The sequence below is a fragment of the Xenopus tropicalis genome, chromosome 5 (genome assembly GCF_000004195.4).
Source record: "Xenopus tropicalis strain Nigerian chromosome 5, UCB_Xtro_10.0, whole genome shotgun sequence".
NCBI lineage: Eukaryota > Metazoa > Chordata > Amphibia > Anura > Pipidae > Xenopus > Xenopus tropicalis.
This window is the reverse complement of record NC_030681.2, coordinates 9,791,201-9,863,289: the sequence shown is the minus strand read 5'-3', so window position 1 is coordinate 9,863,289 and position 72,089 is coordinate 9,791,201. Positions and strand designations below refer to the sequence as shown.

At 43.2% G+C, this 72,089-nt stretch overlaps 1 long non-coding RNA gene across 1 annotated transcript; it reads right to left on the bottom strand.

The window, feature by feature from the left end:
• Positions 1-30,462: 30,462 nt before the first annotated feature.
• On the bottom strand, positions 30,463-60,646 carry LOC116410932. The gene is made up of 4 exons (XR_004222763.1): positions 60,548-60,646; positions 51,604-51,707; positions 40,765-40,879; positions 30,463-30,744 (listed from the first exon to the last, which is right to left on the bottom strand). It is a non-coding gene; the product is annotated as an uncharacterized LOC116410932 (long non-coding RNA).
• Between the last annotated feature and the right edge of the window lie 11,443 nt (positions 60,647-72,089).

The following is a 72,089-nucleotide window of genomic DNA, read 5'->3' as shown; positions in this document are numbered from 1 at the left end:
AGAGAGCTCTGCCCAAAAGAGCTTACAATCAGTTTAATAACATGCCTCTATCTATATATCTGTTCAGTTTGTGCCAGAACCAGGGATCCAATAAGAACCCACCTCCCCTCACCAGCGCTGTCAGATGTACATTGGGGTGTGGGGAGACTGTGGGTTGTTTGGGATGGAGGGGACCCTCAACTGTGTATTGCTGGTTGACTTGAACAGGTCAGGTTAGTCCCTTACTCTATGAATGAACTGTAAGAAGGCCCTGCCTCCCAAGTGGGTGTGAAAGAGTGACCAAAGTAATATGTCTAAGGGTGAGTTTTGCCTTTAATTTCTCTATAATGGGAGATATAGGCGCCAGTGATGGTGTTATTAGAGAATGATTTCTCTGTTGAGGCTGGGAGTGTTGTCTCTCCGTTTGCTCGGAGCAGAGGCTCTAGATTCGCTATGCAACAAAACCTGAATCCTACAGTTCACCAGCTAAAACTTGCAGAGATTGCATAGAAGCCAATGGCAGAGGTCCCTTCCCTTCCCTGAAAGATCCTTCTTTTGCTTCAAAACTTTAGAGGTTTCAGATTTTTTACGCTGGTTTTTGTGAGACAATTTGAAAAAGTTGCGGTTTTTATAGACAAAGTCAAAAAATTCGGGATCTTTGCAACTTTTCTTGCGCAGATTTTTTCCGTTCAGACTTTTTGGCAAATAAAAAACATTCAAGGACTCGAGTTTACTTATTTATCAACACTAGGCAAGTTTGCCCGTTACCAATCAAATTGTTGCCTTCATTGTTTTTACCTGCAACTGATTGGTTTCTATGGGTTGCTACCCACCGGCAAATTTGCCCAGTATGAATAAATGAGCCCCACTGAGGCTTTGGCGCAAATGATGTCCATCAAGTCTTGAAATTGGCTTCTATCAGTGTGGGTTTCAGGGGAAATCATGGACAGGGCTGGTGCGGGCCGAGACTTATTTTTAATGCACCATTTAGGCTCAGGGTTTCCTTGCCCTTTATTACTCATGTGAAATGATGAACATTTCTGGTTTCTGATGGTTTCACTGTTGGCAAATTAATATCACACAGATATATCCGTATATATAAAATAATATATATATTATTCCTGTATTGTTAAAAAATACATATGATAGTTGTCTCTTGTTTCTATGGAAAGCTATATATTTTTCTCAAGCTATTTTCTCTGTATTTGGAATATAAAACACAAAAGGGGAAAACTTTTATTTTTATCTGTTGCCAGATATGGAACGTTCCCCCCCCAAGGTTGCGACTTCTCTATAATAAATCACAATAATGTCCTGTGCCGTGGCCTTCCTGTCCTTGTGAGAAGAGTAAGGAGGGAGAACGTCACCGCCAAGATTTACTGCTATTGTAGCGGCCGTTTGGGGAGGAGCAACGCGTTTCTCAGTCAGAGCCCAAACAGGTACGGCAGCTGATCCCCAATCTAATGGAATGATTATTGCCTATGAGTTATAATGGGAAACTGACCCATGCAGTGGGGTTAAAGGAAAACTAAACCCCAGAACAATGTAGGTCTCATATATAAAACTCTGCTTCATCTAAATAAACCATTTTCATATAAATATACTTATTTAGCAGTAGGTGCCATTGGGTAATCCTAAATAGGAAACTGCCATTTTATGTACTAAGGGCCGCCCCCTGGGATCATAGGAGTCACAGTGCACACAAACAAGCCAAGGCACACATACATGCTAGGCCCCATCAGCCAATGAATGGGCAGAGTTCTGCCTTTTGCTCCCACACTACTTCCTGTTACAGCTAGAGCTGCATCACTTCCTGTCAGCTGATCTCTGAGGGAGCACACAGCCCATCACTAAATGGCAGCTCAAGGGAAAGGATATAAAAGGGCAATATTTACTGATATATATATTCCAGTTTGGGGAGATTCTTTAATAGGCCACTTAATGTGATATAAACTAAGGGGTACATTTACTAAAACTCTATGATTTCGAATTTTTTTTAAAATTTCAAACTCGACTAAACTCATTTCATCAAATGCCTAATATTTACTAAAAAAAATCTGATAGGAAAAGTTGCTGTGAGTAAAGTTGCACAAAAACTTGAATTTTTGGAGTTGTCGCTGCGAGAACTCATATTTTTTAAGTTTTCACAGAAAAATCACTGTCAAAAATCCAAAACCTCTAAAGTTTCGAAAACAAAAGAATAAAAAGTAAAGGGACCTCTTCCTGTAACTTCTACATGAACTCGGCAAGTTTAACCTGGCAAAATTGTTGGATTCAGATTTTTAGCCATTTAGAATCCTGAAAAAAGTTGTAGCATTTTTTCCCTGCAACTTTTAGAGCCAATTCGAGAAAAAAAAACTTGATCGTTACTAAATGGGCCCCTATTGAATAAACCCAATAGGGCTGTTCTGCCCCAATAAGGGGTAATTATATCTTAGTTGGGATCAAGTACAGGTACTGTTTTATTATTACAGAGAAAAGGGAATCATTTAACCATGAAATAAACCCAATAGGGCTGTTCTGCCCCAATAAGGGGTAATTATATCTTAGTTGGGATCAAGTACAGGTACTGTTTTATTATTACAGAGAAAAGGGAATCATTTAACCATGAAATAAACCCAATAGGGCTGTTCTGCCCCAATAAGGGGTAATTATATCTTAGTTGGGATCAAGTACAGGTACTGTTTTATTATTACAGAGAAAAGGGAATCATTTAACCATTAAATAAACCCAATAGGGCTGTTCTGCCCCAATAAGGGGTAATTATATCTTAGTTGGGATCAAGTACAGGTACTGTTTTATTATTACAGAGAAAAGGGAATCATTTAACCATTAAATAAACCCAATAGGGCTGTTCTGCCCCAATAAGGGGTAATTATATCTTAGTTGGGATCAAGTACAGGTACTGTTTTATTATTACAGAGAAAAGGGAATCATTTAACCATTAAATAAACCCAATAGGGCTGTTCTGCCCCAATAAGGGGTAATTATATCTTAGTTGGGATCAAGTACAGGTACTGTTTTATTATTACAGAGAAAAGGGAATCATTTAACCATTAAATAAACCCAATAGGGCTGTTCTGCCCCAATAAGGGGTAATTATATCTTAGTTGGGATCAAGTACAGGTACTGTTTTATTATTACAGAGAAAAGGGAATCATTTAACCATTAAATAAACCCAATAGGGCTGTTCTGCCCCAATAAGGGGTAATTATATCTTAGTTGGGATCAAGTACAGGTACTGTTTTATTATTACAGAGAAAAGGGAATCATTTAACCATTAAATAAACCCAATAGGGCTGTTCTGCCCCAATAAGGGGTAATTATATCTTAGTTGGGATCAAGTACAGGTACTGTTTTATTATTACAGAGAAAAGGGAATCATTTAACCATGAAATAAACCCAATAGGGCTGTTTTGCCCCCAATAAGGGGTAATTATATCTTAGTTGGGATCAAGTACAGATACTGTTTTATTATTACAGAGAAAAAGGAAATCATATTTAAAAACTAGAATTATTTGCTTATAATGGAGCCTATGGGAGATGGCCTTTCTGTAATAACGGCTTTCCGAATAAGGGATCCCATACCTGTATAATGCCTTTTTAAAAATTGACAGTACAATATACCCAGATGTATGTTACCTTCACTAAACACAATTAGTCATCTCCACTGGAGAAACAGTGACAGCAGAGGTAATAAAAATATAAAGTTGCTTTTATTTCATTGGCACCACTCTGTACCTGAGCGGAACTCGGCTATTCATGGGCTTTATCTCTCCGGCTGTTGGAGCTCAGTGATTTATGGTTCTTTCCAACAATAGATCATTGTTTAATTCTGCTGTTTTTCATTGGTGGAGATGACTCAGTGACCAGAAGGAATGTGCAAACTCATACCCGTATGGGAACCGGCGTGTCAACAAAAAAAAATAAAGTCGGAATTTTTCTTACTTGTAGATAATTTCGAGATTTACAAGTGGGTTTGCACCAGAGCTCATCATAAGCTCACTCCCATAATTTGGTGATTTATTAATGTTTAATAAAATTCCATAGGTTTGATCTGTTGAGTACTATTCAGCCCTATGGAGGCTTAGAATCATAGAGGAATAGAATAGTCAGTGCAGCCTGTCCTTGGCACATTTTAAAGGGGAACTTAATCCCCTCATTGTTTTAGTTTCACCCAGTTTCAAGGGGAACTTAATCCCCTCATTGTTTTCAGTTTCACCCAGTTTCAAGGGGAACTTAATCCCCTCATTGTTTTCAGTTTCACCCAGTTTCAAGGGGAACTTAATCCTCTCATTGTTTTCAGTTTCACCCAGCTTCAAGGGGAACTTAATCCCCTCATTGTTTTCAGTTTCACCCAGCTTCAAGGGGAACTTAATCCCCTCATTGTTTTCAGTTTCACCCAGTTTCAAGGGGAACTTAATCCCCTCATTGTTTTCAGTTTCACCCAGTTTCAAGGGGAACTTAATCCTCTCATTGTTTTCAGTTTCACCCAGCTTCAAGGGGAACTTAATCCTCTCATTGTTTTCAGTTTCACCCAGCTTCAAGGGGAACTTAATCCCCTCATTGTTTTCAGTTTCACCCAGCTTCAAGGGAAACTTAATCCCCTCATTGTTTTCAGTTTCACCCAGCTTCAAGGGGAACTTAATCCCCTCATTGTTTTCAGTTTCACCCAGCTTCAAGGGGAACTTAATCCCCTCATTGTTTTCAGTTTCACCCAGCTTCAAGGGGAACTTAATCCCCTCATTGTTTTCAGTTTCACCCAGCTTCAAGGGAACTTAATCCCTCATTGTTTTCAGTTTCACCCAGCTTCAAGGGGAACTTAATCCCCTCATTGTTTTCAGTTTCACCCAGCTTCAAGGGGAACTTAATCCCCTCATTGTTTTCAGTTTCACCCAGCTTCAAGGGGAACTTAATCCCCTCATTGTTTTCAGTTTCACCCAGCTTCAAGGGGAACTTAATCCCCTCATTGTTTTCAGTTTCACCCAGCTTCAAGGGGAACTTAATCCCCTCATTGTTTTCAGTTTCACCCAGCTTCAAGGGGAACTTAATCCCCTCATTGTTTTCAGTTTCACCCAGCTTCAAGGGGAACTTAATCCCCTCATTGTTTTCAGTTTCACCCAGCTTCAAGGGGAACTTAATCCCCTCATTGTTTTCAGTTTCACCCAGCTTCAAGGGGAACTTAATCCTCTCATTGTTTTCAGTTTCACCCAGCTTCAAGGGGAACTTAATCCTCTCATTGTTTTCAGTTTCACCCAGTTTCAAGGGGAACTTAATCCTCTCATTGTTTTCAGTTTCACCCAGTTTCAAGGGGAACTTAATCCCCTCATTGTTTTCAGTTTCACCCAGCTTCAAGGGGAACTTAATCCCCTCATTGTTTTCAGTTTCACCCAGTTTCAAGGGGAACTTAATCCCCTCATTGTTTTCAGTTTCACCCAGTTTCAAGGGGAACTTAATCCTCTCATTGTTTTCAGTTTCACCCAGCTTCAAGGGGAACTTAATCCTCTCATTGTTTTCAGTTTCACCCAGCTTCAAGGGGAACTTAATCCCCTCATTGTTTTCAGTTTCACCCAGCTTCAAGGGGAACTTAATCCCCTCATTGTTTTCAGTTTCACCCAGCTTCAAGGGGAACTTAATCCCATCACTGTTTTCAGTTTCACCCAGTTTCAAGGGGAACTTAATCCCATCACTGTTTTCAGTTTCACCCAGTTTCAAGGGGAACTTAATCCTCTCATTGTTTTCAGTTTCACCCAGTTTCAAGGGGAACTTAATCCCATCATTGTTTTCAGTTTCACCCAGTTTCAAGGGGAACTTAATCCCCTCATTGTTTTCAGTTTCACCCAGCTTCAAGGGGAACTTAATCCTCTCATTGTTTTCAGTTTCACCCAGCTTCAAGGGGAACTTAATCCCCTCATTGTTTTCAGTTTCACCCAGTTTCAAGGGGAACTTAATCCCATCATTGTTTTCAGTTTCACCCAGTTTCAAGGGGAACTTAATCCCCTCATTGTTTTCAGTTTCACCCAGCTTCAAGGGGAACTTAATCCCCTCATTGTTTTCAGTTTCACCCAGCTTCAAGGGGAACTTAATCCCCTCATTGTTTTCAGTTTCACCCAGCTTCAAGGGGAACTTAATCCCATCACTGTTTTCAGTTTCACCCAGTTTCAAGGGGAACTTAATCCCATCACTGTTTTCAGTTTCACCCAGTTTCAAGGGGAACTTAATCCTCTCATTGTTTTCAGTTTCACCCAGTTTCAAGGGGAACTTAATCCCATCATTGTTTTCAGTTTCACCCAGTTTCAAGGGGAACTTAATCCCCTCATTGTTTTCAGTTTCACCCAGCTTCAAGGGGAATTTAATCCCCTCATTGTTTTCTATTTCACCCAGTTTCAAGGGGAACTTAATCCCCTCATTGTTTTCAGTTTCACCCAGTTTCAAGGGGAACTTAATCCCCTCATTGTTTTCAGTTTCACCCAGTTTCAAGGGGAACTTAATCCCCTCATTGTTTTCAGTTTCACCCAGCTTCAAGGGGAACTTAATCCCCTCACTGTTTTCAGTTTCACCCAGTTTCAAGGGGAACTTAATCCCATCATTGTTTTCAGTTTCACCCAGTTTCAAGGGGAACTTAATCCCCTCATTGTTTTCAGTTTCACCCATCTTCAAGGGGAACTTAATCCCCTCATTGTTTTCAGTTTCAGCCAGCTTCAAGGGGAATTTAATCCCCTCATTGTTTTCAGTTTCACCCAGCTTCAAGGGGAAGTTAATCCCCTCATTGTTTTCAGTTTCACCCAGCTTCAAGGGGAACTTAATCCCCTCACTGTTTTCAGTTTCACCCAGTTTCAAGGGGAACTTAATCCCATCATTGTTTTCAGTTTCACCCAGTTTCAAGGGGAACTTAATCCTCTCATTGTTTTCAGTATCACCCAGTTTCAAGGGGAACTTAATCCCATCATTGTTTTCAGTTTCACCCAGCTTCAAGGGGAACTTAATCCCATCATTGTTTTCAGTTTCACCCAGTTTCAAGGGGAACTTAATCCCCTCATTGTTTTCAGTTTCACCCAGTTTCAAGGGGAATTTAATCCCCTCATTGTTTTCAGTTTCACCCAGTTTCAAGGGGAACTTAATCCCCTCATTGTTTTCAGTTTCACCCAGTTTCAAGGGGAACTTAATCCCCTCATTGTTTTCAGTTTCACCCAGCTTCAAGGGGAACTTAATCCCCTCACTGTTTTCAGTTTCACCCAGCTTCAAGGGGAACTTAATCCCATCATTGTTTTCAGTTTCACCCAGTTTCAAGGGGAACTTAATCCCCTCATTGTTTTCAGTTTCACCCAGTTTCAAGGGGAATTTAATCCCCTCATTGTTTTCAGTTTCACCCAGTTTCAAGGGGAACTTAATCCCCTCATTGTTTTCAGTTTCACCCAGCTTCAAGGGGAACTTAATCCCCTCACTGTTTTCAGTTTCACCCAGTTTCAAGGGGAACTTAATCCCATCATTGTTTTCAGTTTCACCCAGTTTCAAGGGGAACTTAATCCCCTCATTGTTTTCAGTTTCACCCAACTTCAAGGGGAACTTAATCCCCTCATTGTTTTCAGTTTCACCCATCTTCAAGGGGAACTTAATCCCCTCATTGTTTTCAGTTTCACCCAGTTTCAAGGGGAACTTAATCCCCTCATTGTTTTCAGTTTCACCCAGCTTCAAGGGGAAGTTAATCCCCTCATTGTTTTCAGTTTCACCCAGCTTCAAGGGGAACTTAATCCCCTCACTGTTTTCAGTTTCACCCAGTTTCAAGGGGAACTTAATCCCATCATTGTTTTCAGTTTCACCCAGCTTCAAGGGGAACTTAATCCCATCATTGTTTTCAGTTTCACCCAGTTTCAAGGGGAACTTAATCCCCTCATTGTTTTCAGTTTCACCCAGTTTCAAGGGGAATTTAATCCCCTCATTGTTTTCAGTTTCACCCAGTTTCAAGGGGAACTTAATCCCCTCATTGTTTTCAGTTTCACCCAGTTTCAAGGGGAACTTAATCCCCTCATTGTTTTCAGTTTCACCCAGCTTCAAGGGGAACTTAATCCCCTCACTGTTTTCAGTTTCACCCAGTTTCAAGGGGAACTTAATCCCCTCATTGTTTTCAGTTTCACCCAGTTTCAAGGGGAATTTAATCCCCTCATTGTTTTCAGTTTCACCCAGTTTCAAGGGGAACTTAATCCCCTCATTGTTTTCAGTTTCACCCAGTTTCAAGGGGAACTTAATCCCCTCACTGTTTTCAGTTTCACCCAGTTTCAAGGGGAACTTAATCCCCTCATTGTTTTCAGTTTCACCCAGCTTCAAGGGGAACTTAATCCCCTCATTGTTTTCAGTTTCACCCAGTTTCAAGGGGAACTTAATCCCCTCATTGTTTTCAGTTTCACCCAGCTTCAAGGGGAACTTAATCCCCTCACTGTTTTCAGTTTCACCCAGTTTCAAGGGGAACTTAATCCCCTCATTGTTTTCAGTTTCACCCAGCTTCAAGGGGAACTTAATCCCCTCATTGTTTTCAGTTTCACCCAGTTTCAAGGGGAATTTAATCCCCTCATTGTTTTCAGTTTCACCCAGCTTCAAGGGGAACTTAATCCCCTCACTGTTTTCAGTTTCACCCAGTTTCAAGGGGAACTTAATCCCCTCATTGTTTTCAGTTTCACCCAGCTTCAAGGGGAACTTAATCCCCTCATTGTTTTCAGTTTCACCCAGTTTCAAGGGGAATTTAATCCCCTCATTGTTTTCAGTTTCACCCAGTTTCAAGGGGAACTTAATCCCCTCATTGTTTTCAGTTTCACCCAGTTTCAAGGGGAACTTAATCCCCTCATTGTTTTCAGTTTCACCCAGTTTCAAGGGGAACTTAATCCCCTCATTGTTTTCAGTTTCACCCAGCTTCAAGGGGAACTTAATCCCCTCACTGTTTTCAGTTTCACCCAGTTTCAAGGGGAACTTAATCCCCTCATTGTTTTCAGTTTCACCCAGCTTCAAGGGGAACTTAATCCCCTCATTGTTTTCAGTTTCACCCAGTTTCAAGGGGAATTTAATCCCCTCATTGTTTTCAGTTTCACCCAGCTTCAAGGGGAACTTAATCCCCTCACTGTTTTCAGTTTCACCCAGTTTCAAGGGGAACTTAATCCCCTCATTGTTTTCAGTTTCACCCAGCTTCAAGGGGAACTTAATCCCCTCATTGTTTTCAGTTTCACCCAGTTTCAAGGGGAATTTAATCCCCTCATTGTTTTCAGTTTCACCCAGTTTCAAGGGGAACTTAATCCCCTCATTGTTTTCAGTTTCACCCAGTTTCAAGGGGAACTTAATCCCCTCATTGTTTTCAGTTTCACCCAGTTTCAAGGGGAACTTAATCCCATCATTGTTTTCAGTTTCACCCAGTTTCAAGGGGAACTTAATCCCCTCATTGTTTTCAGTTTCACCCAGCTTCAAGGGGAACTTAATCCCCTCATTGTTTTCAGTTTCACCCAGCTTCAAGGGGAACTTAATCCCCTCATTGTTTTCAGTTTCACCCAGCTTCAAGGGGAACTTAATCCCATCACTGTTTTCAGTTTCACCCAGTTTCAAGGGGAACTTAATCCCATCACTGTTTTCAGTTTCACCCAGTTTCAAGGGGAACTTAATCCTCTCATTGTTTTCAGTTTCACCCAGTTTCAAGGGGAACTTAATCCCATCATTGTTTTCAGTTTCACCCAGTTTCAAGGGGAACTTAATCCCCTCATTGTTTTCAGTTTCACCCAGCTTCAAGGGGAATTTAATCCCCTCATTGTTTTCTATTTCACCCAGTTTCAAGGGGAACTTAATCCCCTCATTGTTTTCAGTTTCACCCAGTTTCAAGGGGAACTTAATCCCCTCATTGTTTTCAGTTTCACCCAGCTTCAAGGGGAACTTAATCCCCTCACTGTTTTCAGTTTCACCCAGTTTCAAGGGGAACTTAATCCCATCATTGTTTTCAGTTTCACCCAGTTTCAAGGGGAACTTAATCCCCTCATTGTTTTCAGTTTCACCCATCTTCAAGGGGAACTTAATCCCCTCATTGTTTTCAGTTTCAGCCAGCTTCAAGGGGAATTTAATCCCCTCATTGTTTTCAGTTTCACCCAGCTTCAAGGGGAAGTTAATCCCCTCATTGTTTTCAGTTTCACCCAGCTTCAAGGGGAACTTAATCCCCTCACTGTTTTCAGTTTCACCCAGTTTCAAGGGGAACTTAATCCCATCATTGTTTTCAGTTTCACCCAGTTTCAAGGGGAACTTAATCCTCTCATTGTTTTCAGTATCACCCAGTTTCAAGGGGAACTTAATCCCATCATTGTTTTCAGTTTCACCCAGCTTCAAGGGGAACTTAATCCCATCATTGTTTTCAGTTTCACCCAGTTTCAAGGGGAACTTAATCCCCTCATTGTTTTCAGTTTCACCCAGTTTCAAGGGGAATTTAATCCCCTCATTGTTTTCAGTTTCACCCAGTTTCAAGGGGAACTTAATCCCCTCATTGTTTTCAGTTTCACCCAGTTTCAAGGGGAACTTAATCCCCTCATTGTTTTCAGTTTCACCCAGCTTCAAGGGGAACTTAATCCCCTCACTGTTTTCAGTTTCACCCAGCTTCAAGGGGAACTTAATCCCATCATTGTTTTCAGTTTCACCCAGTTTCAAGGGGAACTTAATCCCCTCATTGTTTTCAGTTTCACCCAGTTTCAAGGGGAATTTAATCCCCTCATTGTTTTCAGTTTCACCCAGTTTCAAGGGGAACTTAATCCCCTCATTGTTTTCAGTTTCACCCAGCTTCAAGGGGAACTTAATCCCCTCACTGTTTTCAGTTTCACCCAGTTTCAAGGGGAACTTAATCCCATCATTGTTTTCAGTTTCACCCAGTTTCAAGGGGAACTTAATCCCCTCATTGTTTTCAGTTTCACCCAACTTCAAGGGGAACTTAATCCCCTCATTGTTTTCAGTTTCACCCATCTTCAAGGGGAACTTAATCCCCTCATTGTTTTCAGTTTCACCCAGTTTCAAGGGGAACTTAATCCCCTCATTGTTTTCAGTTTCACCCAGCTTCAAGGGGAAGTTAATCCCCTCATTGTTTTCAGTTTCACCCAGCTTCAAGGGGAACTTAATCCCCTCACTGTTTTCAGTTTCACCCAGTTTCAAGGGGAACTTAATCCCATCATTGTTTTCAGTTTCACCCAGCTTCAAGGGGAACTTAATCCCATCATTGTTTTCAGTTTCACCCAGTTTCAAGGGGAACTTAATCCCCTCATTGTTTTCAGTTTCACCCAGTTTCAAGGGGAATTTAATCCCCTCATTGTTTTCAGTTTCACCCAGTTTCAAGGGGAACTTAATCCCCTCATTGTTTTCAGTTTCACCCAGTTTCAAGGGGAACTTAATCCCCTCATTGTTTTCAGTTTCACCCAGCTTCAAGGGGAACTTAATCCCCTCACTGTTTTCAGTTTCACCCAGTTTCAAGGGGAACTTAATCCCCTCATTGTTTTCAGTTTCACCCAGTTTCAAGGGGAATTTAATCCCCTCATTGTTTTCAGTTTCACCCAGTTTCAAGGGGAACTTAATCCCCTCATTGTTTTCAGTTTCACCCAGTTTCAAGGGGAACTTAATCCCCTCACTGTTTTCAGTTTCACCCAGTTTCAAGGGGAACTTAATCCCCTCATTGTTTTCAGTTTCACCCAGCTTCAAGGGGAACTTAATCCCCTCATTGTTTTCAGTTTCACCCAGTTTCAAGGGGAACTTAATCCCCTCATTGTTTTCAGTTTCACCCAGCTTCAAGGGGAACTTAATCCCCTCACTGTTTTCAGTTTCACCCAGTTTCAAGGGGAACTTAATCCCCTCATTGTTTTCAGTTTCACCCAGCTTCAAGGGGAACTTAATCCCCTCATTGTTTTCAGTTTCACCCAGTTTCAAGGGGAATTTAATCCCCTCATTGTTTTCAGTTTCACCCAGCTTCAAGGGGAACTTAATCCCCTCACTGTTTTCAGTTTCACCCAGTTTCAAGGGGAACTTAATCCCCTCATTGTTTTCAGTTTCACCCAGCTTCAAGGGGAACTTAATCCCCTCATTGTTTTCAGTTTCACCCAGTTTCAAGGGGAATTTAATCCCCTCATTGTTTTCAGTTTCACCCAGTTTCAAGGGGAACTTAATCCCCTCATTGTTTTCAGTTTCACCCAGTTTCAAGGGGAACTTAATCCCCTCATTGTTTTCAGTTTCACCCAGTTTCAAGGGGAACTTAATCCCCTCATTGTTTTCAGTTTCACCCAGCTTCAAGGGGAACTCAATCCCCTCACTGTTTTCAGTTTCACCCAGTTTCAAGGGGAACTTAATCCCCTCATTGTTTTCAGTTTCACCCAGCTTCAAGGGGAACTTAATCCCCTCATTGTTTTCAGTTTCACCCAGTTTCAAGGGGAATTTAATCCCCTCATTGTTTTCAGTTTCACCCAGCTTCAAGGGGAACTTAATCCCCTCACTGTTTTCAGTTTCACCCAGTTTCAAGGGGAACTTAATCCCCTCATTGTTTTCAGTTTCACCCAGCTTCAAGGGGAACTTAATCCCCTCATTGTTTTCAGTTTCACCCAGTTTCAAGGGGAATTTAATCCCCTCATTGTTTTCAGTTTCACCCAGTTTCAAGGGGAACTTAATCCCCTCATTGTTTTCAGTTTCACCCAGTTTCAAGGGGAACTTAATCCCCTCATTGTTTTCAGTTTCACCCAGTTTCAAGGGGAACTTAATCCCCTCATTGTTTTCAGTTTCACCCAGTTTCAAGGGGAATTTAATCCCCTCATTGTTTTCAGTTTCACCCAGTTTCAAGGGGAACTTAATCCCCTCATTGTTTTCAGTTTCACCCAGTTTCAAGGGGAACTTAATCCCCTCACTGTTTTCAGTTTCACCCAGCTTCAAGGGGAACTTAATCCCCTCACTGTTTTCAGTTTCACCCAGCTTCAAGGGGAACTTAATCCCCTCACTGTTTTCAGTTTCACCCAGCTTCAAGGGGAACTTAATCCCCTCATTGTTTTCAGTTTCACCCAGTTTCAAGGGGAACTTAATCCCCTCATTGTTTTCAGTTTCACCCAGTTTCAAGGGGAACTTAATCCCCTCATTGTTTTCAGTTTCACTTCAACCGAAAGTTAAACACATTATTGTTTTCCAAGAATACCAATGCTCCTAAAATGGCTGCTGAAGCAACTTCTGTTTGGGAAAAATAAAAAGGATTCATGGAAATGAATGTCCGTGTAAACTCGAATTTTTGAGTTTTAACAATGCTTTCAACTGGAAAAATTCAGGACTTTCGGATGTAAACTCGAAATTTTCGGACGAACGATTCAAGCATTATCATGACATTTTATAAATACAGCAATGATCGAGTTTAATTCGAATTTATACCATGTCGAGTTTATACGACTTTCGATGCCAGGAAAATTTTTTTTTTAGTAAATTTGCCCCCAAGTGACACTCAGGGACAGATTAATCAAAATGTGAGTTTAGAGCTTAATACATTAAAACTTCCCCACGTTCTATTCATTCCTATGGGATTTTAAGAAGCGTATTTATCCAACGGTGAGTTCTTTTTGATAAACCTGCCCCTTGAACCCCCTCATGCAACTAAAGGGGACATTAACTAAAACTGTAACATTTCTAATTTTTTTCTTTTTAATCATTCGATTAAACTAATTTCCAAGAATGTCTGACATTTGCTAAAAAGTCTTAACTGAAAAAAGTCTGTGCAGGAAAAAGTCACAGAAAAGTTGCGGTAACTTTTTTGAATTCTCTGCTTTTTTGAACCTCTACTTTTCTTCATTGAAACCAGCACTAAAAATGCAAAAGAAGCAAAAGAAGGATCCTCCAGGAACAGGAAGGGACATCTGCCATTGGCTTCTACAGGATCTCGGGAGGTTTTAGCTGGGGAATTGTCGTATTTTGAATTTTGTCGCATAGTAAATCTTGAAAAAGTCATTTATTAAGTAAAGCTAAAAACTCAGTAAGCTTTATCAGAAAGGTCTATGTAACTACAGCCATAAGCACTCACAGAAACGCTGCACTGACTTCTCTGTCAAAAGATTTGTTGTGTCTGTAATTCATGTGCCAGAGACACACAGCTCTCTGCTCTCTCCTTCTCCCCCCTCCCTCAAGAATGCTAAGAACTCACTCCCCCGTCTTAGGAATGTGGATCTGAGCCAATCAGCAGGAAGCTGACTCAGATTTGTCAAAACACGAGTTCGAATCCCAAATGGGAAAAAATCAGATTGGAAATGAAAATTTCTGATGATCGCAAATATCCTGAAATGTTTCCGAACATATCGTATTAGTCACGATAATATCATATTGGCGATCCGAAAGTGACAAAATTTTCGTACCAAACGATTGTAAACAGCGGCAAAACCGATCCGATTTTTTCGCACTAAAAGTAGTGCAGAGCAGGATTCGACCGAATCTGAATCCTAATTCTCCATTTGGTATTTTAGCAGCAATCTGGTTGCTAAGGGTCTTATTCACCCTAGCAACCAGGCAGTGGTTTAAACAAGAGTTGGGACCGCAGATCGAATCCTTAAAAAAAATCCGGTATTCAGCCGAATCCCGAACCGAATTCGCACCCCTAATCATAATAAAAGTTAATTTAAAGTCAGACTTCCCCTTTAAGGTGAGCGAGTTCAAGCAGGTATATTGTAAATAAAACCATACCCTTTTCTCTCAGTTCCTATTATATCCCTAGATAATGCAACGTATGGGTTCAGACCAGAGTGTAAACGCTTGACATTTCTATACGAGACGAGGGTATTTATAGATATGGAGCTTCTGTTAGTTTTATTTTGACAGTTTCCTGCGCTTCTGTTGTCTCGGGTCTGCGTTGTAGACAGAAACCCCCCCTAAACTATACGTGTAACCTTTATACAATGAGAGACAGGCAGCCACAAACTGTCAGTCTCCTGTGTCTGCCTCCCACTCTCACAGGGGAGAGAACCTGGGACCCAGGGTCGGGGCCCCTGTCTGTAGGAAACCGCACCGGCTCCGGATACCTGCGCACAGCGACCCCCCCATCTGTGATTATATCTTTAGGCTGGAAGATAGTTACATAGGGTTAAAAAAAGACCAGAGTCCATCAAGTTCAACCCTTCCAAGTAAACCCAGCACCCACACCCTATACTTACCAATCTATACACTCACATAAACTATATATACACCCACTAATACTGACTGTAGATATTAGTATCACAATAGCCTTGGGTACTCTGCTTGTTCAAGGAAGATGAAGAAGATGAAGAAGGACAAACACCTTAGAAAACCATATGCATTAAACAGAGCTGGGTATGGTTTCTGCATGGAGAAAGGCCTATAAACTAGAGGGTTGTGTAGAAAACACTGACAACCACCATAATCCACAAGATGTCTCCCAATGTCTCCTAAAGATGCTTCAGGGGAGGGAAAATTATTTCATATACGGTGGTCATGGCCAAAAATTAGCCCCCTATTTGCTCCACAAATAATCCTCAATCACAACTTCACCTTAGGAAAATCATCTTTCATTTACCGAGGGGAATTTCTCCCAACTAAAATGGAAACCACCAGCAGGGGCGCTGTTGTGCCCTTGGAACTTTTTTTAAAATCGGAATTCCCGCTCTTCTAGTGCACAGAGCACTATTGCACTCTGGTCTCCTGGTTTTGCCTCCCACTCTCAGAGGGGAGATAACCTGGGACCTAGGATTGGGGGCCCCTGTCTGTAGGAAACCGCACCGGCTCCGGATACCTGCGCTCGAGTGACCCCCCCCATCTGAGGGAAAATTATTTCATATATGGTGGTCATGGCCAAAACTAAGCCCCCTATTTGCTCCACAAATCACCGAGATCTACACATGTTTAACAGCCTTAATCCTCAATCACAACTTTCCCTTAGGAAAATCATCTTTCATTTACTGAGGGGAATTTCTCCCAACTAAAATGGAAACCGCCAGCAGGGGCGCTGTTGAGCCCTTGGAACTTTTTTTTAAATCGGAATTCCCACTCTTCTAGTGCACAGAGCACTATTGCACTCATAGTTACATAGGGTTGAAAAAAGACCAGAGTCCATCAAGTTCAACCCTTCCAAGTAAACCCAGCACCCACAACCCACACCTACCAATCTATACACTCACATACATAAACTATATATACAACCACAACTCAGGGTTGGACTAGGCCAGTGGGACACTTGGAAAAAACCCAGAGGGCCTCAGCCCTTGTGGGCCCCGCCGGCTCAGAAGCGATCCCTGCTGGTCGCTCTGGGGTGCCTAAGTATGCGCCCCACACCCAGGACTCTGCCGACCCTTTCCCATCCCTTCTTTATCTAATTCTCTGATTCTATTCCTCTTTTTATATGTATTCCTTCTTCATCTTCCATCTTATTTCTTTCTTTCCAGGTTGCCCATGGATATGTCAATGTAAATATCCATATTTATTCTCATATACTTATGTACATATGTTTTCCTGGTTATGAGGATTAATTAATAAAAGAGATGGTTCAATAACATTTACTGACAAAGGCTATCGACACATACACAGTAATGACAAACATGTAAAATAACAAATACGAAACCTACATAGAATATATAACAGATATTTACAAATATAATAAGTAATGTGGATATGTTACATCTACCCCTTTGGCTCGGAGGGTCTATCACAGGGGTGGGCAAACTACAGCCCATGGGCCACATCCGACCCGCTGGCCAGGCCCCCTTAAAAGAAGTTGCGGGCCCTGGTTACGCCCCGTGCGTGCGCGTGACATCAGCATGCACAGGGCGCAACCATATAAAGGATGCAGCCGGGAGCCAGGGGACGGAAGCAGCTGGAGGATGGAAGGAGCTGCGGGGATCCGGGGGGGAGATGAAAGATGCTGGGAAGAATGCTGGAAGGACACTGGGGGGGAGCTGGTGAATGGAGCTGGAGGATGCTGGGGATGGAGCTGGAGGATGCTGGGGAGTGGAGCTGGAGGATGTTGGGGAGGATGCTGGAGAATGGAGCTGGAGGATGCTGGGGGGGAGCTGCAGGAAGCTGGGGGGGAGCTGGAGGATGTTGGGTAGGATGCTGGGGAATGGAGCTGGAGGATGCTGGGGGGGAGCTGTAGGAAGCTGGGGGGGAGCTGGAGGATGTTGGGGAGGATGCTGGGGTGGGGAGCTGCAGCATGCTGGGGAGTGGAGCTGGAGGATGCTGGGGGGGAGCTGAGAGGCCAAGTCAGTGTGGCCCCTGAGCCAAAAAGTTTGTCCACCCCTGGTCTAGCGTCTCTGTCCTCACTGCAGGAACACCCTAACGCAACCTTAACCCTTTCCATTAAACCTAGTGGGCAGTGATCCCCAACCAGTGGCTCGGGGGTAACATGTTGCTCCCCAACCCCTTGGCTGATGTTCCCAGTGGCCTCAAAGCAGGGGCTTATTTTTGAAATCCTGGCTTGGGGCAAGTTTTCTAGGCATACAACCAAACAGTGCCTCCTGTAGGCTGCTAGTCAACATGGCGGCAACCAAATAGCCAATTACAGCCCTTATTTGCCCCCCCCCCGGGGACTTTTTGCATGCCAATGTTGGTATGTGGTTGCTAGGGCCTTCTTTACCTTACCAACCAGGCAGTGGTTTCAATAAAAGACTGGAATGTGAATAGGAGAGGGTCTGAATAGAAACATAAGTAATAAAGAGTAACAATAATAATAATTTATAATTGTAAGATCATAGAGCAATACATTTTGGCTGCCGGAGTCAGTGACCCCCATTTGAAAGGTGGAAAAATGTAGAGGTTAAAGCCAAGTAATTAAAAAACTATACAAAAAAATAATGAAGACCAATTGCAAAGTTGCTAGGAATAGGGTATTCTATAACATACTAAAAGTTAATGTCAAGGTGAACCACCGCTAAAATAGCAGGATCAGGCAGCCTAATGCATCTCTATCCATCAATAAGTCTTTGGGGGGGTCCTGTTAGGTTTATTTACACCCACAACTTGATTTTTTAAACCTTCTCCCCTGCGTGAAGCGCTTTCCAGCTGCTGAGAGGCCCCTGTGCCGGGCCGGGTACAGTAGAGGGAAATCATCTGAATTCAGCGAGCGTGAAGGCGCAGGGAATACGGCTACTTAACATTCTCGCTAAACCTGTACTTTCACGTAAATAAGAAAATTACTGGCACGAAGCATCTGTTTTCCCCACCGGGACACCTCCGGCTGCTCCGAGCTCACACAGCTCCAGTCTCTGCCTTATGCTCAAATATACTCATTACTATCATTACTTATATACCTGTTTCAGGGGAAACCGCTGGCCCGTATTGACAGGAGGCGACTGCAGCGGCTTTGGTGCTGATGAGAATGGATCTGCTTGATGTTTTCATTGTCGGGAACGATTCCACCATATCAGCAAACAAAGCCGGTGGTACATAATGTTATGGGCTACAGGGCCATGAATACTGGGATATAAGATATAATTACCCCTTATTGGGGGCAGAACAGCCCTATTGGGTTTATTTAATGGTTAAATGATTCCCTTTTCTCTGTAATAATAAAACAGTACCTGTACTTGATCCCAACTAAGATATAATTACCCCTTATTGGGGGCAGAACAGCCCTATTGGGTTTATTTAATGGTTAAATGATTCCCTTTTCTCTGTAATAATAAAACAGTACCTGTACTTGATCCCAACTAAGATATAATTACCCCTTATTGGGGCAGAACAGCCCTATTGGGTTTATTTAATGGTTAAATGATTCCCTTTTCTCTGTAATAATAAAACAGTACCTGTACTTGATCCCAACTAAGATATAATTACCCCTTATTGGGGGCAGAACAGCCCTATTGGGTTTATTTAATGGTTAAATGATTCCCTTTTCTCTGTAATAATAAAACAGTACCTGTACTTGATCCCAACTAAGATATAATTACCCCTTATTGGGGGCAGAACAGCCCTATTGGGTTTATTTAATGGTTAAATGATTCCCTTTTCTCTGTAATAATAAAACAGTACCTGTACTTGATCCCAACTAAGATATAATTACCCCTTATTGGGGGCAGAACAGCCCTATTGGGTTTATTTCATGGTTAAATGATTCCCTTTTCTCTGTAATAATAAAACAGTACCTGTACTTGATCCCAACTAAGATATAATTACCCCTTATTGGGGGCAGAACAGCCCTATTGGGTTTATTTCATGGTTAAATGATTCCCTTTTCTCTGTAATAATAAAACAGTACCTGTACTTGATCCCAACTAAGATATAATTACCCCTTATTGGAGGCAAAACAATCCTATTGGGTTTAATTAATGGTTTATTGATTTTTTAGTAGACTTAAGGTTTGGAGATCCAAATTACGGAAAGACCCCTTATCTGGAATACCTTTGGTCCTGAGCATTCTGGATAATGAGTCCTATACCTGTACTTCCCTTCCATGGCTGTTTATGGCAGCAAAAATGTATTCAATCACAGCCCCATGTTCCATTGCTCCAGTTGCCCCATGTCCAGCCCAAGAAGCTGCCCCCTAGGGGTTGCCCCTAACAGCTTGGGAGTCACGGCTGTCGTGCGAGTCTCCTATGAGGAATTGGCCTTATAAATCATTTCTTAAACAATGAAACCGTAAATATGCAGCTTTGCCTTATCCCCTGATCTCTGTCAGACTCCCTGATGGATATGTTCATAGAGATCGTGCAATTGTCTTTTCGACAGAGGGTTTAAGTGATTTCTCCTTTCAGCGCAGATAAACCTGCCAGGGGAAACGCTAACGTTCTCGTGTTCGCATGACAGTCGCACAAAAGAATTTTCAGAATGACATTTCTTAAATACACAGCGTTTTCTGCCCCATCCAGTTCCACTAGATATTCCAGAACATCAAAGAATTCAGACAGTAAAGCTCCCGGGGCCATAAAATACAAGTTCAAGGGTAACTTACCCCCTGCATGGAATGATCTTCTCTCTTACCAACCCCGAGTCTGTGTCCCTTACCCACAAACCCAGGCCTGCCAGAGCTTAATGACGAACGTCCGAAAAGCGTCCGAATGCGTTTTTTTCGTAATGATCGGTATTTTGCAACTTTTTCGAGCGCTCAATACGAAAAAGTCGCGACAATTCACGAAAGTCATAATGGCTATGAAAAAGTCGCGACAATTCACGAAAGTCATAATGGCTATGAAAAAGTCGCGACAATTCGCGCAAGTCGTAACGGCTACGAAAAAGTCGAAAAAAATACGAAAAAGACGCAAAATGTTCGTTTTCCAATCCGAAATTTTCCCATTCGGATTTGTGGATTAGTAAATCAGCCCCCTTGTGTCTCAACCCTTTCTCCTTGTAGATTGTAAGCTCTTTTGGGCAGGGCTCTCTTCACCTCTTGTATCGGTTATTGATTGCTTTATATGTTACTCTGTATGTCCAATGTATGTAACCCACTTATTGTACAGCGCTGCGGGATATGTTGGCGCTTTATAAATAAATGTTAATAAATAAAATAAATAAATAGGGTTTTTATTGCTCACACCAAATGCATTAAAGTGAATGGGAGTTTCACTCCTACATGGCTCTTGTGTATGTACAGTATTTATATATTACACAAGAGCCATATATATACTGTAAATTATATTCTTATAAACAGTGCTTGGTGATTTCTGTCAGAAAGCCTTGTGCTTTTATATAGTAAATTAACTCCTTGGTGACTAAGAATATCCTTATATTTTACAAGCATTGTTTTATCCTACTTAATATATCAGGGACTTTGGTTTAATGGTCTTTTATTGCATTTTTTCTATTCCTATCTCCTATTGCTATCTACTTGTCTTTCTATTCCTATCTCCTATTGCTATCTACTTGTCTTTCTATTCCTATCTCCTATTGCTATCTACTTGTCTTTCTACTTGACTTATCCCAATAAACCAGTTAAAGTGACATACATTAAGTTTCCCAAGCCATATCTATTCAGGTTTAACATGGTACTCAAACAGTTTAACATGGTACTCAAACAGGGTTGGACTGGGCCGCTTCCCCTGGCCGCCGATGTCCTACCCTGACGCGTTTCACTTAAGCATGCTCAGGGGAGAACGTCGGGCGGGTGGCAGGGGCCCCTATAAGGGGTTAGGGAAGCTGTGGGTCCCTGCGGGGGTGCGGATGACACGACCGACGGGGGGCACCTTTTGGGGTGCGGGGCCCTGCACCTCCCAGTCCGGCCCTGTACTCAAGCAGAGATGAGACTGTGCTGGGGAAGAGAACCTATGTTCTATAGCTTGTTCCGAAGATGGAGACTGATTTGAAATATATATATATATATGCACTTTATCTTACGTTGCACTTTATAGAATATTATGCATTATGCACTTTATTTTACAGATTACCTGGAATTGTGATTGGTTTGATATCTACTGGAACTGAGATCTTTTTTAAGGGTTAACACAGCCACTCCAGAGAGGGGTATGGTTTGGTGGTGGTTAACTGGTGGGTGAGTCTTTATAAACACTGTTTGTTTGCTCATTTTATATCTTGATAAAGGTCCCGGGTGAGGACCGAAACGTCAATATAAATAAAATAAGTATCTTTTTTTGATTAAATTTTCCTGGTGTGCATCAGCATTTTTTACATATTTACATTGTTTATCTGATTTGCACCCAGGTTGTAATCCCTATAAGTGTGTGCCTCAGCCTTTTTATATATATATATATATATAAATACAGTATATACCGAATCAAACACAACCAGCACCAAGGGTCTTGTGGTTCAAATAAATGTTAGTGTATAATAATTGCATGTACAACCGACGTTTCGGTCACTTTTGGGACCTTATTCAAGGCTGGTTGTGTTTGATTCGGTATCTATACGGTATTCTGTGCACAGGGGCAGCAACATGGTAGCAATCGTTGGAGTGTGGTGCTGTCGTGTGGACTCTTTTATATATATATATATATATATATATATATAAAAGGGATATTTTTGGAAATGTAAGAATCAATGCGTACCAGGGCTCAATATCAGTCTGCTGTGGAAAAGCTTAAAGGTCTATGGAAATGGAAATAGTGCGCTGTGTGCAATCCTTCTTGTGATGGTGGAAAAGTAGGGGAAGAGGAGGAAATGAAGTTAATGTATGAGGCAAGGCTGGCTAGACTGGGTTTGTTTCTGTAAGGAAATTAGTGAGGGGGTATGATTACTATACACAAACACTGCCTATGAAGGATCTGCACAAAGCCTCTCCGCTGAGCTTTCTGTGCCAAGGGCATTAGGAGAGACAGGAAAATCCAATGACACGAGAGAAGAAGTTTCACTACCAACAATAAAATGATTATATTGTGATTCTATTACCCTGGAAGGGGAATTCACACGCATTTGATGTGGTTCTGGGTGATCCTGCAGGGAAGAGCTGAACATCTATTTATGGAACAAGGCAGATTAGAAAGTAGAACTTCATTAATTGCATGTTAAATACACAGATCCAAGGGTTGGGGCTTTCTGCCATTTTTGGAGTCAGGAAGGATTTTTCTACAATAACAATAATACTGTTTTATCCTCAAATATAACAACACTGAAGGGAACGGGAATAGCTGCCTTTCTGCCAAGGTAAAATCACTCCCATAAACCTCAATGAAGCCTAAGACTCCAGGGGTATTAGTCCATCAAGCATTTCTCTAGGAGATGGGGTGGGTATGGTTTTGTTAGCAGAAGCAGATTGCATAGAGCACATTCTGGGGGGCACAAAATAGCAAAGGAAAATTAAATTTCCATGAAATGCCAAGGGGCCCGTGTAAGTTTTAGGGCAAAGACACACAGTGCAATTAGTCGTCGCATCTTTTTTAAAAAGTTGTGGCGACTAATGGTTGCAATGATTCAGGGGCAGGCCAAGCCGACCAGCGCCCTAGGCAACAGGCCCGGATTTGTGGAAAGGCCACAAAGGCCCGGGCCTAGGGCAGTAGAAACCTTGGGGCGGCATGCCGCCCCGCCGCACCAAAATTTTAAAAGTTTTGTCCCCATACGGAGCAGTGGGGACTTCTCCCCACTGCTCCGTATGCATGATTTGGCCTACAGCGCATGCGTGCGCCCCTCACCTGCTGTTCCCGTGGGCACGCAAACCCCGCCTCCCTCTGCACGCATGCGCACTCGGGGGGGGCGTGCGACTGGGGGTGGCCTCGGGGCGTCCAATTGGGAAATCCGGCCCTGCTAGGCAACCCGGTCGGCCAACTCCGCCCACCTCCAACTCCGCCCACCTCCCCGCCCCGAATGGCACATGCGCGCCAAAGTACGGGAGGAGGTGCAGGGGGGGGCGGTGCAATTACATCGGTCATTGCCTCCGCCGTAGCACTAGGGGTAGGCAGGAGAGGCTGCCTGGCACCCCTCAATCGTTGCGCCCTAGGCAGCTGCCTCTTCTGCCTACCCCTAGTTCCGCGGGTAGGCCAAAAAAGATGTTGGCAACAAAAAAATTGCGTGACAAATGAGTTTCACAAATTTTTCGCCATTTCCTGAATTTCACTCAGATTTTTAAATACGTTTATAACAGGTATGGATGATTTAATTATAAAAAAAATGTGTGTTTTATGTTTTTTTTACCTGCGGCACATCAGTCTCATTGTTTCCTTGTGCAGATTCACTATATCCCCATTGTGACGTCTATCTGTATATTACACATTGATAGGAATGCCTCTATATCAGCCCATGCTTCATCTGTATGTAACACAGGGAATTTCTGCGCGGCGGAATGACCCCCTGGGTTTATGTTTAGCCGAGGATTCCCCTTGGCACGACCTTAAGCCCAAGTAATTTGTACCGCGAGACGTTCCTTTTGTAGTGAAAACAAACCACATTCTCTAACGTTTCCTCCTACAGACGCTGATCCCCTGTTGTTCTCTTCTGAGAAAACCTGTTTCGGTTTTAGCCGTCAGCCATCGCTTCCCTTTCCTGCTGAACTCCCCAAGCAGAATGATTTGGATCTGTGTTTTTATTTGGTTTTTAAAGCAACAGAAAGGAACCGACCCCCGATATGGGGAGTGTTGGGTGGGCATCGCCTACAGCTATAAGTAGTATATATATATATAGTAATATAGTATCATTTCGCTACCCACCTTGGTGGCAGAAGCAAAACCGTGCACTTATGAATCAGAATAAAAACCATTATCTGGGGGTGGGGGGTGGCATTTGGATGATTATGTCAGATCTGGCTGACAGTTCTTTAGAATGAACAGCGTCGGGCCTATTTCATGCTGCTGCATCTCAGAAGTCATTAAGAAAAGCAGCCCGTGCAGCCGAGAGAGGCAGGGATATAATTACGTTCCCCACGGAGGGTCATAGCATGTGTGCTGCAGAGCTGCTGTATACAGTGTGGGATGTGATATGGCTCCCAATTGGCCGAGTCAATATCAATAAGGTCTAGAATAAGGTCTTATCCAGAATGCTCGGGACCTGGGGTTTTCCGGATAAGGGATCTTTCTGTAATTTGAATCTCCATAACTTAAATCTGCTAAAAATCATATAAATATTGAATAAACTCAAGGGAATCCTATGGGAGTTTTAGATAAATATTCTTCTAAAAATCCCATAGGAATGAATAGTACGTGGCTTTTTATGTATAACGCTAACATTTTGATCAATCTGCCCCTTAATATTATATAAACTCTTTGTTGGTTAAGTATTCATTCTGAGGGTGTAGTTCTCCTTTAAATGATGCATCAATGTTCCAGTGCAATTCCGTCAGTTTTGTCGCATTGGCCACAATTGCATCAGCTGTATCTCCCCTTGGTGACTGCAGTTATACTGGAATCAGTGGAGAAGTATAGTGCAACCCCCAGTACCCCCAGTATGTCAGGTCCTTCTGAAAAATATCACCACAGTGTTCTCCGTTCTGACCATTAGCCCCATCAGTCAGACCTGGGCGATCATTGTAATGTAATTCCAGCGGAACTGACTCAGTTGCATTTCACTGCAGGGGAAATACACAAGTTAATATTAAAATTAAAAAAGGGAACACACATCTCATATCAGTCATTTCATCCCTAACAAAAACCATTTGATTACTGAGTTTCATATCCGTCTCTCCATAGCACAATACAGTGATATACCGTTCTGTAAAGTGATCTCCTAGTGCTCTGCTTCGAAAATGTTTTTCATCATTTTGTGTAATGTTGGCAAAGAAAGATGATTTTTGTATCATGAAATACAACATATTACTTTAAACGAGCTATAAAAAGGATTGAGAGGTAACAAAGTAGATGAGAGAATAAAAAAATGATATGTTTCAGCTTCGTGGTGGGCCCCCCTGCAGAAAAAGCTTTTGATAGGGCCTGGCATGACCAGTCCCTCATCCACCCCCCCCCCTTTCTTTCTGGCTTCGACCACGCCAGTGTCTTTAAGATAGGAGAAGGGCCAGGAGGGGAACTAAGGTACAGCAGATCCTCCTGATGCCCGGGCCCCCCCCCTGTTGGAATTACCAACAGCGTGGATCTAGCCCCCATGTATGTAATTGCTTGTAGTTCATCAGAGCAGCCTGCAGGGGGTGCATTGGAGCACTCCTCAAGTTGCCAGGTTATGTAAATGACATCAGTGTGGCCATTTTAGCACTCTGCACTTAACGTGCTTCCATATATTTGCCCTATACCCCAGGGGTAGTGATGAGCGAATTTATTCGCCAGGCATGGATTCACAGCGAATTTCCGTATTTGCCATTGGCGAATTGTTTCGCGAAACTTCCATTAAAATTTGCTGCAGAAAAATTTGTTGCACAACAAATTGGGCACGATTGCGTCAAAAGGGCGCGGTTGAGTAAAAAAAAAAGGGCACAGTTGCGCCAGAAAGGGTGCAGTCATGTCCAAAAAAGGGCGGGTGACAAAAAAATTGCGCGACAAATGCGTTTTGCAACATTTTCGACATTTCGCAAATTTTATGGCGAAGTGAAACGGGACAGATTCGCTCATCACTAACCAGGGGTTATCCATATAAAGGGTCCTCCCGTAATTTGGATCTCCATACCTTAAGTTAACTTTTAGTATGTTATAGAATGCCCCATTCCTAGCAACTTTGCAGTTATTTTTCCTTATTTACTTTTTATAGTTTCTGAATTATTTGCCTTTCTCTTCTGCCTCTTTGCAGCTTTCAAATAGGGGTCACTGACCCCGGCAGCCAAAAACTATTGCTCTGTGAGGCTGCAATTTTATTGTTATTGTTACTTTGTATTACTTAACTTTCTATGCAGGCCCTTTCCTATTCATATTCCCATCTCTCGTTTAAACCACTGCCTGGTTGCTAGGGGTAAATTCTGTATAAAGGGACATAAAATCCCCCAGTGTCCCCTATAAAACAACCCAAGGCAGGTGAGATAGGACATAAAAGAATCTAGATCTGTTATATATGTAAAATATAAGATATACGTTCAATTTGGCATCTTACAGAACCACGAGGAGCTGACATGGTACTGTTATGCTGAGAACCTAGAGTCTCATTCCATAATAGGTAAATTAAAAATTTACTGATACTTACAATGGGGATCAGATAGGATCTGTGCCACTGTGACAGAATGCTCTGTTATACAGATAGCTAGAATCTCAGCCATAAAGCAGGGCAGGACTGCTGCTTACAATGGGGGGGATCAGATAGGATCTGTGCCACTGTGACAGAATGCTCTGTTATACAGATAGCTAGAATCTCAGCCATAAAGCAGGGCAGGACTGCTGCTTCTAATGAGGGGATCAGATAGGATCTGTGCCACTGTGACAGAATGCTCTGTTATACAGATAGCTAGAATCTCAGCCATAAAGCAGGGCAGGACTGCTGCTTACAATGGGGGGATCAGATAGGATCTGTGCCACTGTGACAGAATGCTCTGTTATACAGATAGCTAGAATCTCAGCCATAAAGCAGGGCAGGACTGCTGCTTACAATGGGGGGATCAGATAGGATCTGTGCCACTGTGACAGAATGCTCTGTTATACAGATAGCTAGAATCTCAGCCATAAAGCAGGGCAGGACTGCTGCTTACAATGGGGGGATCAGATAGGATCTGTGCCACTGTGACAGAATGCTCTGTTATACAGATAGCTAGAATCTCAGCCATAAAGCAGGGCAGGACTGCTGCTTACAATGGGGGGATCAGATAGGATCTGTGCCACTGTGACAGAATGCTCTGTTATACAGATAGCTAGAATCTCAGCCATAAAGCAGGGCAGGACTGCTGTAGCATTTCATTACTGTCATTATAGCTCTTATGATTCTTGATATCCAATGTGCCATAAGTCACAGAAGAATTGATTCTGCCATAACTCTTAACATCTCATTGCCAAAATAGTTTAATCAGCAGGGTAAATATTGAATGAGGAAATGTTTGCTGAAGTTGTGTCCTTAGGAGACAATAAGAATGACCTCATTCCTTTACAAAGAAATCCAAGTGCCCTGTGAGCTGATTTGGCAGAGGATTCAGAGCGCCGTACGGGACGGGAGCTCCAGGTCATGAGTAGGAACACTCCGGCTCTTTCATCATGAAAATGCAAACAAAGCCTCCATTGTTACTGTAAATAAAAAGTGTAAGTTGCTAAACCCGACCAAGAACCCCTTTATGGGCACTTTGATCCGCAACTCAAAACAAATGGGAAAGACCCTGACAAATACCGTTCATAAAATATGAAATAACGCCCTTTGCAATGGAAAATAATTCCTGGATATGAATGATAAATCCAAAATGGCAATACCAGGTGCTTGCTGGGAAATTCCTGTAATAGGAGTAATAAATATAGAGCTAGACCTGGAGGGCTGGAGTGGGGAGATGTCTAACATAATAGCCAGAACACTACTTCCTCCTTTACAACTCTCTAAGCTGTTCAAAGTCGGTAGCCAATCAGTGACTTGAGCGGGGCCATATGGGACATAACTATTCAGTTAGTTTGCGTTTGAATCTGACCTGCGTGCTCACAAACTAACTACCGTATATACTCGAGTATAAGCCTATCCGAATATAAGCCGAGGTACCTAATTTTACCTAAGAAAACTGTAAAAACGTATTGACTCGAGTATAAGCCTAGGGTGGGAAATGCAGCCGCTACTGCTAAGTTTCAATAATCAAAATAAATACCAATAAAATGACATTAATTGAGGTATCAGTGGGGTATATGTTTTTCAATATTTATTTCAAAGAAAAACAGTAAACTAGCTCTGTAAGCAGAGAAGAGGGTCAACAAAAACAATATGAGTACTACCCCACGCTCATTGCACATTGGCAAACTGGCAGCAGACCCAGTCCCGGAGGAGATGTAAGGGGGAATAAGTATTGCTAGTGGGAGCCTAGGCCAGGGCACTGGAGGGTCTGGTTGCGGGTGGCCTAATTTGCACACAAAGGAGAGAGGGTGCTAGTCTAGAGGGACCCATGGCACCCGACTCGAGTATAAGCCGAGGGTGACTTTTTCAGCACATTTTGGGTGCTGAAAAACTAGGCTTATACTCGAGTATATACAGTAAACAGTTATTTTGGCGCCCCCTAAAGTCACTGACTAACTAAGGGGTTAGAGAGCTGAAAGCAGGAAGTAGTGTTCTGGCTATTATGTTAGACATCTGCCCACTCCAGCCTTTATAGATTACATTTTTACCTAACTACAGGGTCGGACTGGGGGGTGAAGCAACCAGTCAGCAGGTTGATAGCTTGCTATGGATTATGCTATGGGTTACTAGACCTGGGCAAGCATTGGGCCTTTTATTACATTACCCCATTAGTTGTGTGGCATTGCCAGGCTGCTATAGTGGTGCCAATCTCCCAGGCTGCCCACACCTATGACTCTTTATTGCCCCCTAATTCCACTGTATATTCTGCACTAAACTCTATATAACGTGCCCTTATTTCACCGCATCCTGCAGTTCATCGGGAGGCCTGCGAGTTTGGGAAACATTGTTGGAAAGCCTGCCCTGGGGAACGCAGCCAACACAGTAATATGAAATTGTAAAGAACATTACACCGCAAGAACAAATTTAGATATTGGAAAACCTACTAATGCTATTGCGCGGCCCTTGGCAAAGCCTCGGGACACTTTCATATAAAGGGAAAAGGAAAGAAATGACTTGGCACCTCACGGAATTCTTTCAGATAAGTCTTGGACTCCGAGACAATAAAGAGCCGGAGGGACAGAATGTAGAGAGAATTCTACAGCAGAACCGAAATCATAAGAACTGATCCAAACTCTCTCTCAGTTACACTCCGTGAAATAGTGGAAAGAAATTGTTTTTCCATATTCAAATGCACTCCTGCACTTACACATGGTTGCCAATGTGCCCCCTTCTATTGACTGGGGCATAACTGCCTCTATTGAGGCTGGGGAATACTGGTGCTACCACCAGCCCGGACCTGACCATAGCTTCAGGGTTCCATGGTGGATTGTGTCAGTAGTCACACTATTAGAGTCAGTAGTCACACCAGTAGAGTCAGTAGTCGCACCAGTAGAGTCAGTAGTCGCACCAGTAGAGTCAGTAGTCGCACCAGTAAAGTCAGTAGTCGCACCAGTAGAGTCAGTAGTCGCACCAGTAGAGTCAGTAGTCGCACCAGTAGAGTCAGTAGTCGCACCAGTAGTGTCAGTAGTCGCACCAGTAGAGTCAGTAGTCGCACCAGTAGAGTCAGTAGTCGCACCAGTAGAGTCAGTAGTCGCACCAGTAGAGTCAGTAGTCGCACCAGTAGTGTCAGTAGTCGTGACAGTAGTCGCACCAGTAGAGTCAGTAGTCGTACCAGTAGAGTCAATAGTCACACCAGTAGAGTCAGTAGTCGCACCAGTAGAGTCAGTAGTCGCACCAGTAGAGTCAGTAGTCGCACCAGTAGTGTCAGTAGTCGCACCAGTAGAGTCAGTAGTCGCACCAGTAGAGTCAGTAGTCGCACCAGTAGTGTCAGTAGTCGCACCAGTAGAGTCAGTAGTCGCACCAGTAGAGTCAGTAGTCGCACCAGTAGAGTCAGTAGTCGCACCAGTAGAGTCAGTAGTCGCACCAGTAGTGTCAGTAGTCGCACCAGTAGTAACAGTAGTCGTACCAGTAGTGTCAGTAGTCGCACCAGTAGTGTCAGTAGTCGCACCAGTAGTGTCAGTAGTCGCACCAGTAGTGTCAGTAGTCGCACCAGTAGTGACAGTAGTCGCACCAGTAGTGTCAGTAGTCGCACCAGTAGTGACAGTAGTCGCACCAGTAGAGTCAGTAGTCGCATCAGACTTGCACCCAGTAAATCGGATTCAAACAGTGCTCCAGGAGTACCAAGACCTCCAATAGGTGCAGCTTTTGCATCACAATGCTAGCTGTAGACACAACTCAGAATTTGGGGCAAAAAGCATTACAATTTGCATGTAAAATAGCACTTTGCACACAACACTTGTGTTCAGAAATGACCCATTAGATCAGTGGTCCCCAACCTTTTTTGCACCACGGCCCAGTTTCAAGCAAGACAATTTTTCCAAGAACCGAGGTTGGGGGGGGGGGGGCGCAACTAGTTCATAGTATATAATTTAATTATTACATATATAACGTAAATGTCATTATTACATTTTATATTATGCACTTTATTTTTATTGTTATTAATATCGATGGGAGACCAGGTAGCCCGGTGGTTGGGGACTGCCGCATTACATGACTTTTGTGCTACAAATGATTACCCTATATTTACATTATTAAGCAGCGCTTTCCAGGAATTGCTCGTCCATTCACAAGGCAATGAGCCCAACATCTCGGGGAGGCAGCACAGACTGATCTCGCTCAGCTCCTGTCGGTCCGTATGTCCCAGAACACAATGGAAATGAAGTGACAGGATCACGCTGACAATGAACCCGATAGGGATGTTGGACTCTGTATGAGACACAATCACTCAGCTTGTAACGTCCGTAGGAAAACAAAGGCACAGAGAGGGCAAAATGTTATATAACAGCACAGACAGAACAATAGGCTTCTCCTCGAGCCTCAATAACATCCAGTCTGACTGCTAGGGGGGGGCTCTGGGGGTCGGCCCTACAGACAGAATCCAAAAAGAACTTTATTTAATCCGTGCATTTGTTCCCAGGGGGGGTCTATAAACCTTAAACCATAATATGTATTATCCTTTATATATCAGTATAAAGGAAAACAGGATAACACAACAGGGAGATTTTGTACAGTATCTTGATAAAAAATTTGGCCGGCGACTTAGCCTGGGTTTTAGATTTCAGCCCCCTTATGTGATTGAGTTTGACACCCCTGCCTTAGGGAGGCACTAACTCCACTACTTCTCCTTGTCCTTATTTATTGGTCCCTATTACTGAGGTCCTGGCAGATCCACCTCCCAAACCCATGAAAATAAACTGATCGCAAGGTCCCTCCCACAGGGCAAAGGTGACTGAACTAGGATTTCCTGAGCAGTAGGGGGCATTAATGCTTTGTGTCCCCTATAAACATACTGGCCGTCTGTGCAAAAGCAAACAACTGATTGGTTGCTACGTGACTTTCATTACATTATCAGCATGTGTGAGCAAGGTGGCCATACACGTAACGATCCACTCACCTGGCGAGGTCGCCAAGCGAGTGGATCTTCTCCCGATATCCCCACCTACAGGTGGGCGATATCAGGGGAATTTAGGCTAATACGGTTGTTTGGCCCTGGGGCCAAACAATCAAATTATAATGACTGTTAAGGGCGCAGTCGGTTCGGGGACCGCATCAATGGGCCGATGTGGTCCCCGATCTGACTGAATTTTCAGGCCAGATGTCGGTTGGGCAGGCCAGTCTTTGCTGCCCCTACATGGGCCGATAAGCCACTGAATCGGTCCAAGGGACCCATATCGGCAGCTACAATTGGCCCCTATATGGCCACCTTTAGGCAGGTAAAGTATAGATTACTGGTGTGACAACAAAGGCCGGCTTTACCGCCACCTGCTGGCCCGTATTGCCCCTGATGAAAGGTTGCAACCTACACGTTATGGATATTACAGAGGCAATTGTTGCTTCTCATAGGAAGATTCTGGGACTTGTTGAGTGTCTTTTTTAAAGGCATAGTCACCCTAAACAAGGTGCACCCAACAGAGCATAATGAGAAGATGCCCTCAAGTTGGAGCTTGGCTTCGGCCTATGGCAGTGATCCCCAACGAGTGGCTTGGGAGTAACATGTTGCTCACCACCCATTTTGATGTTGCTCCCAGTGGCCTTAAAGTAGGTGCCATTTTTACATGTCTGGCTCGGAGACAAGTTTTGGAAGCACAGAGACACTGTATTACTCAAAGCAGAGCCTCCTGTTGGCCAAGATTCCACATGGGGCTACCAAATAGCCAATCACAACGCTTCTTTCCCATCCTCAAGGAACTTTTTTCATGCTTGTGAGTGTGGCTCATGAGTAAAAAAGGTCAGGGATCCCTGGTGTAAGGGCACAGGCAGGACCACTTACGTGGAGTCACTGAATAAGCCTTGGCTGATGCTTTGAGAAGAGAATCCAAGAGGCTAAAAACATGGTTAATAATTATGTTTACAAACAAGCGACTTCTTATCTCTCTCTATCCTCACTTAACCTCTTACACAATGACAGTAATGGCGTGTTACATCTCTGTAGCGCCCCACCTCTCTCTGACCCACTTCTTCTTGGTGTTAATTCCTCCCAATACAACAATTAATGCCATTTTCAGAAGTCACCCAATGTCTGCGCAGGAAGGCGCCTCGGTGCGTCGGCGAGAGCGTATAATGAAACTTTCTCTAGGCCTAAATGGCTCAGAATTGGGTTATGAGATAAGCAAATGCGTTTTTTTCCCAGAGCAGCAGACAGATGAGAATCTCGTGCCGGAGATGAGTGTTAGCACCGCGCTCCGTATACACTAACCTACTTATTCTCGCTTGACATTTGAAAGAGGGAAGTGGCTTTTAACTTCTATAAATACATGATGAAAAACGCAACTTCTTTCATTTGAAGAAACCCCCAGATGTAATATAGAATTCTCAAGCCTTCCGCTCCCTGGCTCAGCCAAAGCCTAATGTGGTGTCAGTAATGGTGAACTCAGTGCCTCGCATTAAATGCTTCCTGCAAACGGGGGTAAAATGCATCTTTTATTATGGTGAAAACGAGTGCAGTTTCTCTCTCTTACTATAGACGTTCTGTTGTGAGAATGTTGCACGTAAAAGCGTTGGGATCTGTTATTTGCAGCACAATGGTAAAATATAATTTCTATGCATGGATATACAGGTATGGGATCCCTTATCCGGAAACCCAGTATCCAGAAAGCTCAGAATTACGGAAAGCCTGTCTCCCATAGACTCCATTTTAATCAAATAATTCAGAATTTTAAAACTGATTACCCTTTTCTCTGTAATAATAAAACAGTACCTGTACTTGATCCCAACTAAGATATAATTACCCCTTATTGGGGCAGAACAGCCCTATTGGGTTTATTTAATGGTTAAATGATTCCCTTTTCTCTGTAATAATAAAACAGTACCTGTACTTGATCCCAACTAAGATATAATTACCCCTTATTGGGGGCAGAACAGCCCTATTGGGTTTATTTCATGGTTAAATGATTCCCTTTTCTCTGTAATAATAAAACAGTACCTGTACTTGATCCCAACTAAGATATAATTACCCCTTATTGGGGGCAGAACAGCCCTATTGGGTTTATTTCATGGTTAAATGATTCCCTTTTCTCTGTAATAATAAAACAGTACCTGTACTTGATCCCAACTAAGATATAATTACCCCTTATTGGGGCAGAACAGCCCTATTGGGTTTATTTAATGGTTAAATGATTCCCTTTTCTCTGTAATAATAAAACAGTACCTGTACTTTATCCCACCTAAGATATAATTACCCCTTATTGGGGGCAGAACAGCCCTATTGGGTTTAATTAATATTTTATTGATTTTTTTAGTAGACTTAAGGTATGGAGATCCAAATTACGAAAAGACTCTTTATCCGGAATGCCCTTGGTCCCGAGCATTCTGGATAACGGATCCTATACCTGTATTTATATATACAGAAAGACCCCTTATCCGGAATGCCCTTGGTCCACAGCATTCTGGATAATGGATACTATATATATATATATATATACTGTATATATATATATATATATATAGGGGGTAGGATAAAAAGTGCACATTTTGCTACAGGTCTGATCACCTGTAGCAACCAATGTGCAGGTAGCATTTATAGGTCACCTGTTTTAAAGCAAGCACTCCATTGGTTGCTACGGGTTACTGCAGATGGGCAGACTTTCTGCCTTTTATTATGTATGGATTATATTATATAAAATACTAATTGCAATAAATATACACAGTAATAAAGACTGACAGGAAGAAGGAGGTCCCTACCCCATAGAGCTTACAATCTATGCATGACTCTCTGACAGATGGCTCTCAGTGACTTTCATATGCCTTCCAGTATAAAGAGAGGGCCAGTGACTGTACCATTTCAGCAAGTTGACTGACGAGCTAAGGCCACGGGATATTTGTATTTATAGATATACATATGTCTGACCTGTGAAGCCAAGGGCGACGGGAGTCACATGTATTTTAAAAGTAGATAATTGAATGGTAGGGAGAAACGGAAATAGATGGGCCTTATAGTACAGAACTTCCATAGATAAGCCCTAACCAGTCACAAGGTGAATTGGGAAATGTTACCCAGTATTATGGAGCCTTTCTCACAATCTGTCTGTTTTTTCCAAAGTTGCGTTAAGTTACATAGTTTGTTACATAGGGTTGAAAAAAGACCAGTGTCCATCAAGTTCAACCCATCCAAGTAAACCCAGCACCCCTAACCCCCACCTACCAATCTATACACTCACATACATAAACTATATATACAACCACTAGTACTAACTGTAGGTATTAGTATCACAATAGCCTTGGATATTCTGCTTGTTCAAGAACTCATCCAGGCCCCTCTTATAGGCATTAACAGAATCTGCCATTACCCCATCACTAGGAAGGGCATTCCCCAACCTCACTGCCCTCACCGTGAGGAACCCCCTACGCTGCTTCAAATGGAAGCTCCTTTCCTCTAATCTATAGGGGTGACCTCTGGTGCGTTGATTGTTTTTATGGGAAAAAAGAACATCCCCCAACTGCCTATAATCCCCTCTAATGTACTTGTACAGAGTAATCATGTCCCCTCGCAAGCGCCTCTTTTCCAGAGAAAACAACCCCAACCTCGACAGTCTCACCTCATAGTTTAACCCTTCCATCCCCTTAACCAGTTTAGTTGCAGTCTCTGCACTCTCTCCAGCTCATTAATATCCTTCTTAAGGACTGGAGCCCAAAACTGCCCCCATACTAAAGGTGAGGCCTTACCAGGGACCTATAAAGGGGCAAAATTATGTTCTCATCCCTTGAGTCAATGCCCTTTTTTATACAAGACAGCACTTTATTTGCTTTAGTAGCCACAGAATGACACTGCCTGGAATTAGACAACTTGTTATCAACAAAAACCCCTAGATCCTTCTCCATTAAGGATACCCCCAACACACTACCATTCAGTAGATAGTTTGCATTTATATTATTTCTACCAAAATGCATAACTTTGCACTTATCAACATTGAACCTCATTTTCCAGTTCCCTGCAGCAGGAAATTACGCACGGATTACCCAATCGATTATTGCTGGTGGAAAGCCATTTTGGAGCAGTTAGTTGCCCAGCGATCTATTACATGCAACTGAACCGCTCCGTGGGTTTTTACCCTAATTCTCAGTACTTGAGCGTTTCAAGATAAGGGATCTTTCGATAATAACATAATGTACAACATTTCTAGCATATTTCTTTATTTAGGTTTTAGTTCTCCTTTACAAAAACATTTAAACATTAAATAAACCCAATAGGGCTGTTCTGCCCCCAATAAGGGGTAATTATATCTTAGTTGGGATCAAGTACAGGTACTGTTTTATTATTACAGAGAAAAGGGAATCATTTAACCATTAAATAAACCCAATAGGGCTGTTCTGCCCCAATAAGGGGTAATTATATCTTAGTTGGGATCAAGTACAGGTACTGTTTTATTATTACAGAGAAAAGGGAATCATTTAACCATGAAATAAACCCAATAGGGCTGTTCTGCCCCAATAAGGGGTAATTATATCTTAGTTGGGATCAAGTACAGGTACTGTTTTATTATTACAGAGAAAAAGGGAATCATTTTTAAAATTCAGAATTATTTGATTAAAATGGAGTCTATGGGAGACAGGCTTTTCGTAATTCTGAGTTTTCTGGATAATGGGATTCCAGATAAGGGATTCCATACCTGTACTAATATATTCCACAGTACTATACTGACACATCATTCACTGCCCCAAGGGAGCTTACAATCTAAGGGCTCACACTAGGGTCAGTTTTGTTGGGAGCCAATGAATGTGCCTATTTGTGGGCAGAAATCCATGGAGAGAGAACACACAGGACCCCAACACTGCAGGGCAGACCCACCCGCTGCCTGGCCTTAGACTGTAAGCTCCTCTGGGAAATATAAATTATGAATACTATAATACTGTGAACTCATACAGAAGCACCACTCCTTTTCCCTAAATATCAAATCCCTGTACTCGAGTCCTTAACCCTAACAACACCTGGGGCCGGGAATCAGATTTCCCTTCTCGTTTTCCAGAAGGATTACGGGCGCAGTTTATAAGTGATTCTCTGGGTTTCTCCCAAAAATAGCGCCAGCTAATAGCGCGGGGAGTGTGTAGGGGACAAGTGCCTAGCGCTGTTAGACTGCAGCTATTCCTGATGATGATGATGATGATGAGAGCCATGTGGTCTGGGTGTCCTACTGAGTCTCTCAGCTGCTTGGGGATGATGAAGGATGCGTTATTAATACATGACATCATCTGTATTTAGCCGCCGGAGAAAGGAAATACACAAACCTCACCCACAGATTCAATAATTAGATGGCAGCTAAGCTAGAAAGCTTCCTGTTCTTGTTTATATACCTCCGTCTGTAATAAATCAGCCCCGAGGAGAAGAGAAGCGCCCAAGAGTCACTTATATAAATACCATGGCGTAAATTTCTGTGAGCGCGTTTGCAGGTCACATTCATGGTCTATTTTCAGCGCTTTCTGAGATATTTGCCAGGCTTTAGTCTCAACCTAGAGTCAGCAACCCATGGGTTAACTCAATACAGGAAGTGCATAGAGATACACTGAATACAGGAAGTGCATAGACGGTTAAAAGAAAACTATACACCCAGAATGAATACTTAGTTTATATCATATTAAGTGACCTAATAAAGAATCTTACCAAACTGGAATATATATAAATAAGTAAATATAGCTCTTTTACATCCTTTCCCTTGAGCCGCCATTTTGTGATAGGCTGTGTGCTACCTCAGAGATCAGCTGACAGGAAATTATTATTATTATCATTATTATTAACATTTATTTATAAAGCGCCAACATATTCCGCAGCGCTGTACAATAAGTGGGTACAGATAATGCAGCTCTAACTGTAACAGGAAGTAGTGTGGGAGCAAAAGGCAGAACTCTGCCCATTCATTGGCTGATGGGGCCTAGCGTGAATGTGTGCCTTGGCTTGTTTGTGTGCACTGTGACTCCTATGATCCCAGGGGGCGGCCCTTAGTACTTAAAATGGGCAGGCAGAGATTTAGTCCAGTAATTGGGCCGGTAGTCGGGACAGGCAGCTGGCAAGCAGAGTCGAAGAACAGGCCAAGGTCAAAACCGGGAGATCCCCAAGAACAGAGCTAGAAGGGGCACAGGAGTACAGGAACCAGGCACGGAACAAGGAACCAGGCACGGAACAAGGAACCAGGCACAGAACAAGAACCAGGCACGGAGCAAGGAACCAGGCAAGGACTCAAGAACTAGGAACCAGATGGGGGTCTCAGGAACAGGAAAACCCAAATTGCAGGAAGGCAAGATCTAGGCTAGAAAGCTTAATGGCCAAGGGGTGAGCTGGACTAGAACGTTTGCTTGAAACCTGGGCAAGAGGTGGATTGGTGCTTTGACTGGAAGGACATCTAATTTATTTTTTTGGTTTAGATCCCCTTCCGGTCAAAGCTTTAATGAATGGTGTCAATATGCACTGTGATAGCGGCCAGGAAAAACTATCCTAAGCAATTCAACATGAGTGAGGGGGAAGGTTTTTAAGGCAAGAAGTTGAATGGACTAGAATATTCTAATGGAAGCCTTCATAAAGGGGTCTGGTCAATAGAACACCAGAATAGAACATGTCCTGCACAGCAGTAAGTCTGTAACCCACCCCATGGGGCAGATTAAAGCCCTCTCACAGCATCTTACTGGTGAGGCAAAGACTCTTTAAAGCAAGCAATAAAAGAATGTAGTGTTTACTGGTCACCTCTTGAAAGACAAATATATAATTAGTCGCTGCTGGTTGCTAGACCTGGTGCAAACTTTCAAGGTCTAATATATAATGGTGCTGTGCCCAAAGAATTAGGAAATGAGCCCTACAGACTTACCCCCTTAAGATTACATTCTTGCACGTGACATTTGTAAACCCAGTAGACCTGCAGGGTTTTGTTGGATGGCACAGAACCATTTAGTTCAGGCTTTAACCCTAATTGAAATATCTAATTCAAAAATAGTAGCAAGTGGGAAAATCTCCCTCTATTGCAATTTGGTAAATACAATGCATAATGTAATATTAAACGACCGTTGACTCGGAGGCACCAGGCTCTGGGAAACATGTGACTCATTAGAGTTTACCCAGTAACTCAAACCCAAGCAGGAAAGTCTGGTTTCTCTGTCAGCACCTTTTGTCATTGGGCCAGGGATGGGCACCCTTTAGCTCTCCAGGTGTTGTGGGGCTACAGCGTTGGGGTAAAGAGAGATGCCTGTAGTTGTAGTTTTAAACCCCCCTACAATGCCAGTGACTTCCAGCAGGTATATTATATGATGGAGGCCACGTGGGGTTTGGAGGAATCACTGAATTTATAATCATGTTAGCATTCTGTCAATATATTAATGCTCCAATATACTTGCATTTTAGAAATGGTAACTGTGTACCATCTGTGAGCAAGATCTGTTGTGACCACCTTCAAGAACCCGGCACTAGAGTGCACCCATTTTCTACATGTTGCACATTGCAGATGACCCCCATGGTCTGCCTTAAAATGTATCTTCTTTTTAACATAGCCTAAGCTCCTTAAGCTACTAGGAAATGAGTCTGTAAGTCTACCATCATCAAAAGTAGACTCTAAGATGCAAGAATGCAGCTCTAGTTAAAGATAGTCAGAGTAAAGGCCAGTTATTCAATATTGTGGCTACACTGGCTAGAGCCGTGGCTGTCAAACCTTTCTCAGTTCAAGTCTCACTTGAAGGCTCCAACCTTTGGTCCCTCCTTTATATAATGAAATGAGTACAATTACAATAGCATAGCAAGAGAAACAGGTGAGATTTGAGGCAAGCTTGGCTGGAGTTACCATGGTTCTTTTGAGGCAAGCTTGGATGGAGGCAAGCTTGGCTGGAGTTACAGTGGTTCTTTTGAGGCAAGCTTGGATGGAGGCACGATTGGCTGGAGCTACAGTGGTTCTTTTGAGGCAAGCTTGGCTGGAGTTACTGTGGTTCTTTTGAGGCAAGCTTGGATGGAGGCACGATTGGCTGGAGCTACAGTGGTTCTTTTGAGGCAAGCTTGGCTGGAGTTACAGTGGTTCTTTTGCAGCAAGCTTGGATGGAGCTACAGTGGTTCTTTTGAGGCAAGCTTGGCTGGAGCTACAGTGGTTCTTTTGAGGCAAGCTTGGCTGGAGCTACAGTGGTTCTTTTGAGGTAAGCTTGGCTGGAGCTACAGTGGTTCTTTTGAGGCAAGCTTGGCTGGAGTTTCAGTGGTTCTTTTGAAGCAAGCTTGGCTGGAGTTTCAGTGGTTCTTTTGAGGCAAGCTTGGCTGGAGCTACAGTGGTTCTTTTGAGGCAAGCTTGGCTGGAGCTACAGTGGTTCTTTTGAGGCAAGCTTGGCTGGAGCTACAGTGGTTCTTTTGAGGCAAGCTTGGCTGGAGCTACAGTGGTTCTTTTGAGGCAAGCTTGGCTGGAGTTACTGTGGTTCTTTTGAGGCAAGCTTGGATGGAGGCACGATTGGCTGGAGCTACAGTGGTTCTTTTGAGGCAAGCTTGGCTGGAGTTACAGTGGTTCTTTTGCAGCAAGCTTGGATGGAGCTACAGTGGTTATTCTGAGGCAAGCTTGGCTGAAGCTACAGTGGTTCTTTTGAGGCAAGCTTGGCTGGAGCTACAGTGGTTCTTTTGAGGCAAGCTTGGCTGGAGCTACAGTGGTTCTTTTGAGGCAAGCTTGGCTGGAGTTAAAGTGGTTCTTTTGAGGCAAGCTTGGCTGGAGTTAAAGTGGTTCTTTTGAGGCAAGCTTGGCTGGAGCTACAGTGGTTCTTTTGAGGCAAGCTTGGCTGGAGTTTAAGCGGTTCTTTTGAGGCAAGCTTGGCTGGAGCTACAGTGGTGACAAGACTCTTCTTGCTGATGTTTCATGAAAAGCAGTGGCTATGGTAATGTTAGCATAGGAGTTTAAGGTAAAAGAATCACCACTTTGGGGAAACTGTGGATATACACACCTATTGTGGGAGGGCCCTCAGTTTTAGTTATAATACTCAGTTAGCATAAGCCCACATTGTAGGTCTTAATTGGCTGGAAGACTCCATACACCCAAGGGAGAAAGAAAAAACATTCTACTCACTGCAGGGATTGAGTTTATGTGCAAATTCAGGCATAATTACCCACACAATGTTGGTATAGCTTGGCCCTATATGCGTAGAGCATTTATATGGGACAGCAGTGATGATCTGCATTGAGTTCCATGCTGTCCTGAATCTCCCGACTGTGATCACTTTGGAAAGAAAGCCCGAGGCAGATAATAAATCAGAGGAACTGTCTCAGATATTATCCCATTCTGAATCACTCACCGCACGTTTGTCTTGCACTGCGCCATCACCAGGGCCCCGGGCGTTCTGTACGTACTATGTCTGTGAGCGCTGACTGCGGCAGAAACAATACTCCCTCCCTGTTCCACAACTGCTTCTGCATATAAATAATCAGGAAATGTATCCGTGAGGTGCAGACAAAGTCTATATTATTTATAGTAATTCATGGCAGGAGTCACTGACAGAAAATCATTTTGTAGCATTCGTAGAATCTAGTGATTCCCTGGCATTTACTATATTTGTAACACAAATAGTGAATTCACACACAGCGACAGACAACAGTAGTTGTGAACCGATGATTATAAGGGCCGTGACAGACGGGGAGATTAGTTAGCACGCGACAAATCTCCCTTGTTGCGGGCGACTAATCTCCCCGAAATGCCATCCCACCGTCTAGAATGTAAATCGCCGGTGGGATGGCATACGCGGTGCGGTGATTTACCAAAATCAGCGAAGTTGCCTTGCGAGAAAACTTTGGCGATTTCTGCGCCGCGTATGTCATCCCACTGGCGATTTACATTCTAGACGGTGGGATGGCATTTCGGGGAGATTAGTCGCCCGCAACAAGGGAGATTTGTTGTGGGCGACTAATCTCCCCATCTGTCATGGCCCTTATAATCATAAATAAATAATAAGGGAATGTATCCGTGAGGTGCAGACAAAGTCTATATTATTTATAGTAATTCATGGCAGGAGTCACTGACAGAAAATCATTTTGTAGCATTCGTAGAATCTAGTGATTCCCTGGCATTTACTATATTTGTAACACAAATAGTGAATTCACACACAGCGACAGACAACAGTAGTTGTGAACCGATGATTATAAGGGCCGTGACAGACGGGGAGATTAGTTAGCACGCGACAAATCTCCCTTGTTGCGGGCGACTAATCTCCCCGAAATGCCATCCCACCGTCTAGAATGTAAATCGCCAGTGGGATGGCATACGCGGCGCGGTGATTTACCAAAATCAGCGAAGTTGCCTTGCGAGAAAACTTTGGCGATTTCTGCGCCGCGTATGTCATCCCACTGGCGATTTACATTCTAGACGGTGGGATGGCATTTCGGGGAGATTAGTCGCCCGCAACAAGGGAGATTTGTTGTGGGCGACTAATCTCCCCATCTGTCATGGCCCTTATAATCATAAATAAATAATAAGGGAATGTATCCGTGAGGTGCAGACAAAGTCTATATTATTTATAGTAATTCATGGCAGGAGTCACTGACAGAAAATCATTTTGTAGCATTCGCAGAATTTAGTGATTCCCTGGCAAATTTGCCCTGGCATTTACTATAGTCGTAACACAAATAGTGAGTTTACACACAGCGACAGACAACAGTAGTTGTGAACCAATGATTATAAGGGCCGTGACAGACTGGGAGATCAGTTGGCACACAACAAATTTCCCTTGTCACAGGCGACTAATGTCCCCGAAATGCCATCCCACCGGCTAGAATGTAAATCGCCAGTGGGATGCCATATGCGGCATGGCGATTTGCAGAAATCTGCGAAGTTGCCATTCGGCGCCGCGTATTCCATCCCACCGGCGATTTACATTCTAGCCGGTGGGATGGCATTTCGGGGACATTAGTCGCCTGTGACAAAGGAGATTTGTCGTGGGCGACTATTATCCCCGTCTGTCATGGCCCTAAGGCACACAGAGCTACTAGTAGCAGCTACTTGTCGTGGCTACCAAAATAGACAATGCTGATTATTTACTGATAATTGTCTCTACGTGTGTTTAAGCAGGGGCAATTCTCAGTATTGTCTATGGCAGGGGATTTTCTGGAGTTTAGTAGCTGTTTAGTAGCTGCTACTAGTAGCTCCATGTGTTTTCACCCTTAGAGCAAGAACCCACAAAGCTGTTGTGTCACCCCAATGATAGATCTTTACTACTGAGGGCGGCAAACTGCTCCGAAAAGGCTTTCTATCGGCAACAATGGGAGGAGACGGTGGAAAGCCCTTCACATCACGGTTCTCCAGGTTTTTCCCTATTACTAATCATTGCCCTTTCGTTAGAAAATTGACACATAGGAATAAGGCTCTGTTGTTGCTATTCATCGCTTTATTAAACAACCCAAAAATCTATTAATACATCACAGTTTAATGAGCTTGGAATCTCCCTGAGTGATAAGCGCATAAATAGAACCTTTCATCCTCCTTTCCCAAGAAGTCCACGGCTTCTATTTATGTATTGGTTTTGGTTTTCGCTGGAAAATGTCTCCTCCTTAATGTCTCTAAATCCTGAGGATTTAGCTGTGATGCAGCTCACGTTCATTAAAGGGGAATCCGTTATCCAGAAACCCCTTTTCCAGAAAGTTCAGAATGAAGGAAAGGTCATCTCCCATAAACTCCATTTATTCAGATAAATTGGGTTTATTTAATGTTTAAATGATTCCCTTTTATCTGTAATAATAAAACAGTACCTGTACTTGATCCCAACTAAGATATAATTACCCCTTATTGGGGCAGAACAGCCCTATTGGGTTTATTTCATGGTTAAATGATTCCCTTTTCTCTGTAATAATAAAACAGTACCTGTACTTGATCCCAACTAAGATATAATTACCCCTTATTGGGGCAGAACAGCCCTATTGGGTTTATTTAATGGTTAAATGATTCCCTTTTATCTGTAATAATAAAACAGTACCTGTACTTGATCCCAACTAAGATATAATTACCCCTTATTGGGGGCAGAACAGCCCTATTGGGTTTATTTCATGGTTAAATGATTCCCTTTTCTCTGTAATAATAAAACAGTACCTGTACTTGATCCCAACTAAGATATAATTACCCCTTATTGGGGGCAGAACAGCCCTATTGGGTTTATTTCATGGTTTAATAATTCCCTTTTCTCTGTAATAATAAAACAGTACCTGTACTTGATCCCAACTAAGATATAATTACCCCTTATTGGGGGCAGAACAGCCCTATTGGGTTTATTTCATGGTTAAATGATTCCCTTTTCTCTGTAATAATAAAACAGTACCTGTACTTGATCCCAACTAAGATATAATTACCCCTTATTGGGGTGATATCCCCCCCCCCCCCCCCAGCAGCCGATCAGCAGAACAGTGGGAAGGGAGCAAGATAGCAGCTCCCAGTAGGTATCAGAATAGCACTCAATAGTAAGAAATCCAAGTCCAGCTTGGGACTCCTACAGTTACATGGGAGTGGGAGAAACAATAGGAAACTGAAATAGGAAACTCCTCCAAAACACAACTTTGAGACTCAAAAAATAAATCCCACAATGCCCTGCTGCACACGTAATGTTAATAAGGAAAGGGACATCCCAGTGCAATGCATTGTGGGGTATTTAGTTCCCGCATGCTGTCTGTAAGCTGTGGAGAAGTTGTTACAATATGTAACACCAGCGTTTTAGTCCCTCCTCCCCTGCCAGGATTTCAAATGATGCAGAAAGAAAAGAACTGTTTTGCAGCTGGATCTCAGCATATAATAATGGTATTTATTCCTACTAGTTTAAGGAACAGATTACAGGGATAGGGATATTAGGGGTTTCTGTGCTGTGTGGGGCTCTAACAAATCTTGGTTTTGAAGCCAGAGTTCCCCTTTAAGAGTAAAGCTTTTTAAAGTTTTTTTTTCTAAAAACATATATAATGTATATAAGGAAAGTTGCACTTTAGGTCTAGCCTCCCATTTGTGATCCTGGATCCTTAGTGGACCTTCCAGGCCTGGGCTGATGTCCCTCCTCTGTTCTTTCCCCTCTGAGCTCATTGCCTCGTGTCCCCTCATCGGGGTCAAACCTTTTTTTCCCCAACATAAACCTAAAAGGGAAACAAAAAGGATTACAGAGACAAACAGGAAAGATTTCCCCTTAATCCCAAGTACTTTTGTTCTTGCCATTTGACTTGGACGGGGAAGGCTTCATTTCCGGGCAGCGTATTCCATTGCAGCTGCATTTGTACATCCGTGGCTTACTCAGTTCTCTTTAATAACCGCCAGTTTTATTATGAGGCTTAAAGAGCGACATAATACTTTTAACGCCTACAACATACGCCGGGAGATCTCGCCTAAGGCTGAACTTCCCAGTAGTGGCAGCAACAAATGAACACGTTGGCTCAGACATTAAAGCGTAAAATCTCCCTCTGAGTCATCTCCAAAGCAGTTATTGTGCCTTTCTGCAGAATTCTATATTTAAATGACTTTCGCTCTATTCATCTTTCAACTGTATTAAATACAGCGGTGTCACTAGAACTTCCTACAGCCCAAATCAAAGCCTTTTATGGTCTGGCACCAGAACCCCCAGAACCTTACGGAAGTTGGGTTGTTGCCAATAAGCACCTTAATGAGGGACACATGTGGGGTACTTGTTATTTCTAAATGACACTGTTACACAGCAAATAATTCCCTCTGCCATTTAACCTTTTATTCTTGAACCAACAAATGTATTTGTAGCTGTAATATTGGTGTGTAGGCGCCATCTCAGTGCCTTGTGCCTGAGTCTGAGCTTTCAGCCAGCGCTACACATTAGAACTGCTTTCAGCTAACCTATTGTTTCTCCTACTCCCATGTAACTGGAGGAGTCCCAAGCCGGACTTGGATTTCTTACTATTGAGTGCTATTCTGATACCTACTGGGAGCTGCTATCTTGCTCCCTTCCCATTGTTCTGCTGATCGGCTGCTGGGGGTGAGGGGGGGGGGATATCACTCCAACTTGCAGCGCAGCAGTAAAGTGTGAGTGAAGTTTATCAAAGCACAGGTCACATGGCTGTGGCACCCTGGGAAATGAAGAATATGGCTAGCCCCATGGGAACAACAGATTATAATGCAGGATTCTGCTAGAGAAGCTCTATTAACTGATGGGTTTTAAACATGCTTTCAAATGGGGGTCACTGACCCCTTCAGCCAAAAAACAGTTGCTCTTTAAAGCTACAATTTTATCGTTATTGTTACTTTTTATTACTTATCTTTCTATTCAACCCCTCTCCTATTTATATATCAGTCTCTCATGCAAACCACTCTTTGGTTGCTAAGGTAATTTGGACCCTAGCAACCAGATAGCTGCTGAAATTCCAAACTGGAGAGCTAAAATAACTGAAAAACAGCTAAATAACTGAAAAAACCACACATAATAAAAAACGAAGACCAATTGCATTTCTGTAACATATGAAGATCCCATGTGAGATTGCTCTGTTCATTTAGTCATACAGAAGTGCAGGGGATTTTTCCCTAACGACTTATAGGAATTTCCCCAAAAACCGTCTGCTTTTTCATGTGAATAATTTGGGCTTTTTTTATGTAATGCAGGTTAAGCAAAGGCCAGTTGTGTATATTAAAGGCACCCAATCACTTTCTTTCAGCAAAAGGTACCTATAATAGAAAAATGGTTCATCATTTAACCATTAAATAAACCCAATAGGGCTGTTCTGCCCCCAATAAGGGGTAATTATATCTTAGTTGGGATCAAGTACAGGTACTGTTTTATTATTACAGAGAAAAGGGAATCATTTAACCATGAAATAAACCCAATAGGGCTGTTCTGCCCCCAATAAGAGGTAATTATATCTTAGTTGGGATCAAGTACAGGTACTGTTTTATTATTACAGAGAAAAGGGAATCATTTAACCATTAAATAACCCCAATAGGGCTTTTCTGCCCCAATAAGGGGTAATTATATCTTAGTTGGGATCAAGTACAGGTACTGTTTTATTATTACAGAGAAAAGGGAATCATTTAACCATGAAATAAACCCAATAGGGCTGTTCTGCCCCAATAATGGGTAATTATATCTTAGTTGGGATCAAGTACAGGTACTGTTTTATTATTACAGAGAAAAGGGAATCATTTAACCATTAAATAAACCCAATAGGACTGTTCTGCCCCAATAATGGGTAATTATATCTTAGTTGGGATCAAGTACAGGTACTGTTTTATTATTACAGAGAAAAGGGAATCATTTAACCATTAAATAAACCCAATAGGACTGTTCTGCCCCAATAATGGGTAATTATATCTTAGTTGGGATCAAGTACAGGTACTGTTTTATTATTACAGAGAAAAGGGAATCATTTAACCATTAAATAAACCCAATAGGGCTGTTCTGCCCCCAATAAGGGGTAATTATATCTTAGTTGGGATCAAGTACAGGTACTGTTTTATTATTACAGAGAAAAAGGAAATCAGTTTTAAAAATTAGAATTATTTGCTTATAATGGAGTCTATGGGAGATGGCCTTTCTGTAATTTGGGACTTTCTGGACAATGGGTTGCCGGATAAGGGATCCCCTACCTGTACAACATTGCTTAATCCAATTTTGACCAGGGGAGGAACGGTCAAGCAGAGGGAGCACGCATCAGGGGAGGAACGGTCAAGCAGAGGGAGCACGCATCAGGGGAGGAACGGTCGAGCAGAGGGAGCACGCATCAGGGGAGGAACGGTCGAGCAGAGGGAGCACGCATCAGGGGAGGAACGGTCAAGCAGAGGGAGCACGCATCAGGGGAGGAACGGTCAAGCAGAGGGAGCACGCATCAGGGGAGGAACGGTCGAGCAGAGGGAGCCCGCGTCAGGGGAGGAACGGTCAAGCAGAGAGAGCACGCATCAGGGGAGGAACGGTCGAGCAGAGGGAGCCCGCGTCAGGGGAGGAACGGTCAAGCAGAGGGAGCACGCATCAGGGGAGGAACGGTCGGGCAGAGCGAGCCCACGTCAGTGGAGGAACGGTCGTGCAGAAGGAGCCTGCATCAGCAGAGGAATGGTCGGGCAGAGGGAGCGACAGCAAGGGTCGGGTCTGGGCCCCCTGGCTGGGATCACCTGACTGCAACTGGGATGGGCAGAAGCTACAACGTGGAGCTGCCCACTTCTCCTGTATATACTATAGCAAAAAAAAAAGTCATTATATCCAGGTCATATGCCTTGAATTTACATTTTTGCATCCTGTGTTGTAACTGACTCTTGCCCCGGGGTACGTTAGGAGCTGCTTCCATTCAGGGCAGTCATTGTTTTATATCCCAGCCAAGACATATATTGAATTAGCAAACTTGGCTGCTGCCCTATTTCATGAAGTCATTCTAATCATTCAGGTCTGCAGTCTGTTTAATCTCCATGGCCGGGGCTCAATATTGAATGTAAGAGGTATCGCGCTACCGGCCTGATGATGAATGCAAACATTCTTGACAGGATCAAAGTACGGCCAGGAACGCCATTGTATGACTACCTGTTGACTTTCCTTTGCACTTTGGCAGAACATTAAGTTCTAAATAAAGAATGAACACATCAAATTGATTTTAGTCACAAGGTTAGAGAATAGGTAACGGCCCATGTTGTTCTGCCAAGTTTGCTTCCTTTCTCTTTCCTCCTGTAAATAATACATGGCACTTTATGGTGGTAATTGAATTAATATTCAGCGAAAGTCTAAGATAAAGTCAGTGGTGTTAGTGATATTATATTTCAAAGGAAGAGGGTATGTTTATTTTTCTTTGGTATTCTACATGGTAGTGTTAAGGTGAAGACACACTGAGCTATTTTGTAGCAGCTACTTTTTCACGGCTACTAAACGCCAGAAAATCCCCTGCCATAGACAATACCTCTTTATAGGTCCCTGGTAAGGCCTCACCTTGAGTATGCAGTGCAGTTTTGGGCTCCAGTCCTTAAGAAGGATATTAATGAGCTGGAGAGAGTGCAGAGACTGCAACTAAACTGGTAAAGGGGATGGAAGGGTTAAACTATGAGGTGAGACTGTCGAGGTTGGGGTTGTTTTCTCTGGAAAAGAGGTGCTTGCGAGGGGACATGATTACTCTGTACAAGTACATTAGAGGGGATTATAGGCAGTTGGGGGATGTTCTTTTTTCCCATAAAAACAATCAGCGCACCAGAGGTCACCCCTTTAGATTAGAGGAAAGGAGCTTCCATTTGAAGCAGCGTAGGGGGTTCCTCACGGTGAGGGCAGTGAGGTTGGGGAATGCCCTTCCTAGTGATGGGGTAATGGCAGATTCTGTTAATGCCTATAAGAGGGGCCTGGATGAGTTTTTGAACAAGCAGAATATCCAAGGCTATTGTGATACTAATATCTACAGTTAGTACTAGTGTTTGTATATATAGTTTATGTATGTGAGTGTATAGATTGGTTAGTATAGGTTGTGTGCTGGGTTTACTCGGATGGGTTGAACTTGATGGACAATGGTCTTTTTTCAACCCTATGTAACTATGTAACACTGAGAATTGCCTCTGCTAAACACACATAGAGACAATTATCAGTAAATGATGAGCATTGCCTGTTTTAGTAGCCACAACATGTTTACTATTAAATCAGCCCCTTCGGGACCAATATACATAAATGAGCATTTTTCCTGCACTATTACTGTCCGTTTCACAAGTGACTTTCCATTAGACCAGTAGAATATAACATTGGAAACTTTTGTTTTTTACAAGATACAATTTTTGTTTGTTAAAAATATACTCTGCACCGGACCTTTTACCCCTTATTGGGGGCAGAACAGCCCTATTGGGTTTATTTAATGGTTAAATGATTCCCTTTTCTCTGTAATAATAAAACAGTACCTGTACTTGATCCCAACTAAGATATAATTACCCCTTATTGGGGCAGAACAGCCCTATTGGGTTTATTTAATGGTTAAATGATTCCCTTTTCTCTGTAATAATAAAACAGTACCTGTACTTGATCCCAACTAAGATATAATTACCCCTTATTGGGGCAGAACAGCCCTATTGGGTTTATTTCATGGTTAAATGATTCCCTTTTCTCTGTAATAATAAAACAGTACCTGTACTTGATCCCAACTAAGATATAATTACCCCTTATTGGGGCAGAACAGCCCTATTGGGTTTATTTCATGGTTAAATGATTCCCTTTTCTCTGTAATAATAAAACAGTACCTGTACTTGATCCCAACTAAGATATAATTACCCCTTATTGGGGCAGAACAGCCCTATTGGGTTTATTTCATGGTTAAATGATTCCCTTTTCTCTGTAATAATAAAACAGTACCTGTACTTGATCCCAACTAAGATATAATTACCCCTTATTGGGGGCAGAACAGCCCTATTGGGTTTATTTCATGGTTAAATGATTCCCTTTTCTCTGTAATAATAAAACAGTACCTGTACTTGATCCCAACTAAGATATAATTACCCCTTATTGGGGGCAGAACAGCCCTATTGGGTTTATTTAATGGTTAAATGATTCCCTTTTCTCTGTAATAATAAAACAGTACCTGTACTTGATCCCAACTAAGATATAATTACCCCTTATTGGGGCAGAACAGTCCTATTGGATCCCAAATTAGATATAATTAATCTGTATTGGAGGAAAAACAATCCTATTTGGTTTAATTACTGCTTAAATAATTTTTTTGTAAACTTGAGGTAGGAGATCTGAATTACAGAAAGACCCCTTATCCGGAAAACTCCAGGTCCCGAGCATTCTGGATAACGGGTCCCATACCTGTATTTTTTGTTTTTCTCAGCCCAAAGGGTTATTCAATTTGCATTAGATATTATGTGGGCTTTCTGGCTGTATGCCCACCATGAGAATCTATAAGGCTGATATTTGTCATAAAGGCTTTTCATTCAGAAACAACTGTGGTTTTTGTCTGTTTCCATTCATAGGTTTTGACTCACGGTTACGATATTAGTTTAGTCTTGAATCTAAGATGCCATACTCATATACTCCCCACAGAGCAGACAAAAATACCATCAGTGAGATATGATTAATGCAACAGACTTTTTATAAAAACTCAGGGCAACTCAGTTTGCTATAGATTTAATATGCTGTAGTTGCTCAGTTCGGTGTGATTCTTTAAGGGTGAAGACACACGGAGCTACTTAGTAGCAGCTACTTGTTGTGGCTACAGAAATAGACAATGCTGATCATTTACTGATAATTGCTGTACGTGTGTTTTAGCAGAGGCAATTCTCAGTATTGTCTATGGCAGGGGATTTTCTGGTGCTTAGTAGCCGTGACAAGTAGCTGCTACTAGTAGCTCTGTGTGTCTTCACCCTTAACCTTATATTTGTGCTCGGAGTTGCTGCTTCCGTCCCTCCTCCTATTATATGAATTGAGCACTAGTGCGTCAAAGGTGGCGGTGGCTCCGCCTGTAGAATCACCTGGGCTAAGGGGGCCCAGCCTGAAGGCCAGTTAGGGGGGGATTTGGGGTGAGTACTTATTTGTGCCCTGGGTACCCCTGGAACTATAGTGGGGTGACTGTTACCCCAATGTTTCTATATATCTGTAACCTTGTTATGGGCTAAGGGGGCCCAGCCTGAAGGCCAGTTAGGGGGGGATTTGGGGCGAGTGCTTATTTGTGCCCTGGGTACCCCTGGAACTATAGCAGGGTGACTGTTACCCCAATGTTTCTATATATCTGTAACCTTGTTATGGGCTAAGGGGGCCCAGCCTGAAGGCCAGTTAAGGGGAGATTTGGGGTGAGTGCTTATTTGTGCCCTGGGTACCCCTGGAACTATAGCAGGGTGACTGTTACCCCAATGTTTCTATATATCTGTAACCTTGTTATGGGCTAAGCGGGCCCAGCCTGAAGGCCAGTTAGGGGGGGATTTGGGGTGAGTGCTTATTTGTGCCCTGGGTACCCCTGGAACTATAGCAGGGTGACTGTTACCCCATTGTTTCACACATTCATAGACAGTGTATAAAGGAATATAATATGGCTAATAAAAAATGTGATAAATGTTCCCATGAAATGTGGTTCTGCTCCCACCTAGGGTTACCAGCTCTGGTTAATATTTCAGTACCAGCAGGTGGATGTTCCTCGGAGTTAATGAAAGCCCCATACAGTAGGGTCAAAATGCTGACAGCTGCTTAACTAGTTAAATAAACCTTAGCATACTCTACCCAGTAAGTGCATTTCCCGCTCTTCCTCCTAACGTGATGACTGGAAGGAATCTGACCCTCGATGTATCTTCTGTCATTTTAGCTCTGTGACTCTTCTATCGGAGCTGAGATTAAGGGAAAAGTTGGTCAGAGGAAGAGCATTTTGCTGCGTATTGGTGTGTAGGGCACCAACATAGACTGAAGCTCAGTCATCTTTGATATTCCATCTGCTATGTAAGTGTATTTAATTGTCATAGGGCTCAGTGCCTGTGATTACCCATTATCAATATATACAGGACAATAAGCCATTCTGTGCATTAAGCTGGGCAACTACGTCACAGACACTCCCGGTCTGGCCTACACTCACTCACCCCCGGTCTGGCCTACACTCACCCCCGGTCTGGCCTACACTCACTCACCTCCGGTCTGGCCTACACTCACTCACCCCCGGTCTGGCCTACACTCACCCCCGGTCTGGCCTACACTCACTCACCTCCGGTCTGGCCTACACTCACTCACCCCCGGTCTGGCCTACACTCACCCCCGGTCTGGCCTACACTCACTCATCCCCGGTCTGGCCTACACTCACTCACCCCTGGTCTGGCCTACACTCACTCATCCCCGGTCTGGCCTACACTCACTCACCCCCGGTCTGGCCTACACTCACTCACCCCCGGTCTGGCCAGTCCTACACTCACTCACCCCCGGTCTGGCCTGGCCTACACTCACTCACCCCCGGTATGGCCAGTCCTACACTCACTCACCCCCGGTCTGGCCAGTCCTACACTCACTCACCCCCGGTCTGGCCAGTCCTACACTCACTCACCCCCGGTCTGGCCTGTCCTACACTCACTCACCCCCGGTCTGGCCAGTCCTACACTCACTCACCCCCGGTCTGGCCTGTCCTACACTCACTCACCCCCGGTCTGGCCTGTCCTACACTCACTCACCCCCGGTCTGGCCAGTCCTACACTCACTCACCCCCGGTCTGGCCAGTCCTACACTCACTTTTATCTGATTCATTAAAAATTCTACTGCTTCATTATACATTAAACAAAGGGACTGAGTTTTACCTGCAACTTACTTGCTTTTAAGGTTAAACCCCCAAAATGGCTGCCCTTTTATTGGCTCCACTGGGATCTCCTACTGACACACACAGCACTGATGAATAGATACAGGAGATTCAGAGTGTCCAATCCCTAATGCCCCAGCTGTCTGTAGGAAGGAAAAATCCAGCTGAGCAGCATGCCACCCTAGGCCCGGGTCTTTGTGGCCTTCCTCTATCTCAGGGCCTGGGCAGGCTCAGGGAAGCAAAACTGACTTGCCTACAGCAAAAACCCTAACCTACTCATGCTAAGCCGGCCCAAACCTTCCCTAGTAAGTAACTACTAATGTACATCATTCCCGAGAGTGAGTAGGAAGCCTGTACTTACTGCCTGCTATAGGGAAGGTAACTTTGCCCCATGCCAATGTTTGCACCTACCCCTTAGTAAATACGCCTTGTAGTGTGACTATTCAGTTGGGCGGCAGTTGCAGAGATATTCGCATCTTGCTTTTGTGAGCGCATCTGTTCTTGTCAGGGTGGGTCGCTACATTCAGCCGTTGCCAAGTCTCCCATTTACAAGCCAGTAAATGGCCTGAATGCGCAAGTAAATAGAGAATGGGCCTCGCAATCACACACTTCATCAGATTCCAACCCGTGTGAGTTGTGACTCATGGAGCAGGTGTTGGGAAGTCCGGCAGCCGGGGGGATAGGGGCCGCTCCCTGACGTTTATTCCTCGCTCAAACCCTTCCTTTCCAGAGAGCCGGGCTAATCTGTAATTATTCATGGGCCCCTGAAGGAGCTCTCGTGAAAATCATGGCTAATAAATGGCGTTTATAAGCCGCCATTAATCCGTGCAGCTAATTTGCTGGGGAGGAGGGATCAGGGTCATTAATTACACTGAACATTTTACATAGAAACTTGCATTGGGCAGGAAGAAAAGAACCAACCAACCCACCTAGCCCATTTGTTTAATAAAGCAGTATATTCAGTATTCATTTGTTTGCTTTGCAAGCATACAGCATAGGGACACGGTGGCCCAGTGATAAGTACTACTGCCTTGCAGTCCTGAGTTCGATTCTGGCCTGGGCACTGTTTGCAAGAGGTTTGTGGGTTTTCTCTAGGGTTTCTACCTTTTGGGGATAATCTTACTGGCCTGGGGAGGTTAATTTTGTTGGTTAAGTCATAGGGGCTAAGCAGTGATGTTATAGGGTGGGAATGGCCACTTGGGGTGGGTAAAGGGGCTGTATGTGATAGGAGGTGGGCTGGAGTGCTAAAAAGGATGGAGACATTAGCAGAACAGATATGAGGGAAAGAAGGGGAATTATATATTTGTAATACTAGCCCCCCCCCCCCCCCCCCACTCTAGATGATGATTACCAGTTAGGCCAGTAAAATACCAGTGGCAACCAGGGGTGGGCCAAGCCACCACACCCACCCAATGCGATGGATCATTGCCCCCGCTACTAATGACAAGCGGCTGGGGCAATGACAAAGGAGGAGGACTAGGGGTAGGCAGGAGAGGCCCCCTAATCGTTGCACCCTAGGCAGCTGCCTCTTCTGCCTACCCCTAGTTCCGGCCATGGTGGCAACCCTTATTTGCCTGCTTCTTCCAAGTCTTTGCGGTTTTAAAATGGGGGTCACTGACCCCGGCAGCCAAAAAACTATTGCTCTGTGAGGCTACGGTTGTTACTTTTTGCAGCTTTGTTTTCTATTCAGGCCCTCTCATATTCATATAACGATCTATCATTCAAACCACTCCCCGGTTACTAAGGTAACTTGGACCCTAGCAACCAAATAGCTGCTGAAACTCCAAAGTAGAGAGCTCCTGACCAGAAAAAAAATAACTAAAAAACTACAAATAACATAAAATGAAGACCAATTGCAAATATCACCCTCTACATCCTACTAAAAGAACAAAGTTTGAGAAATCTCTCCTCCCCTTCCCAAACATTCTACCAATACCATTAAAGCAATAATAGTTTTTGATTTGTGAGTGGAAAGTCAGTGGTTTCTACCAGTGCTCTATACAAAAAGTTTTCTGTTTAATTTCATGTTAATTCACTTTATTTGACAGAGGTTATTCCCGTTTCCCTGGCACAAAGTGTATCTTTTTATTTTCTACTCTTAGAATCTCGCTCTGTCTCAGATGGTTTAAGCCAGAGAGGGAAACGAGAGAAAATCGTTGCTTGATCCAATCGCCTACGGACAAAGCAAAGGCCCAGAGAAGACTCCGATGATCCCACTTAAACCCTCTCGGTTTGAAGCTGCCGAGTTCACACGAGTCTGTAGATTTTCACTTGGAAAACATAATAAATTGAAAGAGAAAACAGATGAAGGAGCTCATTAAGGTTCCTGGGAGGTGGGCAGGGTGTTCTCTTATGGATCTTTTCTACTTTATTTCTTTTTAAGTGAGATTAGGGCTATGGAATGAGTGTCTGGGTTATAAAGTATTGGTGTTAGTAATAATACTGCACTCACACATAAAAGCCAGAGTGCTGCCCCATTGGCCAATTGTGTAGGCTCCATGTTACGGAATCTCAGACAATGTTCCAATGTTCAGTGGCCCCATACATGGATAGGAGAATACCTATGTGGACATCATTTTAGGCTATGAGCAAACTTAGGGGGCTGTTCCTGCTGAATTGTGCTTAGTACAGGGGAATCCCTATGCTGCCATAGTTTTATGGTATCTCTCTGTACAGGCTATGAGCAAACTTAGGGGGCTGTTCCTGCTGAATTGTGCTTAGTACAGGGGAATCCCTATGTGCCATAGTTTTATGGTATCTCTCTGTACAGGCTATGAGCAAACTTAGGGGGCTGTTCCTGCTGAATTGTGCTTAGTACAGGGGAATCCCTATGCTGTCCAGGGGCGGGCCAAGCCGACCGGGCGCCCTAGGCAACCCGGTCGGCCAACTCCGCCCACCTCCCCGTGCGATTAGATCAGTCATTGCCTCCACCGCTAATGACAAGCAATGACAAAGTAGCACTAGGGATAGGCAGGAGAGGTACCTGTCTGGTGCCCCCCAATCGTTGCTCCCTAGGCAGCTGCCTCTTCTGCCTACCCCTAGTTCCGGCCCTGATGCTGCCATAGTTTTATGGTATCTCTCTGTACAGGCTATGGGCAAACTTAGGGGGCTGTTCCTGCTGAATTGTGCTTAGTACAGGGGAATCCCTATGCTGCCAGGTTTTATGGTATCTCTCTGTACAGGCTATGAGCAAACTTAGGGGACTGTTCCTGCTGAATTGTGCTTAGTACAGGGGAATCCCTATGCTGCCATAGTTTTATGGTATCTCTCTGTACAGGCTATGAGCAAACTTAGGGGACTGTTCCTGCTCAATTGTGCTTAGTACAGGGGAATCCCTATGCTGCCATAGTTTTATGGTATCTCTCTGTACAGGCTATGAGCAAACTTAGGGGACTGTTCCTGCTGAATTGTGCTTAGTACAGGGGAATCCCTATGTGCCATAGTTTTATGGTATCTCTCTGTACAGACTATGAGCAAACTTAGGGGGCTGTTCCTGCTGAATTGTGCTTAGTACAGGGGAATCCCTATGCTGCCATAGTTTTATGGTATCTCTCTGTACAGGCTATGAGCAAACTTAGGGGACTGTTCCTGCTGAATTGTGCTTAGTACAGGGGAATCCCTATGTGCCATAGTTTTATGGTATCTCTCTGTACAGGCTATGAGCAAACTTAGGGGGCTGTTCCTGCTGAATTGTGCTTAGTACAGGGGAATCCCTATGTGCCATAGTTTTATGGTATCTCTCTGTATGGGGGCTGTTATGAAATAAGAAAGAGAACATAAGTGACATAAGTTATCATTTGCAATGCATCACACAGTTGGGGCACAAGATCCTGTAATAATGAAATAAAGAGCATTTGGTTCATTTATTAAAACTTCCTCCATTTTTAGTTACAGAAAACGATTCCCAAAGGGGCCACACATATAATATCAACTGTATCAGTGATTCCGACATCTTAGCAAACCATAGAATTGCTGGCCAGGGGTGGTGTATAATGTGAGCCTTTATGTTTATTAGCCCACGTATAAGCCACGCCGGCAGCAGTGTTTTATGGCATTGGAACCGATTCATTTTGTTTCCTTACAAACACTTTCCTTCCGCCCATCGGGGGTCCCATACACTAAATCCCATTCCCTTCCCCTTAATGTACGACTTATTCAGCCGAGCAGCTGGCTACGAATTAGTGACTCACTGAAAGTACCTGTTACACCGAGGGGCTTAAGGGCACCGGGGTTTTAATGGGTTTGATATTCAGGATAAAAACATGGCCGCTTTGTTAGCGTGTCGGTTGCGTCTCGCGTTGGTGACATTTAATGCAGCATTTCTTTAGATAAATGCGGCTTCACGCGGCGCGAGTGAAACGAAAACATAGAAAAACATATAAAAGTTTGCAAAAAGCGTGAAAAATAAAAATGCTGTTCTGCTGGTCTAAGGGTGGGACTTCAATTTGAATAAAAAGAAAAAACAAACGACTGTATATAACATTGACGACATACATAGGGGGTTATGTAATATAAATAGGGATGCACCGAACCCACCCCGACGGATTCTGCCAAATCCCGAATCCTTCAAAATCCCAATCCTTCAAAAAAAGCTGGATTCGCCCCGAATCCCGAACCGAATCCGGGATTCGGTGAATCCCTAAATACACTAAATTCACCCTGGAGCAGTAACCCATAGCAACCAATCAGCAGGTAGCATTTACTGCTCACCTGTATTAAAGGAAACATCTTTTCGGTTGCTATTGGTTACTGCTACTGGGCAAACTGAGTATCTTTTAGTACATATGGGGGTTCAAGGGGCTCCTCTCTTGGATGGTGTAATAAAAGTTGCACCAGGTGTTTGCTTTCCAATAGGTGACCATTTAAATGCTTCTCACTGGTTGGTTGCTATGGGTTACTAGACCTGGTGCAAAGTGGGCTCAAGCTGCCCTTGTTTTCTGCACACTTGGACCCTGCCCTGTTGTGGTTTCACAATTCATATTTTTAGATCATTGCTCCACCCATTTTACATCATCCTGCTGCCCCCTTTTGTGCCCGCCCCCATAGGCCGGTAAAAACTCTCTAGAAAGGTGGCAACCCTACTAATTGCATGAATGTCTAGTCATTAATTAAAAGATCTGAATTGAAAACTGAACACAAATTTTTTGTGGTTTTTATACTTTTCCACAAATCTTTGTGGACTTTCAAATGGAAAAAAACCCATAAAACCTCTAAAAGCAAATGAAAGAGTGTTACAGTTCACGTAGGACAACTCCCATTGGCTTCTACATGACTTTTTGGGTTTATTTCATGGTTAAATGATTCCCTTTTCTCTGTAATAATAAAACAGTACCTGTACTTGATCCCAACTAAGATATAATTACCCCTTATTGGGGCAGAACAGCCCTATTGGGTTTATTTAATGGTTAAATGATTCTCTTTTCTCTGTAATAATAAAACAGTACCTGTACTTGATCCCAACTAAGATATAATTACCCCTTATTGGGGCAGAACAGCCCTATTGGGTTTATTTAATGGTTAAATGATTCTCTTTTCTCTGTAATAATAAAACAGTACCTGTACTTGATCCCAACTAAGATATAATTACCCCTTATTGGGGCAGAACAGCCCTATTGGGTTTATTTCATGGTTAAATGATTCCCTTTTCTCTGTAATAATAAAACAGTACCTGTACTTGATCCCAACTAAGATATAATTACCCCTTATTGGGGGCAGAACAGCCCTATTGGGTTTATTTAATGGTTAAATGATTCCCTTTTCTCTGTAATAATAAAACAGTACCTGTACTTGATCCCAACTAAGATATAATTACCCCTTATTGGGGCAGAACAGCCCTATTGGGTTTATTTAATGGTTAAATGATTCCTTTTTCTCTGTAATAATAAAACAGTACCTGTACTTGATCCCAACTAAGATATAATTACCCCTTATTGGAGGCAAAACAGCCCTATTGGGTTTAAATGATTTTTTAGTAGACAAGGTATGGAGATCCAAATTAAGGAAAGATCCCTTATATGGAAATCCCCAGGTCCCGAGCATTCTGTATAACAGGTCCCATACCTGTACAAGTATTAGTACATCTGCCCCAAGCTCAGGAAAGAAGTTTCTTTTGGAATAAATAAATATAAATGATTTTCCCCCAAAATATCTGCCGTTTCCTTTCCTTTCATTTTGTTTATTATGTCTTCAAAAATGTCTAATGAAACGGAGGGAAGGAAACAGACGCGCTGGCATCCGCTTATCTCAGCACGAGCCGCTCACAACTCTCAATTCCGACTGATCCCGTACAACAAGGCTAACGAGCTGCTAATTACTGATAGGCAAAGCTGAAATGAAGTTTAATTACACTTCAGTCTGTGAATTGAATTTATGCATTTGGGCACAAGATGGAGGGGGGGGGCAGGTTATTTGCAAATTCCGGCATAAGGGAAGATTTAAAGGGCAACTGTGCCTTCCAAAATGATTTACTGCTTACTGGGGTCAGTACTCAAGTCTGACAGCACCATTATGGCTGATGAATATTCCTATTTTTCTGTTACAGTTTTCAAGTAGAGTGTAAGCTCTTTTGGGCAGGGCTCTCTTCACCTCCTGTATCGGTTATTGATTGCTTTATATGTTACTCCTTGTAGATTGTAAGCTCTTTTGGGCAGGGCTCCCTTCCCCTCTTGTATCGGTTACTGATTGCTTTATATGTTACTCCTTGTAGATTGTAAGCTCTTTTAGGCAGGGCTCCCTTCACCTCCTGTATCGGTTATTGGTTGCTTTATATGTTACTCCTTGTAGATTGTAAGCTCTTTTGGGCAGGGCTCCCTTCCCCTCTTGTATCGGTTATTGGTTGCTTTATATGTTACTCCTTGTAGATTGTAAGCTCTTTTAGGCAGGGCTCCCTTCACCTCCTGTATCGGTTATTGGTTGCTTTATATGTTACTCTGTATGTCCAATGTATGTAACCCACTTATTGTACAGCGCTGCGGGATATGTTGGCGCTTTATAAATAAATGTTAATAATAATAATAAGAGGTTTATAGAAGAAAGGGGCAGGGCTATGGACAGGTAAGAATGAGTTAATTTGCACTGGGCGTGGCCTGGACAGAACAGGGACTGGGGCCTCTTGGAAGGTCATTTTTACACTTTGGGAAAATGTTTATATAATTTACTCTATATTGCAAAAGCTATTGCCCCATAAGTGGGTAAAAGCAAATATAGGGGAATAATAATTGGTTATTGGTTGGGATTAAGTTTAACCATAAAGGATTCAACTGAAACTACTTCCTGCAGAATTGCTGGGCAGTCGCAAAGACAGAAAGTGAACATTAGTGACATAAGAGACGGCGGAGACAGTGGAGATTCAATCCCGAGTCCCCCTGAGGCAGTTCGTGCGATGCCTGGGGTGGATTGGGGGCAGATCGAGGGGGGGTTAGAGGCTTATCTTGAGGGTATAACAACTACATAGCCGGTTAATGTGTAATACTGGCCCTGGCAGGTGTTTTACAAGCTGGGCCAGTAAAATATCACCTGGGTGGCAACACTAGGTGCAACTTTTAGGGGTATATTTATCATGCTGTGTAAAAAGTGGAGTGAAGGATTAACAGTGACGTTGCCCAGGGCAACCAATCAGCAATTAGATCTCAACAGTTAGAAAACCAAAGCGAAACATCTGATTGGCTGCTATGAGAAACAGCACCGGTGATGGTTTGCTCCATTTTTTACACAGCATGATCAATAAACCCCTAAATTAGTGTCACTACTAACCCTGCACTGCCCCTGACTTCATTATCGGTACAACAATCGCACTTTGCAGAGCCATGATATACGTATGGTTATGTTTAACTACAACTCTCAATTCTGAGAGTAACAGCTTAGGGATCAGCTGCAGAAAGTAACAAATATTACCTCCACATTACAGTGCAGAGTAGTAGTAGAATCTCATACCAAACAGAGCAGGAAGCAGGTTGCAATGCAGACAGGTTGGGACTAACAGGTTAGACTGGCAACAAAGCAGAGTAGAAAAAGGAGCTTCTTTCTACACCAGTCCCATTGCATGTTGGGTAATGTAGTTTTACATTAACCTGGGCTGCAGGCTATTTGTTAAATACAAACTACATTACCCAACATGCACCGGGAGCAGCATGCCAGGTACACTAGGTAAAAAAAAGTTGGCTACTTTTTAAGGTACAAACCAGCTCCAAAAAGTAGCCAAAATCCGGACTCCTACTTTGGAAACCCGCCTGAGTTTAAAATTAGTAGCCTAATTTGGCGGGAAACCCCCCAACCTGGTAACCCTGCTATTAAAATGTCACACTGACATCACACCGATCTAGTGTCATGTGACATGTCTGTCAGAAGTGTTAATAAAGTTGAGACTTCTTGAAGAATGAGGAGAAGCATTGTGTTTGTGTGCAGTTTCTCCTCTGTGTAAAAGGAAAGCTCACATGATACTGAGCTAATATAACATACTTATCCTCTCTCTTAACCAAAATGGCAACAAACCCACACAGGGCAGTTTGCCCCAGGCCCCTCAGCCACTAAGGGCTGCCCTGCGACCACTCAGGTCTGAAAACTCATCGACTGAAAAATTTTGACAGGAATATCTGGTTTATTTTGATTTTCATTCAAACAATGTGACATTAACTATTTATTGGGCTGTGGGGGCTGTTTGTGCCTCTGGGTACTGGGAATGCCAGGGGGGCTGTAAGGTGCCACAGACAGTCACTATTTATTGGGCTGGGGGGGCTGTTTGTGTCTCTGGGTACTGGGAATGCCAGGGGGGCTGTAAGGTGCCACAGACAGTCACTATTGGGCTGGGGGGAGCTGTTTGTGCCTCTGGGTACTGGGAATGCCAGGGGGGCTGTAAGGTGCCACAGACAGTCACTATTTATTGGGCTGGGGGGGGGCTGTTTGTGCCTCTGGGTACTGGGAATGCCAGGGGGGCTGTAAGGTGCCACAGACAGTCACTATTTATTGGGCTGGGGGGGGGCTGTTTGTGCCTCTGGGTACTGGGAATGCCAGGGGGGCTGTAAGGTGCCACAGACAGTCACTATTTATTGGGCTGGGGGGGGGCTGTTTGTGCCTCTGGGTACTGGGAATGCCAGGGGGGCTGTAAGGTGCCACAGACAGTCACTATTTATTGGGCTGGGGGGGGCTATTTGTGCCTCTGGGTACTGGGAATGCCAGGGGGGCTGTAAAGTGCCACAGACAGTCACTATTTATTGGGCTGGGGGGCTGTTTGTGCCTTTGGGTACTGGGAATGCCAGGGGGGCTGTAAGGTGCCACAGACAGTCACTATTTATTGGGCTGGGGGGGCTGTTTGTGCCTCTGGGTACTGGGAATGCCAGGGGGGCTGTAAGGTGCCACAGACAGTCACTATTTATTGGGCTGGGGGGCTGTTTGTGCCTCTGGGTACTGGGAATGCCAGGGGGGCTGTAAGGTGCCACAGACAGTCACTATTTATTGGGCTGGGGGGGCTGTTTGTGCCTCTGGGTACTGGGAATGCCAGGGGGGCTGTAAGGTGCCACAGACAGTCACTATTTATTGGGCTGGGGGGGGCTATTTGTGCCTCTGGGTACTGGGAATGCCAGGGGGGCTGTAAAGTGCCACAGACAGTCACTATTTATTGGGCTGGGGGGCTGTTTGTGCCTTTGGGTACTGGGAATGCCAGGGGGGCTGTAAGGTGCCACAGACAGTCACTATTTATTGGGCTGGGGGGGCTGTTTGTGCCTCTGGGTACTGGGAATGCCAGGGGGGCTGTAAGGTGCCACAGACAGTCACTATTTATTGGGCTGGGGGGCTGTTTGGGCCTCTGGGTACTGGGAATGCCAGGGGGGCTGTAAGGTGCCACAGACAGTCACTATTTATTGGGCTGGGGGGGCTGTTTGTGCATCTGGGTACTGGGAATGCCAGGGGGGCTGTAAGGTGCCACAGACAGTCACTATTTATTGGGCTGGGGGGGCTGTTTGTGCCTCTGGGTACTGGGAATGCCAGGGGGGCTGTAAGGTGCCACAGACAGTCACTATTTATTGGGCTGGGGGGCTGTTTGTGCCTTTGGGTACTGGGAATGCCAGGGGGGCTGTAAGGTGCCACAGACAGTCACTATTTATTGGGCTGGGGGGGCTGTTTGTGCCTCTGGGTACTGGGAATGCCAGGGGGGCTGTAAGGTGCCACAGACAGTCACTATTTATTGGGCTGGGGGGCTGTTTGGGCCTCTGGGTACTGGGAATGCCAGGGGGGCTGTAAGGTGCCACAGACAGTCACTATTTATTGGGCTGGGGGGGCTGTTTGTGCATCTGGGTACTGGGAATGCCAGGGGGGCTGTAAGGTGCCACAGACAGTCACTATTTATTGGGCTGGGGGGGCTGTTTGTGCCTCTGGGTACTGGGAATGCTAGGGGGGCTTTAAGGTGCCATCGACAGTCACTATTTATTGGGCTGGGGGGGGGCTGTTTGTGCATCTGGGTACTGGGAATGCCAGGGGGGCTGTAAGGTGCCACAGACAGTCACTATTTATTGGGCTGGGGGGGCTGTTTGAGCCTCTGGGTACTGGGAATGCCAGGGGGGCTGTAAGGTGCCACAGACAGTCAATATGTATTGGGCTGGGGGGGCTGTTTGTGCCTCTGGGTACTGGGAATGCCAGGGGGGCTGTAAGGTGCCACAGACAGTCACTATTTATTGGGCTGGGGGGGCTGTTTGTGCCTCTGGGTACTGGGAATGCCAGGGGGGCTGTAAGGTGCCACAGACAGTCACTATTTATTGGGCTGGGGGGGGCTGTTTGTGCCTCTGGGTACTGGGAATGCCAGGGGGGCTGTAAGGTGCCACAGACAGTCACTATTTATTGGGCTGGGGGGGGCCTGTTTGTGCCTCTGGGTACTGGGAATGCCAGGGGGGCTGTAAGGTGCCACAGACAGTCACTATTTATTGGGCTGGGGGGGCTATTTGGGCCTCTGGGTACTGAGAATGCCAGGGCCTATTTTGAATCCCAGTCCAGGCCTGTTCCAGGCAGACAGACAGAACCCAAGCAGGAAAGCAATGCCATGGAACACAACAGGGGAAACCAAAATAGGATGATGATGATATATACTGTACATCAGGTTCCTACCTGCTAGCAGTCAGGCAAACTGAGAAAAGCTCACAGTAGAGATTGGGGGACATTTTCCACAGGGCTGCCATCTAGTAGGGTGCAAGAGATACACATGGGGTCCAACTAGGAAGTATAATACTAGCAGACAACAATAATGTGTAATGCATGGAGTTCACACCTATAATGGAGACATTTGGGATGTACATGAAATACTAGCATTAGGTGAGCTGTCTATCTTTTTTATTCAAATGTTCTCTCAGAAACTTTAGATGGATCAATGGGAGATAAACCTGAGTCGGTTCATAGCAGCCCCAAATTCTGCCCCTGTCATATGCCCCAGTGCTGGTTACTCACTTGGGAGCTCACAGGAGTCTTCAAACTTCAAGGGGACCTGTCCTCCTAAGAAACAATTCCAAATAATTCCAAAATAAACTTTACTTACACTGTATTAATTATATTTAAATCTTGTTTCAGTCTTGGAATTTACAATTAGAGCAAGCAGACAGGTGCCATTTTATATTTTATGGACTCTACACTGTAGTGAATATAAAATCATCTTCTGCACATCTCCCACCATATCCCCATTTTTCCAGATGCTGTAGAACATTTGTGTTGCTTCCGTTCATTATCTGTTAGAAAGAGCCGGTCGTTTATATATGTCTCGTTACAAATGGTTTCTGTCAGTCCACGGCTCATAAGGGTATCGTTTGGGCCTGCTTTATTATATTGAATAATGTCGTTTTAGAGAAGGATTTCGGATTTAAATAGCATATTCCTGCTCAGAAGTGATTCAAAGGGGTTCATATATCAAAGTGACAATATAATAGGACTGCTTGCTCTCCACTCTTTCTATAAACCCATGAACTGTTTAATGCCCTTTAATTACTGGCTCTGTTGTTGTTTTTGGTTATAAAATCATTTAAGGAATAGTTTATTGGTACATTTTCATATTTTTGTATTACTTTGCTATTGTTTACATCTAGTAGTTTTACTATATTTTGGCTGTAGTGTAAATGTGTGTGGGGTGCACTATGGTCTTGTCAGGGAAGGTGCCATGAGGAGGGTTAGGGGGCACTTTGGGGGACGGAGCACAGTGGGGGACACGGCTGGCAGAGGCACCTTGGGGGTGCGGGCCCTGCTGTAAGTATGGACAGTTAGGACAGTTTAATATTACCTTTCACTGTTGTGTATAAAGGTTTGGCCTAAGTACCTCATAGTATTTAAAGAATTCAGTCCAAAAAAAAACCATCTAACCTGGTACAAGATCAGAGAGCCTGTCCCAGGTTCCCATCCAGACGGTTACGTTTTGGGCAGTTGGCACATCTTAGTTTATGTGCTATGGGCAAGTTATATGATCTCTGTAAGCGTCTGAGGGCCACGGCCCAGAAAGCCATTGCTGAGAGGGCTTTGGGTCACGTATGCATTAGTAAGTAAATGTGCTGTGATTTTTGGGAGTGTATTTGTCTTTTAAGCAATAGCCTCTTTATGTTTGCTGGGATCAGCGGTCAGTCTAATTATAGTGCATATTATTGAATTTGTAAGAAGTGTCCTTGATGCAGTTTCAATAATATGTTAAATATGTTATTAACCAGTTGGGTCTCTATAGGCCACGTTACCGCACATAGCTCTTGTTGTATGGTTGTTGTATAGTTGCTTGTAGTATGGTTACTGGTTACCCCTTCTCTGGAATAGTCTCTCACGTTCTATCCGTCGCTCTCCCAATCGCTCTGTCTTAGCATAGTTCCAGTATACACCCATTTATTGGAGAACAGTTGGCATTTTATAAATAAATCAAGAGCAAGAGACTAAAAAATTTAATTTTTATTACATTTTATTAAAAGCCATAGAAAGTAGATGTTCTATTAGGGTGATAAGCAGACATTTACCACTATTAAGAACATTGGGTTTGGGTCACGCTCTAAGAAAGTCACATCCCTTCCCATAGGCTGATCTGGGTTCTGACTTTATTCGTGATTCTTCTCTTTGTTCTGACGTATTAACTCCTTCCATGCAATGGCAGATAAACTTTAGAAGTCATTCTTTTTGCCTTCGTGTTATTAATTAGAATCTTGTCGGGAAGTGGCAACTGAGAAATCTTCTCAATTTAACATACAGACAGTTCCTTTTATTCACCTTAACTTCTTTCTTTGGTGCCATTGCCGGTGGAGAAGTTTGGCTGTGACTAGGCACAGCAGTAACCGGGGCCTTAACTTCTTCCTTTGGTGCCATTGCTGGTGGAGAAGTTTGCCTGTATCTGGGCACAGCAATAATCATGGTCTTAACTTCTTCCTTTGGTGCCATTGCCGGTGGAGAAGTTTGGCTGTATCTGGGCACAGCAATAATCATGGCCTTAACTTCTTCCTTTGGTGCCATTGCCGGTGGAGAAGTTTGGCTGTATCTGGGCACAGCAATAATCATGGCCTTAACTTCTTCCTTTGGTGCCATCGTCGGTGGAGAAGTTTGGCTGTATCTGGGCACAGCAATAATCATGGACTTGACCTCTTCCTTTGGTGCTATTGCCGGTGGAGAAGTTTTGCTGTGACTGGGCACAGCAGTAACCGGGGCATCTAAACAAGCCTTTGTCATTGGTTTCTTTCTTGGGATTTGGTCTCTAGTAACAAAACAAACTTGTTCTTTCATGGGACTGATATATCTGTGGAAATGAGGATTCTTTTTCCTGCCAACTGGTCTATGGGCTTCATGTTCCTTCTCATTTCTATTCTCCTGGCTCTCAACATTCAATAGACTTGCCCTTTGTTCCTCTTTGCTTTGGGTCTCACTATTAGCAGGAATATCATCGTCCTTTTTGGGTTTACTCTTTACATACCAGTAGATAGAGTACAGATCCAGCAAAATAAAGAATATGTCCTAAATAAACAGAGAACAACTCTAATTAAAAAACTGTTTAGTAAGTAAAGTAAAATATAACTGACAGCACGTTTACATTTTCTCTCCTTAGTTAACAGGTTCAATGTGCTAATATCAGTAACAATCAAACCCCTGTATGAACAAAAAGGCAGTAAGTTTGCCCAGAAGCAGTAACCCATAGCAACCAATAAGATGTTTACTTTTAAACAGGTGACCGGTAAATGCCTCCTGCTGATTGGTTGCTATGGGTTACTGCTCCTGGGCAAACTTAGGCAAACTTAAGTTTACATACCCCCCCTTTATATATTATATTATTCATACAATTAGTTTGCTCACCATAAGGGTTTCCCATATGCTCATTTCTTTCTGTGCATCACTGTTCATATTTTCTATAGGAGACATTCCCTGCAACAGAAGTAAATCAGTTAGTCAGACAGTTGGACACTCGCTCACTGAGTAACCTAATAACCCCCTTACACATAGTTGGGCCCCACACACAGCAGCCAATAGTTATTCAATTCGATTAGGCAATAAGGCAAATCATTGTATTCATTATTGTAACATATTACTAATCCTTCCCAAAGGCCTCTAATGAGTCCAGCTTACCTGGATGATGGCGCTTCTCAGCTCTTCATTTGATTTAGTGAGCTGGTTGTCTCTATTTGGAATAGGACACAGCAAGCCCTGCAATAGGAGATTAGAAATACACACAATTATTGGTCTCTAAAGACTTTCTTCCAAGTAGAGTTCCCTTAGATATTCAATTAACACCCCAACTCCCTGATATGTACGTATCACAGTCAGTTTTGGTATAGGAATCTCTGCTTTGGTAAACTAATATAAGGGTATCTAAATATAATATATTGATCTGTAAAACCAGAAATGTACACGTTCATTATGGCACCCCTCCCTTGTCCAGAAAACCCACCGTGATCCTTAACAGAACTGGTGAAATGAAAGTAGTAACTGTCAACTAGAAATAGTAACTTACATCGCATGTAATATCTTCAGGAAGCAATAAAGGTACCGGCCGGGGCCGTTCCTGGGAAATCACAACATCTCTGGTAGTTTCTTCAGAGAGTGGGCAAACTGGGAAAGATTCTACATATCTGTTTGCTTCATTGATTGTACAAAATGGATAAAATGTTTCATTGATATCTCGTTTCTGTAAGAGAAATGTACAAATATTAGATGGTAGGACAGGTTTGTGTAGCACAGTATCAACTCATAACAAATCCCAGGAGCCAGTGGGACAAACAGGGGACCAGAACACAGTAAAAAACCTGGGCTCCAAGGAGGCGGCAAAGATGTAAAAGTTAATAATTAAGATAGGAAAACCATAAATAGTCTGATTTGTAATATAGCGGCTCATTGGTAATAGAATCCCCCCCAAAAAAATCTCTATTACTAAACTAAAAACACGAAACCGGTGAGGCTGAAACAGAGACAGTAGAATAATGAGAGAAATCAAATTAAAGTTAAAAATGATATAAAACTAGAAATGATAAATTATAATAACTTTCTAATAAACCCCAAACATGACAGAAATACAAATATAATATTTACCAAAAATAAAGTAGTAAAAATTAGCAGAGTGCAGATGACTGACTTCATGGCTGAACTCACTCATCTGCTGCCTCTCAGCTGTAAGCAGGGCCTAAACCCACTTGCCTTATACTGACCATTGTGATGTCACAGAGGAAAGGGCCATGTGACTTCAACTGGTAGTTTGTAGCAGCCGCTGCCATGGCGACTATTGTCATGTCATCAGTGCCAATCACGGCCGTATAATATCAGCTGCCAGGCCCAGTGAGGGATTAAAAACTGATGCCACAATAAAGGGAAAGTGCTGGGAAATGATGGGCTGATATTTACTAGTTATTTGAATACCATTGTATGATACTAACTGGTATATCTCAAATGGTTAAATTCATATTTTATATAACTATAATATTCATTTATAAATGCAAGTAAAATTTGCAAGTAAGCAAAACTATTGCGCCAAGAGCAAATTCACGCACACACATTGCGCTGATAATGGGCAGCCAAATGCTGTAAAAACCATGGGGAGTTTGCCCAGAATAGCAGGTTCCTCACTGCATTAGCAAATAGCCCCTTATATCTTATGATGTAATTCACTATACATGTAACATTGGTGTCTGTTAAGGAGACTTAAGGTTTAAATGATTATTTAGTACTTGACACAATACATCCAATGTAAAACGTGTGCAGTTTTGCATCTTTACAAACTGGACGCAATTGCATTCAAAATTTGCAGAGTGGGGATTGTATTATTTCCAAAAAATCTCAATTAAAACTTATAATTAAAATTAGAAAACTAGAAGTCAGTATATTCAAGAGAATAAATCATAATGGCTTAATAAAACCTCACACATTAACCCAGTAAAAATAAACTGTGAACTTGTTATTCATATTGTTATCACTTATGTATGCTTTTCCAACCTTCCCCTATTTATCTTTTAGTCACTAAAATCCCTGCCTGGTTGCTAGGTAAAGTGAGACCCTTAGCAACTATTTATATATATATCTCTCAATTGTGAAATGTTTTCCCATCAATTCTCATCTTGATGGGAAAACATAATTATTAGAAATGTGAGTGTTATAAAACATGAAATATTTTACTTTCTGTTCTGTTGCAGTCATTTGAATTTCAGGCCTTAACCACTAACTGCAGTTTGATTGGACGTCACATTTTTGCTTGAAAATGATTGGGCGGGGACCCCAAGCTATGCATGGCTGGAAAGTAAAGAGTAACGGAACCCGCCAAGCTCAGTCAGCAGCAGGGGGCGAGGGAGTGTGTAACACTTTTCAATGTTGTATATTTGTTCAGGACCCCGTGGCTAATAAAATGGCAGCCACAGTTGCAAAAATATAAAAGATAGCCAATAAGTGGTCAACACAAACATTGCTGTAATTAAGCTCGAGGCTTTGCTTCCAGGAGCCCCCAGTATAGCTAAAGGCCTTCTCCCCAAACCTCACACTAAGTCGTCTTCAGAATGGGGCCCTCAATTACAGCTCTGGGCCCCCCATTCCACGCCTACTCACTGCTTTCTCTTAAAGTTACAGCATAAAAATAATCTTATGATTATATTTGTTTTGAAAGTATTATTTTTCGAACATTAATTCATTTATATTGGACCCCTTATCCAGAAAAGCCCTCCAGATAATAGATCCCAAGCACTCACTCTGGCTTTTACTAAATAAAAAGACCAGGCCCTTAGGATTCAACCTAAAAATGCTGGGATTCAGATAAATGCTGCAAATATTCCCAGAGTTCATGACAGAAGACAGTCCAATGAGAGACCAAGGGATAGATTTGGACAGGACTGTCTCCAGTAATAGTTATAAATGTTGAAATAAACAGTTTAGCTGCTCCGTTATAAAGATGAAAGGGGGAATTTACCCACCAGCAAGTGGGGATTCACTAAACGGACACAATGGAGAGTGCACGTTGCCATAAGTCATTAAGATACTCGCATCAGTATGAGCTTCTTGCACCCAATCTGTGTCAAAATAGAATTGCAATTGTGTCCATTTTGATGCATTGGGCCTTAGTGCAACAGATGCAAGTTGGAGTCTGGCTGCAATTATGCTGGAATGATGCGGGGGGGATGCAAAGTATTTGGGTTTGAAATGCTAAATGCTGCACCTGTGTTCATAAATGACCCTTTAAATATTAAGCGGTTTCGCATTTTAGAGATTTTCGGGAGCTTATTGCATTGTGAGATCTCGCCGGCGGTTGCCTTGATCCCAGCTTTGGATTTATGTTCCATTTTCCTCATGTGATGCCCTTTAATTACTGGCTCTGTTGTTCTTTTTGGTTATAAAGTCATTTAAGGAATAGTTTATTGGCACATTTTCATATTTTTGTATTACTTTACTTTTGTTTACATCTAGTAGTTTTACTATATTTCGGCTGTAGTGTAAATGTGTGTGCGGTGCACTATGGTCTTGTCAGGGAAGGTGCCATGAGGGGGGTTAGGGGAAGCGCTTTGGGGGACGGAGCGCAGCGGGGGACACGGCTGGCAGAGGCACCTTGGGGGGTGCGGGGCCCTGCTGTAAGTACGGACAGTTAAGTGTTACCTTTCACTGTTGTGTATAAAGGTTTGGCCTAAATACCTCATAGTATTTAAAGACTTCAGTCCAAAAAAACATCTAACTTGGTACAAGATCAGAGAGCCTGTCCCAGGTTCCCATCCAGACGGTTACGTTTTGGGCAGTTGGCACATCTTGGTTTATGTGCTATGGGCAAGTTATATGATCTCTGTAAGCGTCTGAGGGCCACGGCCCAGAAAGCCATTGCTGAGAGGGCTTTGGGTCACGTATGCATTAGTAAGTAGATTTGCTGTGATTTCTGGGAGTGTATTAAGAAATACCCTCTTTATGTTTGCTGGGATCAGCGGTCAGTCTAATTATAGTGCATATTATTGAATTTGTAAGAAGTGTCCTTGATGCAGTTTCAATAATATGTTAAATAGGTTATTAACCAGTTGGGTCTCTTTAGGCCACGTTACCGCACATAGCTCTTGTTGTATGGTTGTTGTATAGTTGCTTGTGGTATGGTTACTGGTTACCACTTGTAATACTTTTCTAACACTCGCATTCAAGACTTTGGCCGCACCCCTTCTCTGGAATAGTCTCCCACGTTCTGTCTGTCGCTTTTTCCAATCTCTCTGTCTTAGCATTGTTCCAGTATACACCCATTTATTGGAGAACAGTTGGCATTTTATAAATAAATCAAGAGCAAGAGACTAAAAAATAAAATTTTTATTACATTTTATTAAAAGCCATAGGAAGTAGATGAGGGTGACTTTCTTCGTGTCACGGCCCGAAGAAAGTCACATCCCTTCCCATAGGCTGATCTGGGTTCTGGCTTGCTCACCATAAGGGTTTCCCATATGCTCATTTCTTTCTGTGCATCTCTGTTCATATTTTCTATAGGAGACATTCCCTTCAACAGAAGTAAATCAGTTAGTCAGACAGTTGGACACTGAGTAACGTTAGTAATGAGTAACCTAATAACCCCCTTACACACAGGTGGGCCCCACACACAGCAGCCAATAGTTATTCAATTCGATTAGGCAATAAGGCAAATCATTGTATTCATTATTGTAACATATTACTAATCCTTCCCAAAGGCCTCTAATGAGTCCAGCTTACCTGGATGATGGCGCTTCTCAGCTCTTCATTTGATTTAGTGAGCTGATTGTCTCTATTTGGAATAGGACACAGCAAGCCCTGCAATAGGAGATTAGAAATACACAAGATTATTGGTCTCCCTTAGATATTCAATTAACACCCCAACTCCCTGATATGTACGTATCACAGTCAGTTTTGGTATAGGAATCCCTACTTTTGGTAAGTTTGATTAGTTTGGTAAACTAATATAAGGGTATCTAAATATAATATATTGATCTGTAAAACCAGAAATGTACACGTTCATTATGGCACCCCTCCCTTGTCCAGAGACCCC